At 38.9% G+C, this 72,089-nt stretch overlaps 2 long non-coding RNA genes across 3 annotated transcripts; one reads left to right on the plus strand and one right to left on the minus strand.

The window, feature by feature from the left end:
* Positions 1–1,257: 1,257 nt before the first annotated feature.
* LOC135294452 (uncharacterized) lies at positions 1,258–21,432 on the minus strand. 2 transcript variants are annotated; one of them, XR_010356559.1, is made up of 6 exons: positions 21,340–21,432; positions 16,864–16,980; positions 14,332–14,458; positions 11,397–11,472; positions 3,718–10,525; positions 1,258–1,403 (listed from the first exon to the last, which is right to left on the minus strand). It is a non-coding gene; the product is annotated as an uncharacterized LOC135294452 (long non-coding RNA). The 2 variants fall into 2 exon arrangements; XR_010356558.1 differs by lacking the exon at positions 11,397–11,472.
* LOC135294456 (uncharacterized) lies at positions 2,714–37,911 on the plus strand. The gene is made up of 4 exons (XR_010356570.1): positions 2,714–2,880; positions 9,316–9,364; positions 12,464–12,570; positions 24,090–37,911. It is a non-coding gene; the product is annotated as an uncharacterized LOC135294456 (long non-coding RNA).
* Positions 37,912–72,089: the final 34,178 nt, after the last annotated feature.

A 72,089-nucleotide genomic window follows, 5' to 3' on the forward strand; every position in this document is an offset into this window, starting at 1 on the left:
GAGAAAACAGATATGCTTTGTCATACAGCCCCTTCTCATACTCTGTCCTCAAGGGGAACAAGCTATGAAGTCCAAATTAACATACATGCAACAGATAAACCTTTAGGTAAGGACTAACTCTGGGTTGGTTGGAGTTTTTTGGAGAGTTTTTTTGATTTGCTTCTTTTTTATGTGCGTGTCATTGGAGTTTTTGCCTGGGGAGATGGTATCCTTTACCAGGTCATAACACTAGCTTGTGGCTCCCCTGTCAGAATGGACTGTGCTGGGGATTTGCTGCTTCCCTGCCAAATGAAGGCCAGCTTAGGGCATATCTCTGGGAGCCCTGTATAAGCAGAAACTTGCATCCTGAAGATGCAACAACTCAATGTTGTCTTTCATTCCAGGCCAGGGTTCACTTCTACATCTTTCCAGGACAGAAGACCAGAGATTTGAAAGTGCTCAGACATACATCATCTAAACTCTAGAACTGTACTGATGGGGTGGAAGGATGCTCTACACATTTTTCCTCTGCATCTAGCTGTATGACATCTGTCATTGAAATAAGAAATAATTACATTACATCACTTGTGAGCAAAATATGAAGAAAGGTGAATGCAGTGGCAAAGGACTCAGAATCTATTCTGTGCTTTACGGACAGATCCATGACCTATATAAAACCATAGAGTAGTCTGGGCTGGAAGGGATCCTTAAAGGCCATTTAGTCCAACCCTCTGGAAGGAGCAGGGTCATCTTCAACTAGATCAGGCCACTCAGAGCCCCATCCAACCTGAATATTCCCAGGGATTCACCACCTCCCACCTCTCTTTGAATAGTCAAAGATGGGGACAGTATGGAAGGAGCAGAAAAAAGGACCAGGCATAAAGGGGTCCTTCTCTAAATGTGCCCTTCCAGCTTCTCACAATGTATAGTTCAGGGAATTTCTGAATCAGATCTCATAGCTATGTGTTTCTGGTGATGAACATTTTCCTTGTGTTAATTTGACTCCTTGTTTTCCTGAACATAATGCTGTGGTACCCTGCAATAACAAGTTCAAGGGGTTAATTATATATTTTGTACTATGATCAGGACATGAAAGTTTCTGGAATTAAAGACCATGATTACAGTAGAGCATTTTTCAAGCATTTTTTCCTTGAAAATGTGTCATAATATGTATAATGTAAATGATTACATTTTATTCACAGGGCCGGTCTTGGTTGCCTAATAGAAACAACAATAATACAATTTAATGTTATACAGACAATACAATTTTCAAATGTCTTAAAAATACTTGTGATTTCATATTTTATTTTGCAAAACTGCATAAAGCTCATTTTCCCTCTTCCAAGAAATGCAATTTCATTTGAAGCATGACAGTATGGGAGATCTTCATACTGAATAGCCAGCAAACATTTTTGTTAAACTTTCTGCAAGACAAGAAAACACAAATTAGGTTTGTAACTGTTCATCAGTTAGATTTCGAATCTGTAAAACACAAAATAGCTATTTGAAATTCTGCTTTTATATTTCCTGCACAGAGTGCTTTTGTCTTTGACCTATTTAAAATAAAAATTTCCCATATAAGCTGTAAAACATAAAAGCTGCAGTTGACTGTCCTCAAACTTCACACAAATTCTAGACACACTGTATTAGACTTACTGCTATGATGTTTGGGCATCATAACATGATTATAATAAAAGCTGTTGAGGTTTGGGGTCAAGGTTCCCCAATGTTCTTGTTTTGACAAATGATCCTTGCAGCATTTACATATCATAAGCTATGTTTAGAATTAAATGCTTCAATTAAATCAACAACTTGGTTTTGCCCTCTGGGGTGATAAACAACCAAAATGAGATGTGTTTTTTCTCTGTCCGCAGCAAGAGGGTTAGAAAGAGAGAGGGAGCAACAATAAAGACTGTTGAAAGGTTGTTCTGATAAAAGCCTTCGTTTCAGTTTTACTCTAGGTTTTATTCTGATTGGCAGTTTTGTGGTCTGTCTTAACAATTTTTGGAAGCATTGCCAACAAAGCAGAGGTTGCAAAAGAACTTTTCCCACACTCATTTCTACCATTGTGGTTCAGTGAACCTCATTCTTAATTTCCTTGCTCAGTTGTGTCATGGAGCTGTGTTTTTACCATCCTCAAGACAACTCCAAGATTTTCCCAGAGATTAAAAGAATCAGAAGCTTATTGTTTATTGGAGACCTACACTCCAGAGTGCAGCAGAAAGGAGGATAACTCCAGCAGAAGAAATATATTTTGCTTCCTGAGCAGCCTCACTGGTCCACCTACTGTCCTCACTGATTATTATAGTGCAAAGATACTTCTATTAAACATAATGATATTAAATGGACCTGATGCGATTTAACACATTTATGAGACTCTTTCATGTCTCACTGTAGGAGGTTGATATTTAAACCCTAGTCCTCACTGAACCTGAAAGCATTAATAATCCCCTTCTCTTTGGCCCATATGCAGGCTCATTACAGTTGCTCTTTATAGTTATCTATTTTCTCTTAGGCCCTTATGCAGAGAAGAATCTCTATAGAGGAAAAAGCTTAAGCACTTGATTAACTTTAAATACATTGAAGTCAGTGCTCAAAGTTAAGCAGGTGCTTAATATTTTCTTGAATCAAGGCCTCACAGCCTAGGCTTTCTGTCTCTGTACTGGTTCAAAAAATAATGGTCTAGAATTTGCTTCTCCACTCACTTTCATTGATGCAAATCTGGAGAATCCATGTAGATTAAAGAGCTTTGTTCATCTTTGCCTTGTATTTTACAGGGTCATCTAGAAAAATGAGTGTCAAACATCGCTGTTGGGGAATAGTAGACTTTAAATAAACTCTGCATTCACTTTTGCCACAGTTATAGAAGACATGGTCGAACATCAGCAGGAACATCAGAAGGTAACTCTAACTTGGAGGTGGTGGTGGAACACCAGCATAAAATAAGAGAACAGGATGAGGCTAAAGTGACTCCTCATGACTTGACTGAGTGAATTGCCTCCAGACCCAATTAGAAGCTGGCATCACCTGTCACTAATAAAATGGGATTTCAGAGCATTGATTTGCAGGCTAAGTAAAAGGAAAATGACAGCAGATGGGAGGGATGTTTTGGGGATTGTCCTAAAACTTGGATTATTCTCAGGATCAGCCAGGTATAGCATAAGTACTACCTGTGGATTTTCACATTCAATGTAGATGTAGCTCCTGGGAGCAGGGAATATAGCATACAAAATGCAGAGCTAATATTATCACAGCCTGTGCACAGCACATATGTCTCTTACAGCAAGAAATAGTTAACAGACATAGAATGAGCACATGCAGAGCTGGTAGATATGCCCAATTGAATGAATCAGTTTATATATTTAATCCTTCTTAAACAGGTTTATCCTCCAAAGAGTTTCTCATTTCTTCTTCTTTTCCATGATTTAGCAGCCAGCAATCTTACAGCCCTACTGTGCTTAGAAGGGGGTTCCAATTTTTTTATTTCTAACAAGGTTTCCAGCAGATTTTGAATGTCATACAAGTATTCTATTTGCACATTAACTTCCTTCAGACTGAACACATCCAGAGCTAAATTATTATCCTTGAGATCCATAAAGGCAAAAGCGCCATCACTCCCTGTTCAGTGATGGCAGCATCAGTCCTGGGAAAGATTTAATAGCCACTTTTCTTCTGAACATCTACATTTGAGAAACATTTAAATATTTAATTCTCTTATTTCCTGACAAGGAGACTTACCAACCACTGTCATTGGATGGGAGACCTAGAGCCACATGTACAGGAGCAATCCAAAAGTTCAAATGTGCTTGGTTTAGGCAGCTCAAGTGAAAACAGTTGAGCTTGGACTCTTTAAGTCTATAGATTTGAAAACCTATGACTCTGTAAGAAAAAAGCTGAACTAAGAATGGCTGTGAAATTCAAACATTCTACCAGGTAACAAGATTAGCTGTTGAGCACTTTGGGACAAAGAACTGAAAAGGAACAATATTCCGACTGTCAGAAAAATCAGGAGTACATTCATTAGTCATTCACAATAACTCAGACAGGGGCCTGCTGCAATCCTGATAAATAAATTGAATACTTATCCTTGGACCATGCTTCATGTGAAACCAGCTTTAATGTGAAATTCTTTATCTGGTAACATTTTGTATGAGAGCTGATTCAATTTTCTTTGCAGACATGCAGTATGCCACTGAAGAAGCAGCAAATGCTAACAAAGATTATTTCAATCTGCAGCTGGAAGTAAGGGTATCATCTGTCCCACTGCATGATGAGCTCATCATCCTGAGGGAAATGAATACCATACAACACTGCCTCGTAAAGGCTTTGGATGGCACTTTCATCCAAAAACAACAAACAAAAATTTGGCATGATTTCTGTCATATATAACATCATCATCAATCATTTAGATCAAACATCAATATAACCATTAGATAATTGCATATCCAATGACATACATTCATGAAAAGACACAGGCCATATGCTGATTGGAAATTATTACATAGTAAAATCTGATACTTATTTATACTGACCTTTGCCATTTTCTTGCAACAACCACAATTATGCTTCCAAGACAGAGATATGTTTGGTGTGATATTTGTCCATGAGAATTCAGTATATTTCTAACATGAAATAATATGGTACTAATATTAAACATGTTTGATATAATTGGCAATATGTAGGATGATATAAACCAACCATGTCAATCATCGGCATAAATTCTAAGGCACCACAGGGATCATCTGGTTCAACTGACATCCTTAGCCATCCAATGAGACACACCAAATCCTGTAATACAAGCAACCCCACAGTGATAGTTATTGCAAACTTCCAACAAAGGTTTTTGGGCAAAAAAAAAAAAACAAAACTAAAACCAAAACACAACAAAACCAAACTAAAAGCACTCTGAGAACTGAATTTAAAATAATTAAAAAGGAAAAAAAGCCAACAACCCAAACCAGAAGAAAGAGTGAGAACTTAACTGAAAAGTAATCCAGGTATTACAAGAAAAACTTTGAAATCACTGTAGTGACAATTATAGCAAAAAAGGTAACAGATGGACAGAAAGTAATTCTGATAGGAGAAAAAGAAAATAGAGTACAAGAATATTTCCATCTCCCATTAATCAAAATGATGCTCAGATCTGGGTTTGTTAGCAGCAGCTGCAGCAGACAATCCTGTGGCATAGGAGATGTATATCATCAAAAAGACATTTGATGAACCAAGAAGCAAGTATGAAACAGCTGTTCTTCAACACACAGCCATGTAATTCCTGAGCTTCTCACCATCACCATCATATCCATCCATCTCTCTACTGACTCAAATTGGATTTGTTCTGTTAAGGACTAGTAACCTGCTTACAGAACACTTACAGGATTTACAAATTCACCACTCTTGTGTAGAATTTTCCATTTTACTCATTCAGACCTCCAACTTAATGAAACTTGGGTAACTGGTGTGTCAGACTGCGTAGTTTAACTATTTGCATTCTCCGTAAAGATGACAGAAATGATAAATTTCTCTGAAGACATCTAGGTGAAAATACTGTTAGATTATATTAGATTAGGCGCTTCCCTCTTTCCATTGACTGTATCAAAAGGAAGGAACCTCCAGATGCTAATCCAGACACATTAATTGAGAATTTTACTTCCTATAGGAAACAAAAAAGATTTAATACTTCTGTCTGCTCCATTCACCCCTATTGAAACAGAGTCTCAGTAGGCTTCCTCACTATGCCTGAAGAGGAAAAATACTTTGTTAGGGTCTTTCACCTACTATTTGGCACACAGCAAATGACAGATAAACTGCTCTCAGCCTCACAGAGTCCACACTTCTTTGTCCCAAAAGATTTCTGTAGCTGCCAGGCCATGGGAATTTGTAATAATCCACACTGCCTGCTAAAGCAGAGGCACTAGCAGACAGGATGGCCATAGACAAGACCAGAAGAAGGAACACTACCATGTACCCTGACTGACGCTGCTGAGACTTCAGCACAGCAAAGAATTTAATCCCTTTTCATGGAATAGCTTTCATTTCTGTAACCAAATACTATTGCAAGAAATTCATAATGGAAATACTATATATGGAGTATCTCTACATACTGTGTGAAGTAGAATAGTTCTCCCTTTTCAGACTACAGCAGAAATGAACCCAAATTAAAATATTTCCCTGATCTTTCCAGGGAAGCCCAAGATTTCATCTCTCATACTATCCCACCATGATCTCTCTACCTTGATATGGTGGATAGTGTCACCTTTGTCATTAAAGTACAAAAAAATCTAAGGACAGCTGCTCTATAACAAGATTCAGAGGTGCTGCAAATGGGAAAGTGAAGTCAAAAGTCCTTTTGTTTTGATATAAAAGGAAAACTTAATTGAGAAAGAGGAAACTTTTTAATAGAAGTCTTTTTTCCTAAAGAAAAAAAAACCACTACAAGAAAAATTACCTTCCCATATCAGGTATATTTCACTTTATATTCCATGTCTGTTATAAAAGAAACAAAAACGAAGGAAATCAGTTGATTTTCACCTATTCCAGGGAAATCTGAATAATTTAATGAGAACTGTTGTTCATGGGCACATATTTACTATAAAAAGTACAGAATGAACTTATCTAAACTTTTTAGTTTAGATATCTAAACTCTGGTGTCCAGGAATTTAGGTTCTTCCAGAGGTAACTCTGAAAGCTGTACTGAAAATGTAATTTATAAATTTCTGCCCACTCTTGCTGTGAAAAAAACAGAAGTTACATCTGTAACACTTCTAGGCATTGAAAAGGTGACTCACCTTTTTGGGTTTTGGTAGCCATGTTTTGAAGGAAAATGGAATTGTATACTTGGCAACAGTAGGGAATGCAACAGGGTATTTTTAAATGAGGGCTTGAGCTGCTTTAGTGCTAAAAATATTGCAATAAATCCCTGCAGTTAAATATTGTATTCAGATAAGATTTTGACTTTATTCTTCTTTTATTTCTGTGTTTGTAGAGGTGAAGAAGTCCAAAAAAGTAATGAGGACACACTTGAAAAATCACAAATTAATACTACTATTTGGCATTTGTCTAAAAAAAGCTACTCAGTAAAAGCAGACTTGGAGCTGTTTGAGCACGATGCTGCTCTCCAGCCCGTGTGAGAGGTCTGTGTCTGAGACCAGACAAGGTCACAGGGTTAGAGAAAGCATTGCCTGCGAAGGCCACGAAGCATTCAGCTACTAAGGATGAAGAGCAGTTCCCTGTCTGGATTTATAACCTCCCCTGCTGTTTCAACAGCTGAACACTGCCATATGCTGCAAAGGAAAATGGTCCCCCACATTTCAGGCTGAAGGGGAAAAAAATGATGCAATGGAAAAAAAGCAGCAAGAAAAAGCATGGTGCTGAGCACAAGAAAATTTTTTCAGAAAGCAAACTGTCTGAACACAAAGGTTAGCTCCATGTTGAGACAGCACAGAGTGGGGTGAATTAATGAGATGTCAACAGTGGTTTAGCCCTGTAGAAAAGGGGAAATTCTAGTGGAAGCAGCACACTTCATGTGTCCATCATTGACACATTGGTTAGAAAGTATCCTTAAGCAACTACAGCACTGAGAACATGTGATGCTATATGCAGCTAATGATACAGAATATTTATGTGTTTGATTGCTTGTTTATTGTTCTTTGGTTTTTTGTGACATAGGATAGCAGCTGGAAGGTAAAACAACTATAGAGGCTTGCTTGCATTACAGTCACTGAGTGGACAATAGTTCAGGAAAATAGGATTACAGTTCTCCCTAAAGTTTTGGTGAACATGGGGCATTCTCTTCCCCAGTGTCTGACTGCACTTTTTTGCATACTCTCAGCTTCTAAAGAAGAGATCCCTGTGCTTTTACTAAAGATCCAGCTGGTGTCATCCATCACTCAAGTGGAGTAACAGCCCCAGACTACTAGGAGCTCTGTGCTACAGGAATAAGGAAATGGTTCTGGCTTGGTCATCATTTTCCTTCCTGGCAGCTGATACACTACGGAAATTTCCATATTGTGGAAATGATGCCTAAGAAAGGCAAAAGACATTGGTATGAATAAGAATTAAGTTCTGCAATGTGCCATTTTCAATCCTCTTTTATAGGAGCCAGGGAAATAATTCGTGCTCCTCTTTTATTTCCTGTCTTCTGCAGTATTCAACTACTTAGAAGCAGAGGAACCATTTACATTTAGCACAGCTTCTATTCTAAAGCTCACATATTAGTAAAGTTAACATAGATCACTCCGTACTGCTGTTTGCACAGCTGGATATGTCAGATAGAATAGGTTTATCTTTTCTAAGATGAGCTTAAATCCACAGTGTCTTTCTTATTTACACCAACCACAGCACAACATTGTTCCTGTAAAGAAGGTCAGTTTTAGTGAAACCATGCTCTTAGTGCAACCCTACAGGTGCAGAAATTTCAATAAATTGCTTCAGTATACCCACAGATCTGAGAAAAGTTAAAATCTAGAAAAGTCACTTTTACTGCATTGAGGATGCCCACCCAGTATTTCTCTCTAGACCAGGGTGAGATGGAATGGATGCTGAAGGAGAAAATGTTGCAGTGCTTTACAGAGCACCATGCAGTTACCAAGAGTGGATTTAGATCACAGCTTAGGACAAAAATTATCAGGTGTGTGCAGGTAGCCATCTACATGTCATCCAGAGAACAAGTTCTCACTGTGCTCCATGGAGATTTGGTCAGGACAGCCAACAGCCTCTCAGGAGTGGCTCAGCTGATGAGCCACTGTAGCAGAAATCTGTACCAAAACCTATGTACCTGGTACCAAGTGGGATGCTCACAGCAACCCAGGACACCTGTGTGGGGGTAGCAGACATTACACACCATATCATGCTGCTGCATTAGAGCTTGTGGCCCATCATCTTTATTTTGGAGGACTTTTCACAATACTAAACACCTCTTATTAAGTAACTTCCTCATAATTTGGGTGCTGTCTATTTTAGAATGGACTGAATCATCCTTTAGGCTGCACTGACTGTTTTGGGTTGATCTCTATCAGCTCTCATGAGAGTTTAGTGCACATATTGAATATCATCTACAGACATCAAATGTCAATGCTGCAGTCAGCAAGCTGAATCCTGTCATAAGGCACTGTGTGCTGCAGACATGACATAACTGTGTACTCCTAATTTTCCATTATTCATGGGCAGGTTGCCTGGTTCACAAAATTCACGTGCTTTACAGATGAGGATGTACCCAAGCAACCTCCATTTGGAGACAACTGTGGTCCATCAGAGCCTATTACTTTATAGGAGGTCAGACTCTACTGCTCTGGAACCTGAGCTGCATGCTTGTTCACTGCTTTATTTCCTTTACCCCAGGAAATACTCTACAGAAGAAGATGGATAATATGGTTCAGAGCCAGCAAAGGTGGGTCTTATCTCACTTAGGGTGGCTATTAGAGAGAATGTACCACCATGGTCAGGTATTGGTTGTACTGACTCATCACTCTCTTCGCATTTAGTTATTATGCAATGATGTTCCATTTAGACATTATGCAAGCTATTACGCCCTAAAAAGTTATTCCAAATTGGAATTCTCTTCCTAGCTCATGCAAAAAGCCTGTTTACTTAGTCTGGCTTGTCCTTTAATTCCACAGCTTCCTCTGCTTTCTTCTGTGGTCTTCACATTAGTCCTCCCAACCCTTCCACTACTATATGCATCTCTCTTCTGTTTTGAGGAACTCACTTAAGCCTCTTAGTTCTGAGGTTCCCAAAATGGAGGCACAAACATCCAAGAGGACTGTCTACACGGTATGAATCAGGCCATTAATGTTGATTCCTGGCTGTATCTTGGTAGAATTTTTTAACTTAAGTTGATTTGACATAGATTTTTACCTCAGTGATTGTCCATTAGTATTTAAAAATTAGTTTCCTGCAGGGAATATTTTTTAATTAGCTAAGTCTTTCAATTTAAAAGTTAATCTTACAAAGCTAATCTCGAACACAGAAGTTCCTTAGGACAAAAGAAAAATAAGTGCTAGAAACACAGAATCATGGAAACATTTTGATTGGATCCCATCCAGCCCCATAGTCTTGTGTGTGTCTAAATGGTGTAGCAAGTCCTAGACCATTTGCCCTTGGATGGTGGGGCTTTGATTCTGCTTTCTGTCCTTGTCTTCCAGCTCAGGGGACTGGGTACCCAGGGAACAACTGTTCTTATCATTAATGACTGAGGAAAAGAAGGCATTAAGTGCTTCAGCCTCTCCCCCATCCTTTGTCACTGTTTCCCCCCACATCCAATAAAGGATAGGGATTCTCCTTGGCCCACCTTTTTTTGCTGATATATTCGTTGAAAAATTTTTATTGACTTTTATAGCAATAGCCAAATTAAACCCTAGTTGGGCTTTGGCCCCTCTAATTTTCTCCCTGCATAACCTCACTACATCCTTGTAGTCCTTCTGAGTTTTCTGCTCCTTCTTCCACAGGCTGTAGATTCTCCTTTTTTTCCTGATCTCCAGTCAAACTCTGTTCAGTAAGATTGGTCTTTTTCCTGCCAGCTTGTCTCTAGGCACATGGTGACAGGCTGCTCCTGTGCACAAAAAAAAGGTTGAGAAGAGCATCATTTCACAGCAGAGTTTGGATTCAGTCTCTGTATCCTAAGGACGTATAGGGTTTTTCATAGCTAATGTAGAAACTGGCCTTCATTTAACTTCACCCTAAAGTATTTGCACAGTCAGGATGGACACAGATAGGTGGATAATTAGATATTTTTAAAGTGGAAGAAATAAAATTTCCTGCAGTGACCTTTTGAAGCATTTCATGTTCAGATTTGATTAATAATCAGGAATAATCATAAACTATTCTCATATTCTTTATCTCATTATTTAAAGCAAAACATATCAAATGCCAAGTAATTGCATCTGTACCAGAAGGTAATTCTATATTCCTTGTTAAGTGAGATAGAATAATAATTTCTCTGTTCTTTCCAAATGAAATTTGATGATAGAGCATGAATCAATTAATAAGCCAATATATGACCCTCTTCCCTAACAGTTTAAGAGGAACTTCTGGCAGTCCTTACATAAACAATACTCTCTACCTGGCAAAAAGTTAAAAAAGCAAACTTGCTACGCTTCTGAACCATTAATTTGAAAAAGTCTCCGGGTGTCTCAAGGTAAACTTGAGGAAGCCCAACAGTGTGCAATCAGCAAAGATGGGTAACCGAGAGGGGATAGAAAATGGAGCTTCCAGCACAATGGAAATAAACTGCTAGCCACCTACTGAAGCCTGTGAAGCTGACAAGAGCTAGGAGAGATGAAAAACACACAAAGAAGTGAGATGCTTCTGTGCTTGAATATATAAAGTGATGCCTACTGAAATAACATTTTATGGTTTTAAGAAAAGGGACAAAATGTATCAGAGATATTGACTGTATTTTAGCATATCTCTCAGAGCCTTACCTAAAACATGAAATCAAATTGGTTGATGAAACAGGATTGATGAGTGCAGGTGAAGTGTCTGAATGCTGAACAACATCTGCAAGTGACATTATAGCTCAGTACTTATTGGGGCAATGACCCAAGAAGTGCAGTATCAATAAGCAAAGTTAGCAGTGAAGCAGGAAGATGAGGACAAAAAATAATAGAATTTCAGAGATTCAAATGTGGGCAGAAAACAATAAATTAATTCAGCAGAAACCATTTCTAAAAGAATGATGGCCCTGAAAGGTCATTTTTACTTATAATTTCCCCAGTACAGAGATCTCCTTTCCTTAGGTGGTTATATCAAGCAGAGAAAAATGCAGTCTTAATCCTGAACTGAAGTTAACCATGGCAGTAAAAATGCTATTAATGGCAGCAACCTTGATTCAGGAGGAGAGATAAGGTTGAAGGATAATGAAAATGCCAGACTGGTCATGTCATAAGCAGCAAATCCATAAATGTGTGATCTGAATAGTGTTCATCTGAAGGAAGAAACTGGGGCAAACTTGAGCAAACATAATTAGAGAGTAATTAAACCCTACCTATAGGATAAATAGATAAAAATGTTGTAATAAAAAAACCTCACTGCTTTACATTTCCTCTTTTAGAAGAAATATGGCAATATATTACATCAATTTTAATGCTTTTATTTCACTGGCTGTTAAAAAGTGTTCAAGCAGCCAGGTGAAAATTACCACCAGGTGAAAGACAGGGGAGCTGGCAGAGAGCTCCCCAAGCCCTGGGGCGCATTGCCAGGGGAGGCAGGAGGGAGAGGTGTGGAGGAGAGGTTTCACCAGCCTGCTCTTTGCTGTGAGCCATTCAGGAGGGTGCAGGTTGGAGCAAGTCCTCTTCCCTGGCTTGCACACCTCAGGTCCTGCACAGCAGGAATCTCGGTCAGGCAAGACAGCATCAGTCAGGGGCTGAGTGCCAGGGCAGACTGCTCGGGATAGATCCATCTACTTGATGATTTTGGAATTATTTTAAAGACAGCTGGCAAGGGAATTCTCCTAAATCCTCATTGTGTTAATTGCTTTTTTTTCTAACAGGGCAATCCCCATTTACAAAATGTGGTTTCCCTAACAGCCCACTGAATAATCTGTGAAAAAGAACCCACATCCCTCTCATGCCTGAGATTCATGCATCAAAGCAAAAGGTGAGGTTTGATGAAGTCAACCTGCACAGCATAATGAGTACAGCCCTGCATCAGCAAGGTTTCCTCCAGGAGATAACTACGGTCAGAAAATCATTATAACAGTTGTTGTTAATAAGAGGGAGGAAGAATGATTCACAAACAAGTCCTGTAAGTTGCCTACAGGAGCACCACAGGGAGGAGTCCTATTACTCATTATGCTGTGTGTCAGCTCCAATGAGGCCAGAAGCACAGCAGAACAATGCTGTGACCTCCTGGGTGGCCAAAAGTTCCATACATTGTTTTCACACTCATTGTGTGATGCAACCACCCTCAACAACTGTGCATTTGAAATTTTCTCAGAAAGGAAAGGAAGCTTTTGGGCCTGCCTGTAAGAGGCATACTCCCCACATAAATGATATGACCTGCACTTCAATTACATATAAATGTACATATACATCTTCACCACCCCACAGAACACAGGAGAAAGTATCTGTTTTCAGCACTTTTCCAGCTTATCCCTCAGAAGAGCAGTGGGAAGAATACATAGGCTTATACCATGGTTGTCCCCTGTTCCTTTATTTGTATTTAATTTTGCAGGGACAAGGTTCATTTTGCAGACAGTCCCAAGAAGGAAAAATCTTTTACTCCACATTTTGTAAATGCATGTGGAGTATGTTGTATGGTTTTTCAGGCTGTATGGAATGAAGCAAAAAGGAGTTTTCAATCTTTTAATGCTCCATGCTTGGGGAAGAGGCATAAGAAAATGGTCCATGGAGATCCTGTATTATTATCTGAGAGATTTTTATTTTTCAGGCCTGGTCAGGTTTTATGACTGGCACATTTCCGAGAATGCACCTCTGAAGCATGAGGTTTATAATGATTTCTCCTTATGCTATTTATCTCACTCTCCCAGTTGCAGTGCATTTATCCTCACACGGACAGAAGCATGACAGGAAAGGAGAGGAGACATCAAAGATATTTTGCCAAACAGAGGAATATTGATTTCCCACTCTCCTCCCTGAAGGATATTTTCAAGATGCAAGGTTTTGCAATGCACTAATATATTAGCAGTGCAAAGCAAACAGGAAAGGCTGTAACATTTGCTGAGGTTCTACTGAACTGGCTTGGACTGTGTGTAGAGGGGCAGAAGGATCTGGGGCCTGGCAGTTTGCCCTGAAATTCACGGACGTTACAGAGTCCCCTGTGCTTCCCCAGTAACATTTCTTCCACCTACTGCAACCCAGAAAATAATGTGCTCTCAATCCAAAAGGGAAACACAAAACAGCCAATTCCCATCTGATTTTTGCAGTATCTAGACTTGCTGGATGACTGTTCCCTCCATTTCCTTTCAGCTATGTAGCACAGCAGTTACTTTCAGCATCTCTCTGCTGGAACTGGTAGAGTAAATAATAGACATATTTCTCAGCAATTCCAACGCCTTTCTTTAAATACTCACACCACAGATTTTTCAACACAGCATTTGGGGAGGTGACACTGTTATTTATATAAGAACATATTCATTCTGAGATGGGATACAAGACTTAACAAAAGTTATTACACAATGTGGTGGTGAAAGACAGCTGAACACAGTCTACTAAATGTCAGAACCAGGACACCCTCTGTGTGCCCTGCATGCCTCAAGATCCTGGCAGGGGCTCAGAGACCGTGCCAGGAAGTCAAAGACACTTAGGAATTCAATCTTAACCCATGGAGCAAATTACCAACCTTAATATGAAGAATTAAAAGTCACAAAAGTTTAAGTAGCATAACAGTAGTTCTCACCGGGTGAAAAGTGGAATTGTGAAGAATTTTACTATGGTGGTCTAGGAGGCAAGATGGAGGGACTTCAGTGTTGTCCTATGCTTCTTCCTTCTTCTTCCTAGCCTCCCTCTTCTTGGTGATGGTGGCACTTTGGGATTGGTGTAAAGCAAAAAGTCACTGTCTAACACAGGTGATAGGTATTGGGACATAACTGTAAATATCAAATATGTAGTTTATAGTATAAAAGACAATGCCAGCCCCGTGAGAGGGTGGTGTGCCTTGGGCTGACCTGCTGAACAGACCTTGACAGCCAGACAGAAAATACTTTAGATAAGAAATAATAAACAACCTTGAGAACACGAGCCAAAGAGTTCTGACTCCTTCTTCGACAGCTGGATTGGGGAAAAGAGACTTTTAACACATCTCGGGGTCATCTTGACCAGAGGAGATCCCGAGAACTAAACAGTAAAATGTTGGAACTTACAAGCTTTTTTCCACGTCAGAAAACACCAGATTTTTACTCTTTATATGCACATTTAATAACAGGTATAATCTTAATTAGGAAATAGAGAAAATAATATTTTTTTACCCAACAAAGTATAAGAACATATTTTCAAATGTATTTTCAAAGGTACTAAAGGAGTTCGGTGCTCAAATCTTACAGGATGGCATAAGTAGATTCTGTAAGCTCCACTGTAAATCACAACTGTAATGTCCACAAAAGAAGGCCTATTTTGTAGCCAAGGCATTTAACTAGGACTTGGTAGATTTGGGATTCATGCCTGGCTCTTTCTAAATCTGCAAGCCATTTGACTTCTCTGTGCCTCAGTTTCTCTTTCTGTGTAGCAGTTCTGAGGCTGCACAGAGAAATTCTCAGGATGTGGTCACTGTAATGTGGGGGACACACACAATTATTTAATTTATAGTAATTTTTGACAACTAGAAGTAAGAAGTCGGATTGAACATAAGACTATATATGCATAGAAGAGTATTCATCACATTAATTACTCAGAAGAAAAAGAAATAAAGCATTATTTACTGCTTCCCTGGTAAAAATATGTCATAGTAGAGACTTCTTCAAAATTTTAAATAAGGCAAGGACAAACAAGAAAAGCTTAGTCATTATTGTGATGAAATAGCTTCACTCTATGAAGTGATATCTAACCTCATTTTAAAAAGTCAAGGCCACAGACAAAATGGGAATGTGCATGATGTCAAACATTATGACCACAGTGTGAGAGTGGTCACAGAAGCAACACCTGGCTGCTTGGTCTCACCATGAGCAGGACCAGGCAAGCTCAGCAGAACAACAAAGGAACAGAAATTGGAGCTATACTCATCTGTAGACTAAGCTAAACATAAACTGGGACTCCAGGCCTCTTAGTTTTGCTGCGATGCCAAGCTTTGGCCTTCAAAATCACAAAAGATGCAGATTTGCCTGATAGTGGGTGCACCAGGTGGGAGTGGGGATGCTCAGCCCAGCTGCCTGCTGGGTCTCCCAGTGTGTTGAGGAACCAGCTCTTGGACTCTCCAGACAACAGCAGCACCACTCACCCTTCAACTTCCTAACCCAAACCTAAGCACTGAGAGAAGCTCTTGCCTGTCCTGCTCCCTGCAGCCCTCCAGGGAGGTTAGCCCTGGTGTGGACATGCATTGAGGGATACTTTCTAAATCTACGTGATGTTCATGAAGGAAAGGCAAAAGGTTTCCTTTCACCCTTGTTAGTCCTGGCTGCTGATACACTTTGGTGCTCTGGTTTTATTCAGGCAGATCTCAGGCTCTGTCCTTGGGCTGCTTGGCAGCAGGACTGAGAAGGCAATGCAGCAGTGCATCTGTGATTTTGGGGGTCATCACTTGCCCCAGTGCCACTGAGGCTAAAGCTCTCCTGGTACTTTCAGTAGGTCTACATGCAGATTCTTCAGAGGAAAATGTGTAGAAATCTGTTCAAGGGAAATGCTGAACAAAAGTAGCCCAATTAGGAGCAATCCTTTAACCAAGCCAATCCAAAACCAGTGCACAAACATTTTGCAACCACTCAAGATATGCTGGTTTCTCTGCTCCATTAGTACCCTTTACTTGGGTCAGCTACATCCCAACACAATGGCAAGTTCTCCTAAAATTTCTATTGATATATTCAACACATAGCTCATATTTGCTTTTCTTTTTCTTTTTTTTAATGTAGTCCACAGCGTTCTGGACTACATTAAAATAACTTTGTCCTCACTGGGGACATCTCTGATTACTCACTTCTAGTTTAGTTCCTCATTTTTGTTCAGAGAGGAAAGGGGTTTCAAACTGCAAACCTGAATCTTCCGGGAGAATGCAGACTTGGGACTTGAATTGCCTGCTTAAGTAAATGATCCTGCAACCTCAGACCTTCCTCCAGAGGAGACATGGGGACCACAATAGTCATGGTTTACTGTCAGCTACCTGTCCTGGTGTTCCTCTTTGCCTCAACACCATGGTCCTGAACTTACAGCTTAACTGAAACATAAGCAAAAGGGAAGTCAAGCCAGTTTTCTCTGTGTCCATGTTAACCAGGATTTCAAATACCTTTGTTGCTGCAAGGGATTTAAGCCATTCCTCCAGATCCCTCTTGAAGTGCAGTGTGTTAAATTTCAAAGGCACATTAGGTTTTCTTCCCGTCTCTGGTGTCCAAACAGGATGAATCTGCATAAAAGGATGTCCACAAATGAGAAAATAGGACCAGGTCCACTGATACCATTAGCTTATGCATGAGAGAGCTGAGCAGGCAGTTTATCTGCTGTTTCCTTGTATTTAGGCCAACTCTAACTTTTGGCACTTGTCCCAGCATAGATGAAAACATTTTGGGTATTAACAAGGTATAGCTGGAGTTGAAAGCACAAAAACTGCAAGAGACACCCTATATTCCCTGGATGTTTTTCTGTCTCAGCTGGAGCAAGCAGATCTAAGTCTCACCCCTTTAGTCCACTAAAGTGGTTCAAATTTGAATGTAGAAGGGGAAAAAAAGGCAAAACCAAACAAAAATAAAACCATGAAACCATATGTAAAACCACAGCATGTAGATAAACAGTTATTAGCAAAACAAAGCACTTGAAGATAGTGTGTAACTTTGAAGATGATCAGTTCTCTGGAAGATCCACATGTTTCTTGGAACTTGCTCAGAAATAGGTTCCAGTGGTTTTGAGCCTCCTGGCAAACCAGTATAACCATTGCAGACTCCATCAACTGAGCTGCAGCTCTTTCACCTGCACTGCCAGGACCAGAGCCATTCATTCATCCAGAAACAGCTGCCAGATGTTCAGCAGCAGCAGGCACCTCTCTGGAGCTCCTGTGAATGTCCAGTTGCATGCCTTCCTCATCTGAGAGCCCATTTCTGACTGTGTCTGGACCTCTGCACTGCTCAGAGCATGAACGACATGAATTTCAGGTGGTCAGCCTGATGCTGTTTGGGTTTTGCCTTTTTTCCTATGTTCTCTGTATTCTTCACACATATATTTTCAACTCTGTCACCTATTGTATTATTAGCTTTTCCCACTACTTTCCATGGCCTTTCCTTAAGCAGAAAGACCAAACAAATCCCAGAGCTCCAGAGAAGGGGCTTGACCTGGGGGGGAATTGCATCACCAGTCTTCCTCCTAATTGGTGCTTTTTATCAATTACACTGATTTCCTAAAATTACTAATTTCCTATAAAAATGTACTCACCCCTGGGGGTGGTGGGATTCTGCAGACATCTTTCCATAACTGCCTCTGAAGGCCTTCAAATAAAGATCCCCTTTTATACTACTTCCTTACTAAAATTATCTCGAGTTTCATTTCCAAGTTGAGTAAAAGGCAACAATCCCTTTCTCCATACACCTCAGATATGAACATGGAGATAGGATTTTGTCTACCATACAGAATCATAACTCTGCCTTTGATACTCAGGCTTCCATTTGGAAACCCCAGTCCCAAATAATTTGTAAGTAACTGGCAGAAATAGATTATATAAAACACAAGACTAAAATAAATTTTAATGTCAAGTTAATAGCAAAGCAGAGATACTCAGGCCTCTGGAAAGGAAAGGATCGTGGGGTGAGCCCACTAGATGGAGGGTTACTTTGTGGGCATGTTTGGAGGTCTTAAGCACCTCAGGGCATTCTGGCAGACTCCACTGAGGAACTCCAGCAGTGGGAACACCTTTTTAGCTCTCCTGCCCCCTTTATCAAAAGACACATTAATCTCCTCCATACATTTATGGCAGCATTTACTAGCTGCATTGAAACAGTTCACCTTGAGATTTGGTTCAAACACAACAAGTCCCCTGAGGTTTTTCCCCAGCTGTTAAGGAAAAAAAATTATTTGAACACTCACTTCAGGAAAGCTGCAGACAAAGGCATTACCTCTTCCCAGATGTGGATTCTGCCTGACTTTGAAGTGAATCTATTGAGCCATCCTGGATAACATTCTGCATGTTCTGTCATTACGTTAAACTGTTAATTGTCCTACTTTCCAACACAATGTGCATTAGAGTCATTAAGATACACTGCTGTGGCAGGTTCTTCTCTCTAGTTATCCAGTCTACTTAAAAAAGACATGTATTATCTGAGTCTCTGAGGTCTTTTCACCTGTCCTGTGAAAACTTGCCATTTATTACAATGGAGGCAGAAATGAGGCTCAAGATGTTCCCCTGGCATAAAGAAAGATTCACAGGTGAAAAGCATAAAATAATAATGGATAAACAAATATTTTAATCTCTTAAATTTTAAGGGAACATAATCACTTCTGGGAAGCTGCAGCTGTACTTTAAAAAGTGTTATAGTGCACTTCAGCTGACCAACTCCATACTGACAACCTCATTCATGTCTAGAATAAATAGTAGCATTTTTTCAATGGTTAAAATCTGTAGATAAATGTTGGGGTTAGTTTGTTTTCTCTGGAATAGTAGAACTTTTCCAAAACACTCTGTCTGCTCCAGTCCTGTCCATGCCCTCCCAGTTTTAATACAGCACAGTCTATTAACAGAGATACTGAATACCACTAATAGGGACTTCAAGGATACTGAAATAAATCTTCTGCACCTTCCTCAGATGAGATTAGAATCTACCCCTAAATTTATAGCTCAGCATTAGCTCAATATTCAAGTTTTGCTTTCATTTTTAAACTAGAAAGTCTGTTATGTCCCCACAATTCTCCTGGCTGGTTCACAACTAGAGAAATACATAAGAGGTCAGAAAATTTATTTCACTGCTTCAACAAGAAATTAATATAATTGATTAGCCACAGTATCTCAAGGCTTAGATCCACGCTTTGCAGAAGAAATTTATAATATCCTGAAACTTGAAATCCTGAAATATCATTTCACTGCAGTGAATAAGACCAAATCAGCTATTTGCTGCAGTCAGTAAAGATACAGTATAGTGAACAGAATGATAAGCCTAGCTCGCTGTTAGCACTGTAACGAAAGCAGCAAACCATGACAAGGTTAATCCCTGCCATTAAGAGTGACTATAACACACCTTGTTGATATTAATAAGGTCTTTGAGCTTTATTTTATAAAAGGCTTAATAAGTCATAGTGGGAGGTTGACCCAAATATGCTGCTGATGCTTTTCTGTCATGGAATGATATGCCTACTTTGCTACTGGTAGAGTAGGATGCTCTGTAGATCCTGTTCCTTAATCAGAGATTAAAGCAGCTATCGTGGCTGTAGATATGGAAAACTCTAAGAAATAGAGTGTGTCTTACAGAGTTTTATAGTGCCATTCAAGACCCACAGCACAGCCTGCGGAACTCACAATCAGGATCATAGCCTCTGCACCCCTTCTTTCCTGCATTTCATTTCTCTGCTATTAAAGTGAAATATTGTCAGCATTACACTTTTACTTAACCCATTTCTTTATTGCTATTAAGATGGGAGGATCTTTAATGGCTACTCCAGTGAAATCTAGCAAGATTAAAACCCTGAACAGAGAAAAGCATGTGCTTGAGCAGTCACCCAAGTAGAATAAACTATCAAAGCTCTTAGCAAACTGCAGCTGAGGAGTGGTTTTATGTGCAGAATTTAAAGATAAAATACAAATGTTTCCTAAAAAATGGTATATTCAGTGCACTTAGGGTTTTCAGTGTTCCTCAGGTTTGAGTGCTTTGTTGATTTTTCCCTAGAGTTTTACTGGGTATTCTCTCTGCTAAAAACGGTTCCACAAGCAGTCATGCCAGTAAGCTGAAGATTGTTCACAAGCAATTTGAAGGATGGGTAAACAAACTGGCAGCTAAGATCTGTTAACTACTTCTAACTGAATGCATCAGACACATCATATTCTACTGCGTTTTCACCCTGTAGTTAAAATTACTTGTGCATATTCACATCAGTTTTAAGGTGCAAGAACAAAGTTACTCCTGATTTTTACACCAGCCATTTAACAGAGAGCTTCCCATAAGGAACAGTGAAGCCAAGTTGTCATCCTTAACAAAACTTCCCCAAAAAGTCATCGCTTCAGTACTGCAGAGCAGTAAAGTAAAACCTTATGGGTTTAGTTATGGGTAGGCACTGAGAAGAACAGCAGCAGCACAGCAGTTATATGCTACCAAAGCTCCTTGCTGCAGTCTTATCATAGCTCACTTGTATGTCACCCACTTTCCCTCTCTATTTAATTGTGAGAGCTCTACAGACATGTGGTGTATCACATAATGCTTAAAGCGATTGGGTAAAACTTGTGGCCATGCAAATATTAAATTTGCTGCCAAATGAAATACCTACCAGCAATCATGAGTATTTTGCTGTGAAAATGAACCAAAAAATAAAGATCACTAGAGCTGAGAAGAAATCTCAGGTTGTGTTGGTTGCTCTGTTTGTTTTTAGGCAGCTTTCTTGGTAAGCTTAACCCAGTAGGTAGCTAAAGACCACACAGCCACTCACTCACTTTCCCCTGCTCCGAGGGGCTTGGGGCTACAGAACTGGGGGGAAAAAAGAGCAAAATCTGTGGGTTGAGAGAAAGTCTAATAGGACAGAAAAGGATGAGAAAGCAATAATAGAATTATAATGTAGTAAACAAGTGATTGCTCACCACCCAGCAATTGATACCCAGCAGCTCCTGCGCAGCTGTCTCTTACTGCTTTGCCCCCATAGTTTATAAGTTTAGCTTGATGCCACATAACACGGAAAATGCCATTGGCCAGTTTGGATCAGCTGACCTGGTTGTGTCTCCTCCCAATTCCTTGTGCTCCTCTTGTGCTGCCTACGCTCTGGTGTGATGGTGAGGGAAGGTGGAAGAGAGAATACTCATAACTAAGTGTAAAAGCTGCTTAGTGACAGCTGAATCATCAATGTGTTATCAACATTATTCTCATACTAAATTTAAACCATAGCATTATACCAGCAACTAGGAAGAAAATTAACTTTGTCCTAGCCAAAACTAGGACAGTAGTTGAAAGCAGAAAAGCTTCAACTTCTTCGTTGCTAAATTAGAAGTAAAGCTAGCACACAAAGGTGACTAGATGACCCTAGTCAGGGTAACATTTTCTCACATCCTGTTATTGCATGTTTGCATTCTCTTGCTCTTGATGTGTTGTTCTTGATTTCTCCCCTCCCTAACAGAAAGTCAAAAGCTCTTTTCTGATGTTTTTGGCTTCTGTCTCATCACTCCTGCTCTACAGTAAGCAGGTTATAATTATGGCCTTCTTATACAGAAAGGCTTATAAAGTGTATTTTTAAGCAGTTTTTGAAGGCTGCGTGATAGATTTTTGTCTCCAGGGGAGCCCACTTCAGCCCAATCTCACAGTGCCATTAACACAGAAGCCATAACTGCCCATTTCTTGGGACACTCAGGGAACACAAAATCAAGGACTGCATATACTAGATGGGGAATGGCAGCTTCAATGCCCTTTCCTTCCTTGGCTTGTTGCTAGCAATCTTTGATTCTGAATGTGTGAAAAATTGAGTGCAAAATGCCACAAATCATTGATAAAATATTTATGGACACAAAGATGTAATGACAAGGTTTCTGATGCTGTTATCATGATGAGTAACACCATGTATGTGACCTCAGCACAGCTCACTCAGTGCCACTGTAATTTCTGTTCAAAAATTATTCGTCTCAGAAGGAGGTCATGCCATCTCAGTGGGTTGTCATGAATTTCCCAGGCAGTGTGTGAGCACATGTTTTAATTTAATCAAAAAAGCCCACTCCCCTAAGTTAATGATAGAGGTTGTTACAAGGTCTAAGCAAAGCAATTATTTTAAACTACAAGCCAACAAAACATTCCCTTTGTTTGTTTTTCCCAGAGCTATCCTTGACTTTCGGAGCTGGAAAACAGCTACAGGCATGAGGGCAGCCAAACTGGTCAAGGAGGAGCTGCAATTAGTTTCTAAAGCCCCTCTGAGTACTATAGGGAGTGCATGAGCACCCCTCCTGAGGTCAGGAATAAGGTACCCATCTATACATTTTAAACAGGCTCTGCCCCCAAGTTCACCTGCTAAATCAAAGGCAAGTCCTGGTGTGAAACAAGCAGGAAATGAGACAATGCCAAAGATAAGGTTATAAAGGAAGCTTTGGGGGGAACAACATGAGCAGCCAATAACTGGAGACCACATCTGCCTGATGGAAATCCAGTAAGATTTATCTTTCCCAGATAGTGCTGAAGAACAAAGAGAAATGCTTAGAGATATGCAGGAACTGGGAACACAGGTTTTCAGCATGCACATGGAGGAGCCCAGCAAAAAAAAAGAGAGAAGGATTTTTGCCATACCCAGAAGTGGGAGCAAGTGGGGGGGGTAGAAATATGCTATTGTGTTATCCTTTTGCTGTGCATAGAAGTAAAGTTTTGTTGAAAAACCCCTTTTTTTTTCAGAGATGCTTTATGTAGATGTCAAACATTTGGGCTGTTGTGCTATCTCAGACAACAAAAAGGCAGAAATGACCCCCAAATCACATACTAAGAAGGTTCAAACTAAGTAGAGTCACTCTAGCTTAAATGCAGACTGCTTCATCACCCTGGTGGATTCATCACATCTTGCTTCTGCTCCAGCCTTCACACCAGGTGAAACAGGTACAGACATGTGCAATGGCAGCTTGAGATCTCTGTATCCTCTCCATGGATTCTGATTGTATCTTCTGATGTAGAGGAATCATTAGCTCAGCTCATGAAACAAATTCATTTTTTTGGTTGGTTGTCCTGTTGCTCCTGGTACTGGATTTCTTGACACTGGCAGCCCTGCAAGAGTGGTGAGGTTGGTCCCCTGAGGCAGCTGCCATAGCTGCTGGTGGCAGCATTGCTCACAAGTCCAGTGTCAGGCTTCCAAGGGACAAGAGAGGAGAAGAGGAGGAAAAGGAAACTCAGGGAGAAAAATTTAAAAAAATATTTTAAATGGGGGAAAAAAGAGTAAAAGGGAGAGCAGAAAAAGTTGTGGGAAGGGAGACTAAGAAAATAAGATGCCATTTCATTTTACATTTTAGTCCTATTCTTTATCTCCCACCTATTTTTTTTTAAACATTGCAGAATTTCTGTGACACAGAACAGCCAACATAATACCTTTGTGCCTTTGCACCTTCAGGTATAATGCCTGAGACCTGTATTATTATTTTTTTTGTCATCTAAAACCAACCAAAAATAAGAACAGTATGGCAAAAGAAGTAGGGTAGGGTTTGTGTTGTGATGCAATAGTCTTGCACAATGCCTAAGACTTCCAAGCCATCTCACAGAAACCTGGAGTGTCACATCTGCTCTTCAGCAATTTCTTACAAATTGAGAAGAATATGACCCTTCTCTTCTCCAGAAAACTTGTTGTAATAACTCTTTCTCTTTTTTTTCTCCCCAGAGTTTCTGATATGATGTGGCATGGAAGAAATAAACTAATGCCTGCACTGAGGACACATGGGTGGAGCACACAAGGTGGAGCATACACGCGTTTGCAGATGGCAAAGCTGGTCCTGGATCACTCTGCCTGAATGTCACCATCAAATGCTTCTTATTGCCCCATCTCAACTTAGACTAAGTAGTCAAAAGTCTGATTTCAGTTATTTTGATGGAAATCAAGCTAATTTTTTTGTGGTTCATATAATTACTCCAAAAATTAAGGTAGAAGAATTTCCTCAAAATTTCACAGAGAAATACTTCCAGCTGAGATAGACATAATATGGTTTAAAACGTTGACTGTAATATTAGGTTGTGATGCCCATAAAAATTACTTTTAATTCCTTTCTTTGATCTTCAAAGTCAGTTTGTCATTGGTCTGTCTCAGGTTTTGGGTTCTCTTCCCAGTATTGATTACATACTGAATTTTCAGTAGATTAAAAGGTTTATTCTTGTTAATCTATTTTCTTCTGGTTTAGTGGATTTGGGCATAAGAAATTCAAAGATGGCCTTTATTCTCAGATCCCAAAATATGTGCTTAAAAGTATACAAAACATTCTAATCACACTGCTCCATAATTCTTAATTAAAAGTCTATTTTTCCTTGATGTAAAGAGGGAACAGTTAAATATCAGCATTAATATCAAATGAATCTTACTCCAGAAAATTTAGCACAGCTTTAAATAATAAGATACGTTACACTGATAAAAATTGCAAAGTTGGGCAGTTTATTCTAATTTGACAATACTGGTCATGCAACTCCAAGTCATTTGGAAAAGATGATGTCAAAGAAAAGCTCCTGATAAAAACTGCACCTATTCCAGCTGATATAAAGCAAACATAGTAAATATAGTGCCATGTATTTCTTAAACAAAGCAAGTCATATCTCAAAATTTCCTGCATATCTCAGGTCATATCACGGGAGATTTACTACAAACTTACTGGAAGGTTTGTAGCTGTAACCTGGGAGGATGTGCAGCCTTCCCTTTTCTAAGCATTATGTGCCTGAGGGAGGTTTTGTTGACTTGAATAGATTTTCTCCCAGCTGGTACCAGCCTAGGTGAAAGAATCAAGCTCTGCACGTAGACATTCTGCTGATTAACTAAAAACCTGAAGGGAAAATTGGGTGATGGCATTCATCATATTTTCTCCATCCCTAAATATTCCAAGATATGATTAGATGCAATGCAGGATGCTTAATCTTACTTGCATATTTTCCCATCATTCTATTCAAGACACTGAAAAAAAAGTTGCAAGTATCTCATTTTGTGGATAACAAATGTAAACTATTTGAAGGTGTGTTCAAGGACAGTTCTGCTTATTTCAGACTTCCTTTGGTGGTACAGGCTTTGCAGTTTTTCCAGCCTCAATTGTTATGCAGGACTTTGAAAGCTAGTGAAAATTTCATAATATTTGTACTTGAGAGACATGAGAGTGTAGCAGTACAAGTCTGATTACTTTGGTTAAAATGTATTAATGCTACAAATTATTTTTTTAAGTGCAATTCATTTCTAGCTTACTTGTGATGACTTGCAGAGTAGTTAATTACTGCTTGGAGGCAAAAATTGTGGCATAGAGGTCATTAAAAAAAAAAGAAAGATTTAGGGAGTGCAAAAAAAGGGCAAGGTTGTTTTTTTCTTTAGATCTGGTTACTTTGACCAGAAGGGGATACATTTTTATAGCATGCATAAAGCAGAAATACTTATCTTGAAGCAAAACCACAGTGTTTTCCCTTCTGTTTTTAGAATCAACCATTTGATTGCCCTGTAATATTGTTAGACTGATCTTTTGTCACTGGTTTCTATTGCAATGCTTTCCCTGACATTGAACTGGAAATTTTAATATTATGTTTTTCTTTAATATTGTAGGTAATTCTCAGCTTTCCCTCAAATTCTATTGATGATACACAAAGAAAATTTCATTAAGAAAATGTGGTGAAGCTATAAGAAAAATTGAGAAAAGATCTAAATACTTTTTATGTTTTAGTTGCATTAACTTAATATTCCCTCAAAATAGTCTTGAATTTGACACTTGCAAAGTTAATCCAGAACATTTCCTTTTATCAATATCATCCCAAACTTGACTGCCTCCTGTTTCCCAGGAAGCCTATAAGAAACTGCTAGAAACAAAAGCACCTTGCAAAATCTGATCCAACAAAGTGAGTCAAGCTTTTAGGTGGGCACCTCAGCCTGACCATAAACCAAGCATAAACCCAGCAAATAAATTTGCTGTCTCAGAGACCTGATTAGAAATGGGATTTGCTACTGCCTGCCTGAAAGCTGATAAAACATGGAGGCAGGGAACAGGACTGTTACATCAACTTAATGGAAACCAAGGGAAACACATTTTCTCAAACTTATGGGAGCCCAAACAGCTTATTTTTTTAATGGGAAACATAAATACTCTTGTTTCTTGGAGTAAAATAGAGGTGTTGAATTTTGAGAATTTAACAAGAAAAAATGTGTTTCTGGTTTGAGTGCTCAGACTCCTACCCAGAATAAAACCCTTGCAGTAGATATTAATCACTCCATCTGGATTGCATGCAATTAACAGACTGTTTTTTTTTCTTCTTCACACAAAAAGGCATTTTTCTGCATATTTTTCTATTTAATCCAAAGTTTAAATCAAGATGGTTGACAATGGCAGAGAGCCCTGCCTTCATCCCAGAGCACCTGTTTGTTTCTCTGGTTTCCATCCACCAAGAAGTCACTTTTTAGTGGGCTGGGTCATAGTCCACCCTGAGTAAACTGAAGAAAAATGAAGCCACTGGAGATTAACCTCACTTCTTGGTATCTCAGAGTAGTTACTTTTTATTAATTTGATGGATTTAAGGCTAAAGCCTCTATGAAAAACAGGGTTCTAAGAGGCTCTGAAATAGATTTTTCTTTAATTGGGCACTTGCCTCTCCCAGGAGAACAGACATGCATTCACAGATACTTTCTGCATTGCTAGGGTCTTTCTCACTGCTGGCAGAGGCTTCACCATTACAGGATTGTTTTATGTGACTATGGGATGAGCTACATATATTATAATTTTTTATTTTGCCCTTTTCCCACATATTTTGTATGTACCATACTATCACCCAGGAATGGCCGTACCAGGTCATATCAAAAGTCCAGTATCTCATTCTCCTCTGTGATAGGAGCCAAAAGTAGATGCTTAATATAAAATTTTAGATTTGAGGAGAGCATGGATGCACATGGATACAGATAAATGCACACAGAGGACTTTCAGTCATTAAACTTATTTTAATCTCTGAACATTCCAGACTTGGGTGACTTGCAAGGATAAGAAGAAAAACAGGTCTCTGCTGCCTCTATGGGAAAAAGGAGAAGACCTAACTTGGGCATACTTTATTCATGTAAACTAAATTCTGCCAAATATACATATGCTTCCTCCTGTATTTTTTAAAGGAATATTAAATGGCAGATGAAAATGTATTTCTTAAAGGGGACTGAAATGCACCCTGTACCCACATAACATGCCTAAGTTGCACTCCCATGCACCCAAGAAGTTGTAGGCAATTGGGAAAGAAATACCACCAGTACATTACATAAAATTTTCACTGTTAAGTTTCCAATGCCTTGAAGGTGAAAAGATCAGGGAAAAAAACTTATTTCCACAATCATTATTACTAGGTTGCTTGACAGATTAAACTGAATTTCCTTGAATTGAATTATGTTATCTGACCCAGTTCATAAACTAAAACTTCATTATATTCTGATTTCTCCCTCCAGAGCTCATCTTCCAAACATGTAATGTTAATAAAGTTATTTTTCTCTTTTTACTGTCAGTACCTCCCACTGACTGTCAAAACCATTCCTTACCAATTATAGTTCATATTCTCAGAGGTGCATGAGTTGTCATGTTACACACACACAAGCCTTTATCCCCCTTCCCCATTTTTACACAAGCCTTTTATTTCCCTCCTCCTCTCTTCCATGCAGCTCTGAGGGGACCAATTCCATCACTAAGACCCCAGGGATGTTGCACGTGGAGGGACAGAGTGCAGAGCACCAATCTAAGTATGATGGACTCGCTCAACTGAGCACTTGGCTTCAGAGCACGGCTGTCAGCCAGGAACTAAAGATTCATGTTGGGCCAGAAAAAAGAAAGGTAAAAGATACTGAACTATGCTTTCTGCATGTTATTCAGTATATCTGGATTAAGCCAAGAGCTTTAAACAGCTTTCAAGTCCAGATGGTGAGAATATTAATGTATGTATTGATGTAGAATTTTGAACAACAAACCCAACAATAAACAGCTGTTTCAGTTCAGGAGATGTGCTGGAATCCCTCAAGTGTTCATTGTTATCTTCTTGTCCCAGGAAGAACAGGGCTTGAACTCAGAAGGCCAAGCTTATTTTATTTCCTTGGCATGGAATTTACATCTATGTCCAAATGATAATTTTTATTTATCAAATATGGAAAGAACAGAGTCTAAACAGAATATGTATACCTGTAAATTCTTCAAATCTTTACACAGGGGGTCTGCCAGAAGTCTTTAAACTCTGTTATTATTAGAATAATTTCATAGGCCCATGTATCCAGCTGCCCACTCTCTTGATTTTATCAAGAATCTCCCGGTAGCAGACACAACATTCTCTTCTGGCATCTGGAGATTACATGACAATTTCCACTTTCATTTATAAAGAAAAAAAAGCTCCCAAGTTTACAAAGAAGATATTGAAACTAGGAACAAAATATAAGCATCAAATAAAAAGACCACATTTTAAAAAAAAAATTATTTTAAAGTCTGTCTCACCAGATTCTGAAGGCATGCCTTACGATTTCAGGCTGGTGATTACTGCAAGCCATTAAGGCTTAGCTCTGAGGCTGGCTCTGACCCCTGCAAATTTGTACAGAGCTAGGATTTAGGATCTTGGCTCTTGGTCTGACTAATCTAGGAAATAAAAGACATGTAATAAGGAGGAAAGTACAGCTAGGGAAACAAAACATCTAGCACTCAGTGAGGGACAAAGCCAAAATGAGGGATGAGTGCTCAGCAGAGACAGAAATGCTGTCGGTGTCTTGGTCACAGTACACCTGGCTGGGCTCCTCACCAGCCACCAATCGCTTTGGGATTCTTCAAGATAAAGAGACTTCCCTGAATACCAGTTATCAATACTGAACCATGCAGATCTGTTTTCACAGCTGGGTGCCCTGATGCCTACAGCTAGTGCTGCTTGAAGCAGTGCTCATTCAAGCCACCTGCCAATGCAACTCCACAGATCAGCCAAATGCCAGGATTGAAAGCAGTGTCTATGCCTCAAAATTAGTTTCTTTGCAATTTAAATTAGATACATCAACCTAATGTTTGATGTCCTTAGTGACAGTTTGAAGGACATCCTAAAAAAAGAAAACCCTGTCCAGACAACACCACCAATTTATACATTGACAATAAATCTCCCCATATCTTAATTTGCAGTGTGAGGAAAAATAGCAAAACTTAAGGAAAGGTAATTAATTTCTACCCTGATAAGAATCTCTTTTGTAAAAAAGAAAAACATTTCACTCTTTTCAGATTAAAACCATTCTGAAAGAGCTTATCTCAAAACCCCTCTCCCCATTTCATTAAGTGCCAAGATTTTATCAGGCTGAGCCAGGTGAAGACCAAGGGGCAGGAGAGCCCTTCACAGAGGAGACAGGTAAAAATGCATACTTCGTGTTACCCAGCTTGGAGCAAAAGGGAGTCGGCCTCTTTTAGCCTTCCTCTGGTAGTTTTATTATTTGTGTGTCAAGGAGTGACCTCTTTCCTCCTTAGCAGAGATTGCTGACTGGAGGAGGTTGCTTTGGAGGATGAGGAAGGCATTCTTCCAGCTAGGCTTGTATAGACCCTCAGCTCATCCCATCCTCTTCCTCGCACCACAAAGGCACAGTTAGTGTGTTAGATTTCAAAGTGCTGCACTGCCATTAAAGCACTTCACAGAGCCTTTTAGCTCAACACACTTGCAATTGCTGCCCAAACTGGATTCAGTGCACCACCACAGAATCTGGAGATGGAGACCTGTGCACAGGTCTGTTTATGATACCACCCTGGTGGGAAACTCAGTGAACTCATGCCCTGGAGCAACTTGGAAAACAGCTGGTGCATCAGTTTAATAAACTTGCAGCCTATGTTGTCTTCAGTTGCATATGCTTGGATCCATGACTTACTGTTCAATCCATTTCTTATGTGTTACTGGAAACTGCACTTATATTTCACCTGGTTTGAAAACATAGCTATGTACTATATTTACTGCCACTCAGCACTTTTTCCCTGGGTCCTCATCCATTTCCAGGCATTGCAATATCCTCTTTGCCCTTGTCCAGTTTGAAAGTTAACAGAGCTTTAATTCAGTGAGTGGCAACAGCAGAGTCCTGCCCCTCCCCATCACAGAGCATAACCAGAGACAGCAGGCAAGGCGCAAGTTCTGAGCAAGAGCTGCTAATTATCTTGTGGTCATTCATAAGCAGCACTAAAATCAAAGTTATGAACTTCTGCACCCACAGGTTCTTTGCCCAGTCTTTTAAAGGACTTGATTTCATTCCCAAAGGCTTCCAGGACTCAGCTTCTCAGCCTGTCTATCCCCTGCTATGCTGACAACTATTTTTTCCTCATCCGTGTATTCAAAGCAGAAGCTAAGAATGCAAAGGTTATTCAAGTCCAAAAGCCTCTCTCCATGGACAGGTCTGTGATGTCTCTCATGATGAATAGCACCATGCTGGCATGCAAATTTGCTAAATGTAACCAAGGAAACAGGGTCCTTACTTAATACCATACACTTCTCAGAGCATTTGCTGGAGGCAGAATAGCATTTCTGGTATCTGTATGCTGTCACTCACCTCTGGGAGTGCAATGTAAAAATAATTATATATGTATAATGAAGAATAGGAAAGAAATGTGTTGTATGCAAATACAGCCAGACAATCCTCTCAATTAATGAACTGATTTCATCAGGAAATCTGAGGAACAGAATAACAGTTCTGATTTGGGTTTTATTCCCAGCTGAAGGCAAAATATGCCACTGCTTAGGCCATCTGGGTAAAGTTTTTTGTTAAAATGCATCTGGCCACATGGAAAGGTCTCACATGTTGGGAGGGAAGCAAGATTATGGCATGTGTGGACATCAGTGCTGTCTGAAAGAAACAAACAAACAAACTTGAAATTTTGAGACAGTCTGAATAATAGAGGGACTTACAAGAAGAATTATTAGTGAATAAAAGCTTGATACTGCCCAGATCTGCCAGTCATCCATAATATACCCAGACAAGTGCCTGCTGAAGGAGATTATCTGGGACATGAACCAGGGAATATGAACTGTGAAGGAACTTGAAAAGGGGTGAAACTTACGCCTGGATTTGTGTGATGCTCATGGTCTCTCTGGATGCAGCACACCTCTCATGCGTTTTTGTTCCTCATGGTTTCCACCATGCCAGCATTAGGCCGTGCTTAACAGTCCACTTCCAGCCCAAACACCTCTAGCAAAGCCACACCAGGACAGGATGCCAAGAGGAAAACACTCACGTATGAGAGGAGCGGAATTCATTCCTGTTGGGAAATCTCTGCTGTAGATGTGATGTCAGTGTGAGTCAAGCTATTGAAGCTTTGAGAGCAGCCACAGTGGCACAGGGCAGAGGCAGGAAGCCTCTGGAGGGCTGTGAAGGCACAGGGTCAACGTGCAGTTCTGGGGTGGCAATGGCACAGGGGAGGGGACTATCCTGGAGCCAGCAAACGTAGAGGAGAGACAGGAGGGGTGATTGTGTGTTGCAAACTCATGGAGAGTGTTAGGTCGTTCAGAATGAGAAAATTTTAAACTAGAAAAATGAGTAACTTAAAATAAAAAGCAGGATCTTCTTGTCTTCTCTCAATCCCTGACATTCATCTCCTGCGTCTCTGGTTTCTTCATTGGGTTCTTTAGGTTTAAAGGTCAGGGCTCCACTCTGCTAATCCTAAACCCAAATGTTAAAAAATCTTTTAGACAGAAGTAACTTTCTACCACTTACTCAATGGACTGTAAGATACAGAATCTCAATCTATGTCTATGAATGGGACATGAACAAATGAGAAATACACATAATATAATTGATGATGAATGGAAACATTTTAGCTGTTTCAAGTGAATTGCAAGAAAGTTTGACCATTCAACACATTTTGAAGGAGAACTGCAAAACTTGAACATCCACCCCAAAGCTTCTGGAAATTTATCTAAAATATCCCAGAATGGTCATGGTAGGAAATGTCAGGGAAAAAATGTCTTTCTATGGTTTTAAGTATTTCCTGACTTCCTTTAAACCAGACATAACCAAAAAATACCTGTGGTATTTTCATAATTCCAATTTTTCTCCCGCAGATTCCAAAGAGTGACAACATGTAAGAAAACATATATTTTAACCCTATTCCTACCCTCAAAAAATTTCACATTTGAAAAGCTCAAGTTAAATGTTACTTTCTGTTACATGTGTCCTTTGTGTCTCCTTATGTCTTGTCCATGACTTTTGTGACAATCCCAGTGCACTTTTTACCAATTGGACTTCGGAATTTGTTTTTTGGACATTGTGTTTTCTCAATTCATTCTCTAAAAGAAGGATGTCACATGGAACAAAGATGCCTTTCTTATGTGGGTGTTGACATACTTGATGATGGCCTTCAGGTCCCAATGTGTGTCTCAAGCCTGAACAATGGCACAGCTCTGTGTGACTCAAAAGTTGAGCAATATATACTAATTTTGAATGTATCAGTGCTCAGTATCACACAGTGAAATCTGGCACAGCTCAAAACCTAATGCAGAAGTGCCAAAAGTTTATTGGGAGGTTTATGAAACCAAATTGAGCTCCAAGTTCTGCATGTTCGTGATAAAAGAGCCTCGTGTGGCATTATGATGTCACTGAGTGCCACCAAGACTGGGTGCAGACTGAGTGAATGTGGAGCAAGTGAAGAACCTCTTCCATATCACATTGATGCCCGGAAAAAATACAAGAAAGGTGGTGTGTTAGCTAGAGAGAACACAATAGGCATTAGTGATCTGTGGGTTTAGGTTATTCTGTGACAGTACAAAAAGTACAGCAGGGAACAATTGGACATTGACAGGAGAAAAATCAATAATTTTGTAAAATGTACTAATCCCAGCATCACTGTCACTAAGAAAATCTTTGAAATACTAGACAGATAGACACTTCAGAAGATTAAAGAGACAAGGAGCATTTATTTAAGAAAAGTAGTACAGACATATATAACATAATTAATAGTACCAGCAATGCTAAATGGGTTATATTATTTACTCTACTTCTTAATTTACCTTGGGCCATAGTACAAGAACATAATGAAGGAAATGTTAGAAGTTAAAACAATGAACACAGATAAAAGCAAATACTTTTAATAAAAATATTTGTAAAACAGCACTTTCCCTTGAATGATTTCAAACCATTTTAATGTAGTTAGGGGCCTCACACTTCCACTTAAGAGCACAGTACAAGAAGATTATTTGCAAAGACCATACAGAGAGTTTGCATGGTAGTTGAGAGAAGAACCCATTTTCTTTTTTTCTCATTGTCTCCAGACAATTTAGAATTGAACTGTAGAGTTGCTAAAGGACAATGTTAAAATAAGTGACACAGAAATTTTCTGTACCTATTAAGAACTTTATATGAGTAGTAAATCAGAAGATAAGACTTTTCTCAATGTATATCTCCTTGTGCAAGCGTGTACCTGATTTTAAATGCATGTACATCATAGAAAAAGAGGTAGGAAATCCCCTAAGGAAAGAAATTCAAAGGAACCAATCTTATGGGATTAAGTACTTTACAACAGTAACCATAAATAAAAGCTTTTAAATTCATTTTTAAAAACTATGCAAAGGTGTTTCTGCAACTATTAATAAACATGATCTGTACAGATTACAACACTGTGGAAGAGTGAGACTGAAAATGATCCATCTTAAATACTCTGAGTAAAAGCTAAAAGAACTCAGTTGCTTCCTTTTGCCCAAATACTAACAATAATAGTATGGGGAAAAATATTGTTATCTTGTGCAAGCAAAAAAGCAATCGAGTGTGGAAATTATTTAGGCTTTGGTGGTACATCATATGTTTCAACCCCAGTTTAGAACCACTACTGTTCTTACTGGTAAAGAAGCGACTAAGGAAGAAATTAAAGTGTGTAATTAATGTTACAACATTACATTAACACATAAATAATTTCTCTGGCAGGTCATACCATTCACATGCATATTTTATTAAACTGTGAGAAATAATTTTCTGAGTGACCCTGATCTTCCTGCATGCTTTGAAGTTTGAAAGCCAGCAGTATAGCCTATAAGTTTAAAGAAATTTAGAAAGAATTGCAAAGTTAAAAGGTACTTTTGATGTTTGTTCTTTCTCTTCTGTCACAAGGGCATTCAATACAGAAGGAGTAGAAAACATTAATGCCTATGAAATTTCCATAGCAATCACGCTCATTTAACTCTTTCTAATCACTTAATATAAAAGGCTGGAAATTCATTTACGAGGGGTGTGAATATGGTGCTAGTAATTTCCTATCTCGTTGCCCACAAATTTTTCTCTTACTGTCATTGCACACATTGTCAGGAGTTACTGCTTGCAATGAAAGTAAGCATCTTCAGCTCTCCAGGTACCCAGAAGTTCCTCATGTCTCTGGAGGTCAGATTCAGAGAATACCCCTTTGCCCTAAAAGCATCTCCAGTATCTTTGGTCACATAAAAAAGGCATCAGCTTGCCAGATAACCTCCCCTCCTTTGTCCAAACAGCCTTATCCTCACCACCCAGACAACTGCATCCACAAAATGCTGGATTGCAATGGTACATGTCTGTAGGGTATAATTGTGGCACATGGTGGTCAGTCAGTTTTTAGTTCCTCTCTTTTAAAGAAAGTTTAATGTTGAAATCCAGTTGATAAATGGGGCCAGGCTGGCTGTGCTGTTAAATACCTTCCCTTTGTCTCACTCACAATTCTTCAAGCCTAATAGGAGCTGAGTCAATTTTCTGGCATGCAACTGAGGAGAAAGTACAATTTCAGCAGTAAATGAGCACCACCACAGCTGAAGTTCATGTGAATTTCCCTAAGGACAGAAATTCATTTTACGACTCATAAGTCTGTATGCATTCAGAACATTTCTGACCAGTAGCACCAACAAGTGGAAATACATCATGGAGTAAATGCCTTGGTGGAAATATTTCATCTTTAGGTGTGGCAATGCTAAAGCTTTGTAACAAACCATAGACTTGACTTTTTGGTGATTATTCTTGGAAGCATTCTAAATTTTGAGCTAAGAAGGCAAATGCAGCTAGTGAAAGAAAATATCTCACAGGGAGGTTTCAAAGAGTAAGTTTGAAAAAGGAATCAAAACTGCCTCAGCAAAGGTTATAAACCCAGATCTACCCTGTCTCCTGAGCACAGTGTTTCATGCAGTCCCACCCATCTTGAATACTTAAGTGCAATTTCCCATTAAAATTGAAGAATCAGAGATTAAAGGGGTCGTGGGTTATTCATCTTAACACTGAGCTCTATCCAGTACCTAAAGACAGAAAGGAACACACCCACAGGCACTCGAAATAATCCCTACATGTATGTCATGTGAAATATCATGAGATTTTTAAAAGCACATTTAAATCAATTAATCATAATAATAATTTCATAAAGGAGATTTCTCAGAAGTATTGATTTAAATTCCTTCTAAATTGTTAAATAAAATTACCTGGCCACCAAAGATGAGGTTTTAAGTCTCCCAGTTGGTGCAACAGTCTCTGTTTGCCAGCTGTATTGTAATAACTGAAAAGTTAACATCTCTGACTTCATAATTATTTGAATTTTAATGAACAAGATGAATTAAATCTTTCCGCTTAGCTGCTTATGCTGTGAACTAGCCTGAGTTCCTGAAAGATAAGAAATATATTGTGCTTATTCAACAGCTTTTCTGTGTGGAGACAGAGAGAGGAAAAGAAGCCAGGTTTCTGTGGAATTTAAACTCATTATTTAAAAAAACTTGATAAGGGTAATTAAAAATATAAGTTGTAGAATTAATTTTTGAGTTTGAGATGAGCTCTAAAATGAGAACATGGTTCCTTTACTATGTCTAGGGACAGTGTGCTTTTTTAAAGGGGGGGTGTCTGTCTGGATGTCACAAATACAAATATATATATATAAATATAATATAGATATATATGCATTAGAATAGTATTTCTTTGTAGTCACAGCAGTCTAAAAATACAGCTGAAAGTATCAAAGAACACATAATTTCTGCCAGTTTTAATTCTTTTTTTCCTTTTTGCTGAAGCATTTATCTCACTCACTGGTATCTACATTTCACACAAAAAATATTGAACATCTTTTATGTTTTCCATTTCCCTCAGAATGAAAGGGATGTTGGTACATTGGCGCAATTTGCCAATAACACAAGCAAACTAAATGGGAGATAAATAGATGGTGAAGCTGGCTCATTTCCAGCTAGTAAATTCATTACCAGCATGGCAGATCTTGCAGCCAAAAGCATCAGATCTTCTGTGCACAACAAAATAAAGAAGGCTATGAATATTAATACAAAGCTATTTTCCTTTTTGAATTCTGCAAGTCAAACAGACACAGGTGTATCACATACATACATGCAGACACATGTGCAAAGGCTGACGTTCTTCAGCTACATGGATACTGTTCAACATGGAAATTTACTGCTTTAAGTGGGGGATTAGCAACTACTTAGGGATTTAACCTCATTTCTATGCAAAAATTCCAATCAGAGCTTGAATAAGGAGATATTGATGCACTAAATATATTTTCAGGTGTTTCTATCCAGTACTGCTCTTCTCTTCCTGCCTCGTGCTTTTCTATATTAAACACCAGAAGCAATGTTTTAAACAATAGGAAATGTAAATCTCTACAATCATGTCTTTAAACTGTGCACACTGCAATTCTTCGAGGGAGGATTAGATTATTTTTATATTGCTGGATTTTTCCTATCACGTAATTTTTCCCTGTGAGATTTTTAGCATGCTAAATACTGAAAAATGCCTTCATTCCCCAGAATTATAAAATAGTCTTGGAAGAGTAAAAGAGCCTCTCTGTCGCACACCTTTAAGTTTGAATATTTTGATTTCCTGTGTAATTTCAATTTTGCTGTGAATCAGAACTATCTACAGTAAACAGAAAGTGGAACTGGAGCTTGCTGATATTATGGTCTGTCAGGAACAGGAGCTGTTATTGCAAGTCTGAAGAATTTTATACCTCTCTGATAGCTTGTATACCATCTGAATCTTATTAAACTGCTTGTGCCTGACCTGGAGCCTGGAGCCTTACTGAGGAACCTCAATGCTAATAACAAAATAGACCTTAATGAACCACAGCTTCAAAGAGAAATAATAACAAATTTGAAGGACTTCTTGGAAAGGATTTTACTATCAGCAGTGATTAACAAAATAAATAATGTGCCAGGAAACCAACTGTGGACTGTTACATTTGTTTGTTTCTGCCTCTGTTTTGACTGCCTGACTGGTCTTTGAGCTTCTTTATCCTAAAATGCGTGCCTGATGCCAAGAGTAACATCCTTGTTCCGTTCACGGTATGAAATACAGTAGGAGGCCAGCATTAGAGGTACCTGGCAGAACTGACATTGCATATACAGTGAAATTATCAAAAATGCACCAGATCAATGTACAACAGAAAACAGAGCTGTAAAACACAGGTTACACAGCAGAACTATAGATACAGAATTGTTCCTTCCCCTGCTGTAGAAAATGGTCAGCCACTCATTAGCTGAGGTGGCTCTAAAACTGTAATTTGCACTTTGATAAATGTCATTGTGGTATTCTGATTTGCCCCCAAAAGACACAGAATTGTATAAACAAAAAAGAAAATACTCAGGAGATTTCCTAGTCCATACCTCTTTATCAAACCTGAGTCTGCAACACTTACGCTATTAGAGATAGAATGGTTGTCTAGTATTTAGAAGACTTTATGTAATAAAGAATGTATTTGTTAAGCTAAAGAAGACCAGTCAGCTGGTCTGACTAACAAATCATTAAATAATGAACGTAGACTTGATTTAAAATTTTGACATTATTTTTCCTCCTTTCATTCATTAAATTTTTGCTATTTATTCCCTGGAGGTTTCCATAATACATACTCCAGGCATACTTATAGATGAGAGGTCACAATTTTATTGAGCCATTTTTATTGATGATAGAGAAGACAGATGTTCTGATTTTTTAAGCTGCTTGGAGTTCTAGACATTGAAATCAATAAAATCATAAACCAGGTTAGATGACCTTTCAGTGAGATCAAGAGAAATGGTCACTGAAGTTGTCAGACTATGTTTGTGTGTGTGTGGACACGCTGAAAGCAGGCACACACTCCTGACTTCCTGAGGGCAGGAGCAGGACTGTAGGAACATCATTTTGAGGCTGTGCAGTTCCACCCACCATGGTGCCCCAGTTTTCAGGCACTGTGGGACCTGCCTGCAGCAGGAATTACTTCAGGCAGCATCTGTGCCATGTACCATCACATCTTCAGACCACCTCTGTTTGCCCTACGTATAGAAAGAGCAAGGAGAAAAGTCTAGAATAAAAGCCTTCCGGGCTGAAATAATTTTGACCCTGGAGCTGTAGGTTCCCAGCATGCCATTGTTATGAATGACCAGCCACAGTGTTGTTAGGCTTTCAGATGGAAAAAAAAAAAAAAGTCTTTTTCTGACTGACAATTTTCAAGCCCTTGAGTACTTTATTTTTTTAATGACTGTAATTTTTTGGAAATACTTTCAGTGTGTTCTTGACTATAGTTTATATATCTGCTATTATGATGGAGCATCAAAATAGTAACAGACTTGAATTTTAACCATTGCTCAGTTTTGCCTTTGTGTGAAGTGGAGGTATAAATTATTTTGCAGCCTGACATTTGGTGGGATTACAATATATCCCTTCCACACCTTCTAAATACAATCACTTCAGTTTACAAGCCCAAATATTATTGCTACGGCTTCCCCTGCTACAGCATCCCCTTTGTATGGCAGAGCAAAGCGCGGCTCTGCCTCCTGCCTCTCCACATCCGCAGGAGCGGATTGAGGTGATCCGAGCGCGGATCTGCGGTCAGCAGCAGCCGGGGCTGGGCACGGGGGTGGCACAGGGACAGGCACAGGCACAGGGACAGGGACAGGGACAAACAGGCACAGGCAGTGCCCTCCCGGGAGCTCAGCTGCCTCCCCTGGGCCGCACACGGAGGGCTCGGGAGCAGGGCAAGGCGAGAAGGATCCTGCTGGGAGGAGGAGGAAGGAGGGAGGCGCTGGGCAGGCTGCGTGCTGAGAGGCTGCAAAGAAGCATTTCAGAACACCCCGTAATTTTGGCAGATCTGGGCACCATTTTGAGCCTTAATCCGTTCCTGATCATAAGCAGTGAAAGCACAGACATGCTGGTGACAGGGGCGAGAGGGAAACAAAACCCCAACACGGACAAGTATTCCTTTTGGTATTAAACATGCCACAATCACAACTGAGTCGACAGTCAGACTGGCAAGCCTGGAGTCAGAATTCAACTAGAATGTTGCAATTCAGAGCTTTTGCTTTGCTTTCCAGATCAAACCCATATTTTGGTCAGTAAAACAAGCAGATTGGACTCATATGTGTAACAGCATTTTATTATTGAGACAGAGGTAAATTTTAACATTTTTTAGTTGTTTTTAGCCACATTTCATTTTCTCCATGCATTGCTGCAACTTGATTACCTATCCATCTCAGAAGACAACATGTAAGTCATTAATTAGATAACAAAAATTTTAAATAAACATTTCATTTTCAATGTGAATTTTAAAGATAAAGGAATATGGTGGTGCAGAAAATGGGCAGCAGGGACTCAATGAATCCTGACAGGCAGATTTACTCACATTTTCAAAGTGAGTAATAGGGAACTTCTGAATATTCCTTTTCAGACTAATAATATATTACAAAAAAACCTAAAACATTGTCCTCTATTAGTGGCTTTCATTGCTCTCTAATTTTGCACTTCATTGAGGAAGTGAATATTAAGTATCCCCCCTGGTAAGAGAATTATAATCCCAATTTACATGCTATTTGTTCTCTTTCACATTTATTTTTCCAAACATTATATTTTCTGGTATGTTGTCTTGAGTGCCAGTTTTACCTCCTGGCAAAGTCAGGTGCCCTGGAGTGTTTAGGTGAGGTGTGCCCAGCACTGCCCAGCAGTGCTGTGCTGACAGAGCTGCCTGACACCACCCTCTGCCATTTGTGGGCGTTTGCTGAATTATGCGACCACCCACAGAATGGTGAGATGCTTTTGAACAAGAAAGAGCACCTCTCCCTGTTACACAGCTTTACATTTGGGTTTCCTGTGTAATTACAATTTAGCTGGGAATCAAAACCATCATCAGAAAGCAGAAAGGGATTTCTGATCTGTTATGTTGTGCCAGGAACGAGAGCTCTCCTTACAAGTCTGAAGAGAACTGTACTCCTGCAACTTCACAGATGAATCTTGTTAAATTGCTTGCAACCAAGTGGAGAACCGAAGCTGATTTTTGTGCAAAGCCTCCAATATTATCCTTAAGACAGTCTTTTGAGCAGCAAGCAGAGCAGCTCTCTTGTGGGACCCAGTGGTGGAGCTCACTAAGGCCCTCAAATGCCCCTTTACATTATGCAGCGATTAAACAGCTCGTTCACCTTAGCTACAGCTCAGCAGAGAAGCACTTCCTCTAGGAGCCTTATTGTTTTATTGTTAGCCAAAAAGCATCCAGTGAAGTTTGACACAGTCCTTTAGTGTTTTAGCACATTGTGGGTGAGACTCCCTGCTCTCATTTCAGAGCTCCATTGTTTGTTAAACCAGGAGAGGAACAAAGCTCCCCCTGGCTTGCTTCCCCACTCCCCACCTTAGCTGGGAGCAACTTACATTTCTGCTCTTACTGCTTCACAAACATGGTTAAAACATCCCTTAGACCCTAGAGCTCAGATCTGGTTAATTCCTGTAACAATCCCCCTAGGGGAGCAAGATATTTGCTATCTCTTGCTTTTGCAGAAGTAGCAAGGTGATCTCCCAGTGTTGCTGACCCCAACAATCTGTGTGAGGAAGCTGGAAAATTACAAATACTTATTACTTTCTTCTTCTGCAGTGTGTGCTGCTTTTCATATTGCTCTTTTCCTACCAAAGTACAATTCAGTTTCCCACAGCACTTCCCAGTGCCAGGGACTGATGCCAATTCACCAATTCCTAGTAAATAATTTCCTCCTGAGAGTTTGCCAGACATGTTTCCCTCTAAAAACCTCCAGCCACACAGATGTACCCAAATTACACATGGGGAGATCTTGATGGGCTCAGAAGAAAGAGATAAAAGATGAAAGGTTCCCTATTCTGCAGGTATCCGGCCCTTTAGTGAAAAGATGTGTCTGCAGGGAATCCGGGCAGACTGTGCATCCAAAACATGCCATCACCTTTTCCCCATTCTATTCTGGGCAAGTCGCTCCATATCTCTGCCTAAAGAAGATTATTACCTTTTCTTAGCCCAACTTCACAGTAGTGTTGCATTACAGTTCTGATGCTGCAATACTGGAGCAGCCTTTCAATGAAACTTCACCACATTAAAAGACAAACAAGCATGAAAATATTAACCAGGGAATATTTTACATAGAAATAATGAATATACTTACTAAACAACATATTAAGCTGCATATTTAGTCATTTTTTCTGATATTCTGGAATGTATCTAGAGTTTATTAATAATTTCATAATCCAGATGAATCCATTTTTTTTCTTGCTTCAAGGTGGATGGATGTTGATGGAAAACTAACCTGGATACCTCTGCACAAATGTGTGCCAATGTGTTCATTGGCACACATTTGTGCAGAGGTACCCAGGTTAGTTTTCCATCAACATCCATGATGAACAAAACAAAATGAATTCTTTTTTTCTGAATCCATCTTTCCTTCATAAATTTTTTTTCTTCTTAATTGATCTAAGTAGATTATAACATTGAAAATCTATTAGTAGCATAACATGCATTCTCATAGCAACATTTCTTGTGTGTTACCCAGCTGAAAATGAATTACAAGAGTCTTGTATGGATTTTAAAAAGCAACTATTTCAACATCTTCACAGATGTTATAACACACAAGGTGCACTTAGCACCACAGCAGAATGCCACCATATAAACATTTTTCCCTTAGAAGTGCATATTGAGCCATTTCTGTCTTTGGGGCATACCAAGGATGTCTCACTTCCCCAGTTTGATTAAAATCAGAAATAATATTATATGGCATCCAAGTAGGAAGGTGCAGAGACTGAGGATGCCCAGCACAGAATGTCTGCAAGATGTGTTTGAGGGGTCCCTCTGGCTTTTCAAGAGAGATGGTTGTATCCCACTGTACAGGTGATATCTGTTCCAAATTAGTTGACTGGCACTTTGGTGAGAGTCACAATGTATGTGAAATATGATTCAGGCAAACCTAAATGGTCTAGATGTCTAATTATCACTGAAGTATTAACATAAATTAAGAAGTTGTACAAAGCACATGTGATAAGGACTACACACTTGGAAGGACACCCTAGGTCTTTGCAATACTGGTAAAAGTACTGTATAGAACAGTACAATTTGTACATTTTCTCTGCTACTGAAAACCATTCCATCTCTAAATCTGGGTGAACCTGGGATTATGAAAAAATAGGAACAGTTTTTCTTTGGCATGAAAAAAACAAACCAGTGTCCTCCAAACTAGATAAAAATTCAAAAATTTGCCTTGAAATTAAATACAAACTTGGGAATGGGTGTGGCTTTGGCCCAAGGCTTCTTTTCAGACATAGCTCACAGCACTCAGGCAGCAGAAATCTGTAAAGTAATGGAATGTCCAAAATTAATTTTCCCTACCAGTTATTCACCTGAAATCCTGACAACTGTGTTTTATTAAATTGTGTCCCTTAGTATGGTGTTATTTAAACAGAATTGCAAGGGTTAGAAATATTTTTAAACAATTTTTATTATATCTATTTGTACATGTGCCCGTGTAGAAAAAAAATAAACATTTCTTGGAAAAAAAGGTGTGTCATTATACGTGTCTCACAAATGACATCCACCAGAATTGCTACATATCAAGTGGCACCTTTGCTTTTCTGCACTGTATCATAATCCTCACTCCCAACAGCTCTTACTGGAAAGGAAATACCACATTTTACAAATGTTGCCTAGTAGTTCTTGTTAGCTGATGAAACTACTGTTGTTTTTAATTTTAGGGTTGCTTATTAAATCATAACGAGTCTCGTGAAAGGTAGTGGGTACCTCTTAAAACATGCAAATTGTGTAGATGATGGATTGCCTCTGATAAACTGGTTTTTAAACTGCTCTGAAAGTGAAGTAACTTTCAAATGCTTTTATGTGCAGAAAGTTTCTACTTTTATTTGATATTTCTTTGTTGTTGTTGTTGTTGTTGTTGTTATTTGAAGAAATCTGTAGGGGATGAAGCCATGAAAATGCATTTTAAAAATGTGGGAACCCAAACAGAATTTAGAGTGATAGCTCACACCATGTGTTCAGCTCAGCCTTTGCACCGCAAGTCTCTCAGTACAAAAATTCTGGAGCAATGCCATGACACAGAAGAAGAGTTACAGGTGATGTTCCAGCTTTTTCTTGAACTGACTTCTGTCATCATCAAAATCAAAAGGAGAAAATCTGTTTGGTTAATTTCTCTGTCCTCCCTTTGCAGTACTATAACCCAGGGTTTTTTTGCCCTTTACACTTGGACAAGGTGATTCAGAGAATCCCCGTTCACAATCTCGTAAATTTGTGTTTTGCAAGTGCTGGAGACATTTGTATCTGGTGTTTGTATACATTCACCCTCATCAGGCTTTATTCCACCTTGCTGAGATACTCCTAACCTTAACCTGGCACACAGATGCTGTCTCCAGGGCACAGCAGTCTCTGTGTCAGTTTCTACACCAGGTTTTCAATCCCTTCTCTTGGCAGCTGCGTAAGGGGAACAGAAATGCTGCTGGATCAGACCTAGACCTACCTAACCCAAACTGACAATTTTGATTCTGCCAGGACCAAAAGCTTCAAATAAAGATTCAAATGGGGAAGACTTACAAAGCAACTTCTCTCTCATTTAAAGTCCCTAGAAAACAGCTGATCACAATCTTTGAAGACAGGACATAGGACTTCTCAGGCTCAGCTGAGTTCAATGGCTGATGAACACTCTTAAATGTGACATTCAAAAGATTCATAGTTTCTGTTTTCTACACTTATTTCTCTTCTTATTCCTGTAAATATTTTCCTTTTTAGTATTTTCCAGCTACACCCAGCAGCACATATTTCCATAGGTCATTTGCTTAATGCAGCATATTTTCTTTAAAGCTTTTGTTTCCTTGATTTGTCCTTTGTTCAGTAGCTCTGCTCTTGTACTTTTAGCACTCAATACAAATGCTGCTTGTCAATTGTTTTAGAGCATCCTTTTACGTAATTACTCTATTTGCTACAGTTACTTGAATTGGTATTTACTAAATAATTTTCTTCTTTTTTCAATAGTCATTTTTACAGGTCTGCTATTATTAGCTTCAGTGGGGTCTTCTGTCTTTCTAATAACCCTTTTTCCCTACAAATAAATCCTTCAATCTTCAATCTACTTGTGTCTCTTTTGATTTTTTTTCTAATCAGAAATGAATACAATTTGCCTCAGGAAGGCCTTTTTCAAAATACTGAGACTAGTGATGTCTTAGCACAGACTCCAAGTGTTCTTTTGAGATATGAGGCAACAGTGAATTAGAGCCCAACGTTATGCACAAAATATTATAAAAATGTCTTTTCAATCTGTGCAATCTTGCTGTTGGCTTTATGGAACTCTCTGCCATGGTTCTGCCAATGTAGTTCTGTTGTGAATTTTCCAGAGTCTTCCATAATCCTGCCAAATTAAGCAATTATGTGCCATATTAAAATTGTCTCAGTTTTCCATTCTTCTTCCCAAATGACTATGAAGGGGTTTTAACCAACAGACTCTCGTTAGAGGCAAAATGCTCCGGTCAGTATATTCCTACTTTTGAAAATGTACTCTGTTTCCCATCTTTCTCACGTGATCTGCCTTCTAAGAGCACAGATATTCTTTTCATTTTTATAATTAATTTTATTTCCCTAGCAAGTTATGAGTGATCTCATCAAAAGGCTGTAAAAGTCTTCATAGAAGTTTTCTTTAGTCCTACTCATAGAACATCATTGCACACAGAAAACACAATTGACCTTGCCACACTTGTGCTGAAAATTTATATATTTACATATTTATAGTGATTTATAATTATGTCCTTCTATTTACTTTTTCATTATATAAGCCTCTTGAAATAAATTTGATGATTTCACAAATCAGTTTATGGTTGGTGAAACCAACACAAATGAAAACTCCTGCACAAATGAAAACACTTGTGGAAGGACAATCCCAGGCGCCAATACAGACTGGGGTTCTGGAGAACAGCTTTGGAGAAAAGGACTTCAATGTCCTGCTTAATTTTAATGACGTTTTAATTTCAGTGTCATAGCAGCTATAAAAGTTCATTTGCTGCTCATTCTGCTTCACAAAATCAACACCTCATTGTGCTTAGGAAGATGGTGCTTCCTAGGTTTTTTTCTGCTGATAAGGAAGGCAGCAAGAAGGATTTGACTGCTTTGATAAAAGTTCACTGTCTTCCTGTGTTTGATAAGGAATTATTTCTCGTTGCTTTTTTCCTCATGACTTGTTTGCATCTTTTTTGTTTTCCAGAATATAGCATTATCTCTCACCACTTAGGCCTCTATCTGTGGACTGATGTTCCATTTTCTGAAGCCACCTGAATAACCACCACGGCAATTTTATCATGGAAGGAGTTAGGGGTTTATACCTTGCTTTCTTTTTTGTTTAGGGATGTGTATGTTTTCTACTACTTTGACATATTCTGCTTAGAGCACTTAAAGCCTCTTCTGGAAACTTGCATTTTCCCACTTTTCATTACAGAATAATTTTAATTTACTATTTTTAATGATTTATTATTTTTTCCCTTATTCCCTCAGGCTACTTTTCAAATCAATCTAATGCAAGCATAGCACACGTTTGTGTTCTTTTAATTTGGTTTTGGTTTTGTATAGGAATATCCATATCCTACAGTGAGTCCCTATTCCCAGTACAATGCTGCAAAATGTCATAAAATTCCATTCTAATTTACATGGGGTCTTTTTGTTTTGTTTTGGGGTTTTGTTTGTTTTGTTGTTTTTTTGTTTCATGTTGTTGTTGGGTTTGTTTGGGTTTGAGGGGGTTTTTGTTTGTTTGTTTGTTTTTTGTTTTGTTTTGGGGTTTTTTGGGGTTTGTGGGGGCTTTTTTCTTGGGTTTTTTTTGGCTTTTTATTTTTCTTTGACATTAATGATCCTTCTAAATCCAGAACTGAGCTTTTAAAAGTATGTCCACTTTCCTTGAACAACTGACTCCTTAATATTTTCCCTTCATCTTTCTGTCTCTGGTACCACATTGATTCTTCAGTGTGATCCAAGACATCAGTTCCTACCATGCATACTCATTTGCTATCCCAAATCAGAAGCAACTGTGTCACCTTGACCCTGGTGCAATCATTCCCCTCATCATTCTAGTCCAAAATGGTTCCTCACATTGCACTTTCCTGCTACATCTCTGACTGCAAAGGGAAACAAATGCTTGTCCCAGGAAAGGGATGGCTCCCAATTGCCGAGGGAACACACTGGAAAGACACAAGTAAGAACACAAAGTTGCATCAACTCCTTGCAGTGGATAATGTCTGTCATTCAATCACTTCTCCCTCCATAGTTCCTCATGATGGAAGTTGAATTGTTAAAATTATTTTCTCAGAGTTGCCAGAAGATCAAGGCTGAAGAGTTTGCCAGGGTAGGTGGTGTTTGGGGTGTGTGGCAATGATGTTGGGGGTATGAGTTGTTCTGATGTTGCAGGTATGAGCTGTTATGTTCACTGTGGACTGAACCTTCAAATGACAGGAAATCAATCTCCATGCAGCAGAAAGAGCTACTGCTTTTGGTCTCAGGTAACTTACAGAACATTGGGAAATAAATCCATTTGTTAAACATCTTGTGAAGATTATACTTTCATCATTTGCCTTTTGCCTTCCTCTTATTATTTGTAATTATAATTGATTCATTTGAAAATTTCTTCTCATTTCTTATCTAAATAGCTGTATCATTTGGTCTAGTGAAAGACATTGGATCTGTCTGTGAAACATAGGTGTAACGAGAGAACTGTATTCATGTAGCTGAAGAACATAGCATTTATAAAGAGCTGGAGACAGTCCAAGACTACAAAATCCACATCCACAATGGAATTTCTTCTAAATTTGAGTGGTTTCAAACAGGACTGATGATCTGATGTGTTTAAGGGAAAGGGTTTCTCATACAGAGGGCTTATCAAATTCAGTGATTGCATATGATTCCTTTTCTTCTTCAGAGTAATGTCTGTCAACAGCCAATCATAACAGATTTGTTTGGAAAAATTACCCTTTCATTTTCCTCCACAGACAGGTTCTTTAGATTGTCCAGACAGAAATATGTGTGCTAACTGCAACTGTTCAACAACTAGGATGACACCTACCTTAACAGAAGATCCAACATAATATAAAAATGTTTCTAACTCTTCTTCAGATAACTTTGTTTCATCCCAAACTAGCAGCATTTTTTTGTTAATGGATTTCAGTTATGAAGCTCAAGTTGAATTCCTCCACCACTTTTTTTTCCATTCTCTTTTTATATAATCCTTGTCTCCAAGAAAATTTGCATCCCTTTAGAAACAAAGTCCTTTTTAAAAATATATAAAATGGTCAAAAATTAATGTTCACTTCATTCATCTATTTTTACTGCTTAACAGAAGAATCAAGAGGAGTTTTGCAACGAGACAAATAATTTCATTTCTTCTTTAGACTTCATCTCATATTTGGCATCACATCAGTGCTTTTTAAAAGAATGAATATTACTGTCAAAATATCTTCTCAGTGGAGAAAAATGTTGCCTCAGAAAAAAACTCAAAGAGAATAAAGAAGGCCATTTATTAGTTGTAAATATCTATAAGAGTTTTTTCATTATTTTGAATATTAATAGTACTTTTTAGAAATCAAACATGCCTTTTCTGGGGAGCATGTGCTTTGTGCCATGTAGTAATGCTTGATCCCCGTGTTAGCCCTGACTGATGGTGTTTGAACAGAGGAAAAGACATCATCTGTCAAAGTTAAGTCTATTATGTCTTTTACTATGTTTTATATCTGGCTTGTACATCTGGCTTGTTTTGGAATAATCCAAAACGTGCACCAATTGTTCATCTTGAAATATGACCAATTTGTAAGAAATGTTTTAGAATATCATTTTCAGTTATCCCATGTCAGTGATTGATTGATTGTTATTGCCTATGTGACTAATGATCAGCATGATGAGTTGACACAAAATTTCACACTACTTACAGCTTGTGTGGATTGTTTTGTCACTCAGAAATAACCCTGCTTATTGTATCACTCACACCAGAATTTATATGCAGCACATAATAGTAGAGTTAAAAGCAGACATTCCTGATAATTATTCTTTTTAGTGATAAGTCAAGGTGATTTTACTTGATCCAAAATAAAGAATTTCCTTGCTCAGAAATGATATATATGTGACCTGACCTAGAGTATACCAAGCCAGACAGCTGAATGATGCAAAGCAGACAATTAAGCCAACACATGCATTTGTAAAGAAAAAGTTAAACTAAGACAGAAATAACGAAAGACAAAATTTTTTAAGATCTTGGTTGCCATTCCTTATTTAGTGCACTGTTCCCCCCAATTAATGTAAAAGAAAGTATCCTTCCCTGAGTTTTCCAGGGAAGCAAACAGCATAAAATGCACTTTACTCCAGAGTAGAACTATCTATGTAATTACTATATTCATATCTTACTTCAGGAACCCTCCTATTTAAGGCAATTGCTAGTTAAATGCTGTTTAACAGAAGCATCATATGCAATGTCTAAGTGGTAATTATTGTAGCTGGAGCTGGTAAAATCACAATTATGGTATAGGAACTTGTTGAGGCACTGCATTTTAACAAAAAAAAAAGGAATAAACAAATAAGACACAGGCAGGAGAAGAAAAAATAATAAGAAACTTAGAAAGTATGATTTTTATGGGATGATTAAAAGAATTTTGCCTTATTAGTCTCAGACATGGAGAACTGTGAGAGGCATGAGAACAGAAAGACAAGTGCTTTCTGAGTGCAAAAGGGGCAGGAACAGAACAAATCCATTTATTTTGCTGTAAAAAAGATAAAAGCCAGAGACAATGAAAACTTTCTAAATGGCAAAACCAGGCAATTATTGCAAAAGAAAGAAACAGGAGGTGATGGCATCTGCTTTCTGGAGGCTCCTTAAGGGAAAATTTTAAAAGCCACAAGTTCTTCAGGAGTAACCATAAATGTCTTGCTTGTGTGCAGCTGGCTGGAGTAGAACACCTCAGTAAAGGGTGTTAAGCCAGCGTTGTGCTCAGTGTGGCCAGGGAGGAGAGCAAACGCTGGGGCTGCAGTGCCCAGCAGAAGGAGCATTGGTGTCAGCCCAGTTCACATCAAAAGGCAGCAGTGGCTGTGCCTGGCCAGAGCCGGAGCCCACCCCCCACCCTGTCCTACCCCCAGCCCCAGGGATGTGTCAGAGCTGGGAAAGCTCTTTCCTCAGGGCACCAGCAGGCCTGACCCACCCACTGCAGCACCCCCACCTCCCCAGAGCCCAGGATCCCATTTAACCCCCAGGACCACCAGTCCCTGCCCCAGGGAAGTCACAGCAGGGCTGATCTTCAGCTCCCCACCCTGCCCAGCCATGAGCCCCATCTGTGGAAAGCCTTGGTCTGCACATGTACAAATGTGCAAATGTGGCACTCCCCCAGAGCACTTCTTCATCATCCAAGGCTTTTTCTGTTCAGTCAGGGAGTCATAGAGCTGGGAACAGAGAACAGAGGTTGTACTTGGAGGGGATGAGACCTTTGGGAGGCAGTGGCTACATATTTGTAAGTCATGATTGATTACAGAGTAAACATGAGGAGTCTGTACAATGTGGCATCCAAAGGGCTCTTTGAGCCCTGGATAAAGAAAAAAGAAGAGCTGAGAGCAGAAAAACATTCTGCCTTTATGGGTAGCTCTGGCAAGATCAGTCCTGGAATATCAAGTTCATTTCTGGTATCTACATTAGGAAAAGTGTGTTGAAATTTGGAGATGTTACAAAGAGAAGCTACAAAAATAACTCCAGACTTTAAATGAATACCTTGTTGAGAATGTTTTAAAGAAGTTCATCTCTTTGGCTTGTCAAAAAAAAAGATGCAGGAGTTACCTGACACTATCCTCTAAGTACTTACCAGATGTTAATAATGTGCTCCTTAGCCTACCAAAGAAAAGTGGATCAAAGACCAATGGTTGAAACAGAGCTAAGAAGAGGAAACATATTGTAAGAGCTATGGGTGATTACTTCTTGGAAGAACCTGCCAAGAAAAACAATGGATTCTCCATTTCTTGGTGTCTGGAAATCAAAACAGAATGCCTTTCCATAAAATAAACCTAGGCAGATGAAGAAATTTAAGTTCAAAATTAATGAAATGCTGCATTTAAATTCTATAGAATTTCAAAATATTATTTATTTGACTTTAAATTGTGCATTTCTCAATAGGCAAAAATCCACAAATAGTATTTTCCAATTCTTTTATTTGCACTTCAACTGCAAAACAATCTGGATCAGGTTTAAAAGTCATGACAGAAAGACCAAGTAAAGGAACGAAGCAATATGTTAAATCTACCTGTTAAACATGTTACTATACCAGGACTGCAATTAGTTATCAAAAGAAAAGTTTCTATATCTTTGTCTCACATAAAATGACCAACTTTTTAGCTTAGGTAAAAAGCAATAAGTTCACCCATATATAATTTTGTAAATCTGAACTTCCTTAATTGACATCTGTGTAGAAAAGAAATCTCTATAGATATATCAGACAGACACATATCTGATAATATCTTCCACTCTGGCTGTGTTTCCTCTAGTGTAGCTAAAGCCAGTCCAGATGGAGGGCTGGAGGCTCTCCCCTTTTTGATTGAGCAACTTTTCCCTCTCTTTGATACAGCTTGTGATGGATGTGATGGCAGCCTTCTCTGAAAAAAGTCACCGGGAAACACCAGGGCCAGCAGAAAAAGCTCAGCCACACATTCTGCTTACTAGATATAAGAATTACTCTATTTCTACAGGCAGCAGGGAAATCCTGTTGGGTTTTGAATTTCGTTTGCCTTCTCATGGTCTTTTGACTACCAAATGTACAGGATGGAGCAGGTTTTTAGCAAAGTGAAGAGTGTAGGGTACTGGGCAGGGCCAGCAGCCCTTAGCAGACCCACCCCACAGCATCAGCAGTGTTACCTCCCCCAGGATTTTAACCCAGAGAGTGTGTGGACACCTCTCTGTTCTCACACTGGAGCTCTGTGAAGAAAAAGAGCTCCTTTATATGGAGAAGAGTTTTCCTTTTCTTCTCTACCTACTTTTCCCAAACATCCTGCACCCCACTCATCCCAGGGAATGGCACCTTACTACCCATGTCTGAGCCATATTCCAAATTTTCAAAAATATCCAATGGAACCAAGGTGTGATAATAAATATTAGCATCATTTGCAGGTAATTTTTTTTCCTGAGAAGAAAAGGTACCCTTCAGAATTAAAAAGACTTTTTGGTTATCTTGAATGTACATGAAAACTGCAGTGCAAACTGTGTAACAATCTTTCTGCAGGCTTCTCATGAACTGGGCATAAAATAGCAGTGATCCCAAGCAGCAAAAGGTGTCATTTATTGCTCATAAAACTTTTTCATATGAGTGATGTTCTTGTGTTCTTATGAATAATGTTCTTATTAACTTATAAAATATTTATCTTAGATTCAATTCTGAGGAAAATGTCAATGTCAATTTGCATTAAAATTGTTTTATTTTAATATAACCCCTATTTTTCCAACAAGTTAATTCAATTTTTGGCTGGGCTATGTGTAGGTATCCAAGTATAAATACCTTTGAAGATGCAGTCATGAAGCAGCAATATATAAACTGTCTACATTTCCAAGATGTTTGTTTGATAAAGTGCACATACACACACTGCTAATATCAAATGCTTTCCATTTCAGAAGAAAGGACTTGTTAATGAAGTATTTCCACAAACACTGCTGAAAACTTTATCAAGCTGCTTTATTGTTTTTTCCTCATATTAATATCATCCTGAATATTAAATGTTCATTGAATAAAAAACATTTGCAATGTAAAGGTTAATGTTTTAATTATGGCAGGCATTCATCCATAATTTCAAAAGTCAGAAATATCTGGGAACCTTAGGAAGTCTGATGAGGTCAGTACTCCTTCAAAAATGTTCAGAACAGTGGTGCAATCCTGAACAAAATGTGTGTGTTTGGTGTATGAGTGGACTCCAGCTCTGGGGATTCCAATATAGCTATTATTTTCTGGGGTTTTTCCATCACTGTTTCACTCTTGGGGAGTCCCTCACAATCTTGCTCCTGTTATGTTTAAGCTTTCATAAGTGTTCATCATGCAGTTATTTTTACTCCCTGCTGGGTTTATTCTTACCAAATTTTAGGCAAGATTTGGTATTCCAACATGCCTTTTTTTGCTAAGGAGATTTCTGAAGAAGAGCATAAAGCAGCAGCACTGTAGCTTTGCACACCTCAGGCCACCTTTCACCCACGCCCTCCCTCCCATCCACAAAGAGCAGTAAACACAGATATTGGAAGTACCCAACAAACCCAGTGCATTCCTGGGCTATGACCATTCTTAAAAACAGTGTTTTACCCTCTGCTTTGGGAAGCCCCACGACTGTGCTTGAGAGATGTGGGTCATCATGTCTTAAAATTAAGAGATCATCCATTAAGTGAATGGCAATGGGAATAAACAAAGCAGTCTTGATTTCTAGCCAAGGATTATATTTACTGATATAACTACATAAGCTATTCCTTCACAAAAATCAAACCAGCTAAATTAATTGCAGTAGAAATTATGTCCACTTTGAGCTGATACCTAAGTTACCAAACAAATTTTAATTACTAAATTGCTTTCTGCAAAATTTGTCCTTGCAAAACAGCACAGTACCCAGTCGGTACCTCACATGTGTATTAAAATCCTTAGCAATTTTTGAATTCAAAATGAGTTATGTCAATTTTGTTTTGGGTGGCAGCAAATTATGACTTCACTCAGCAAGAAAACATTTCCTGCTGCTATCTCTTAAAGACTGCCTGCAGTGTTTAACTATCAACTGCTGCATCACACAGACTGGAAGGTGACCAATGGAATGTGCAAGAAGAGATTAGAATGAATTTTTGACGTGTGTTTTCATTTCATAAACTCTAGTCTCTGTAGCCACAAGTTTGTCATTTGTTATGTGTTTTTTTTTTTCAATTGCAGTTTTGTCTTATCTGATGTTGAAACTCTTCCATGAAGCTTTTTGAATTCTGAAGCATAAGAAAGAGAAATCAGTTGGAAATTTGTTCATGTCTATCTCTGTGCTTGACATTTCTCCACTGATAAGGTACAGCTAAATATTGACTTTTTAGTTAAATTCAGATTAGCTCTCTGGTCCATGGGCATTGATTGTAAACCATTATCTTTTCCTCATTTATGGGCCCCAGTGCTTTAACACAAAAAAAATTACATAAAGAGGGGGAAAAAAAGAAGATGTAAAATGGAATGGAAAAATGTGTAATTGGCTGCAAAGGTGTAATTAAATTCTGTTAGGAAAAAATAAAAATGTTCTTGATGTTTAATTTAAAAGCTATCCTTTTGTCATTCTAGCAGTCTCCCTGTTACAGGAATTTTTGACCCATTTAAGGAAAATATCAAACCAGGATTATTACCAGGACACAAAACTGGGAAAGATATAAAAAAAATTCTTCTATCATTAATTAACTAAATGCAAACCTGGCATTAAATAAGTATTACTAAAGATACTGCTCCGTAGGGGTTCAGTGGTACTGCCAATTCCATTAAACCAGCCCCTTGTCCCAACACAATATAATACTTTGGATATGTTAAAATAAGAGCAGATAAGAGAGCAGGATGATGTAACTCTCTTAATTTTTTAATAGCCTTCAACCAAGTCCCTCCCAGGAGGTTCTAGAGGAAATTAAGAAATCATGCACTACAAGGCAAAGTGTGCTTATACTTAAGGAATTGGCTAGGAGAAAAATAAACCAAATAGAATGAACAAGTAGGAAATATTCAGCTTGGTAAAAGCTGATCAGTGTGGACCCTTCAGAGAGGTGGCACAGAGGGGACAGGGCAAGAAAGCTGTACTTCAGCTGCCTAGGGATGTCCCCATCTGGAAGAGATTAGGATTACATGTGGATTTATTCTGAAGCAGTTGTTGCACACTCACTTCACACCATTCAGTTAATTCCATCTAATTTTCAAGGTGTAAAAAAGTATTTAACTTCACTGTGCTGCAGCTGGAGCAACACAGGAATCCTGGCTTCCCTAAGCAGGTGAGATACCTGTTAGCCTCGGGTGGCAGAAGGAGGGGAGGGAAAGGGTGGCAGGGAGAGCTCTGGATTAGGGAGGCAGTAGCATCAATGTTGGCAAAATGTGTTTTTTCCTCCAAGACCTGACCTGACCTAAGAGTGTCAGCTAATTAGTGCATGCATACTGGCTTTTGTAACTTGAACCCTGCTGGGCAACACAGATATGGAGTTAGGTTTTACGTTTTTGGTCAGCACATTGTATCTCCATGTGAGCCTGGATCAATGCAGGAGACTCTCACAGTAGGGAGAAAGAAGCTGCCCTCAGTGGGGTAGATCCAGCTGGATCGCATGTAATGGGAAAAGAGCTCTTCTGATACTCAGCAGTCACCAGGGATTTAACAACAAGTTTATGGATCCTTTCTGCTGTGAAATATACCAGCAGTGCATAGTCTTGAATCAGAAATTCCATGTGTTACCCAGTGCTCCCCGTCACTGTGCCTGGGTACACAGTCCACATTCCAAATGCTATGTGTGAGTCCATTACAACAATGAAAGCTTAGTTGTCGGAGTTCAATTAAATTAAATACTTTGCATGTCTTATTTTCAATTTCAAATGGAAGCACCTTCTAAAAGAGGACTCATCTAGGAACTTGATTTTCTCTTCTCAGTTTCAAGTCAGAGCAGAAAAGGGAAGGGAACCTTGTGATTACAGCATTTGGCCTCATTGCACCATTCAGTAGAGCAAAGCATAGTGGAGCCTCTCAAACTTTCACCTTAAGCATAAGGAAAATCTGCCATGGGAATAGATACCTTGGCTATGATACACAAGTGTTGTTATAGATACCTCATTTGGCTTAACATGCAATCCTGATGAAAATACAAAAACCAGGTGAGTACCTTTGCATTTTTAAGGGCACAGCTCTTCAGATTTTCTTGGTTATTAGCACACCACATCTTCCACAGAAAGAGCTCGTAATACTTCCATTTAAATGACTGCCTTTTCTGTTCCTATAACATGAATTCCAGCAAAAATTTCCAAAATCTGAAAAATAACGCATTACCTAAAGACCTTTCTTCCCTTTAAAACCAATTGTTGCACCTAATCCAAGTTTCAGATTGATGCATATTTAAATTATGAATCATCAGAAATATATGCACAACTGCAATGCTGATAGGCTCCTAACTGACACCTACAGTGCAAGAAATGAATGCTGTGATCTCATCACATACCACAGGTCCAGCGGGGTTTGTCAACCTGTGGGTGGGAAACCTTAGTGGAGTTTTAGGAAGTAATATTCATAATTTAGAGTGCATTTGCCCTGTGAATTTTGCTAAGGTTGCAGTACAGTTCATTACTTTCAGAAAGCAGGAATAGCATTTTAACACAGCTCTTAAAAAAGGATGCAGATCTGTCAGTCTCTAACTACAATCATTCTGTGCAGCTAGAAATATGCAGCATAATTAGAACAAGCTGGGGACCTTTTATGGCAATAGGAGCCTATAAAAAGACGTGTTGATGCTGAGAAAATCTTTATTTTTCTCTGACTACTGACATTTTGCAAAGTCTTTTCTAAGCATTTGGTTCTCTCTGGTGCTGTGTTCCTGCTCAGTACTGTGTTCCTGCTCAGAATTCAGGGGCCATGGCAAGTGACTTAACTCACCAGAAAGCCTCTACAGATCTCCCCAAATGATGAGTTGTGATAGAATTTGTCAGCTGTTGTGAGCATAAAAAGGAAGATAGGTGGAAAAGGATGGCAGAATTATTAGTATGCAAGAGAGTTAGTCAGCATCCTGCTTGGAAGACAATCAACTGAATGAATCTGTTATCCTCTTATCACTGTTCCTGGCTGGGTCAATAATCCTGAAATTACAGCATCACCAAAGTCAGGTGAGTAAAAGTTGTAAGACTTAAAATCAAAGTGGAAATTAACTCTGCAATGAAGATCTTTGGAAGTCAAAAAGCATAGATTCTTCTATGCATGAGAAGAAGTAACTGTGAAGGGAACATACACACACAGACTGCAAAATTCACTTCCTCTTTTATAAAGTCAGTTTCTAATATCTTTACAGATCTAGTAAGAAAAAAACAAAACAAAACAAAAAAACAAACAGGATTGTTTGTTTTCTCACCAGAATCACCTGAAAAACTGCACACCCACAAGGTAATCCATAAAACCTTCTTTAGAGGGAAATTAATGGGTCTTCTTATATGTCAGGTGGAAGTGCACATGCCCATATTCAGCATGGGCTGGCATGTTCCTGATTGCTTTGCCATCCTCTTGATTGCTCTAGATCTCTCCCTCCCTCTCTTATTTTCCTTTTTTCCTTTAGAGAAAAGGTCAGAAAATGTGGCCTGAATGTTGAATGAAACAAAATCACATTATTTAATTTAAACTGTATTTTAAATGGTTGTATTTTGCACAAATCTGAATGCAATAAACTTTTTGCTATATTTTTAAAAATCCATTTTAAAATGACCATTTTAAAGCACCCTATTAGCTGACTGATGTTTTCAATTACCTTTCCTCTATGACCACTAAAAGCTCAGTCAAGAGCATGCTGATGCTAAGAGACATCTTTCAAGTTGTCACAAAAAGATTTCTCAATCAAACCCTAGAGGCACTATTTTTATCAGTATTTGTCAAGTTCAGCTCAAAATATTAAAATTAAATGAGAGAAATCCAGGTCTTCAAGGCACTAACTTGAATAAATACCATAAAATTAAACGAAATTCAGTCATGTCTCCAGCAATTCCACTCAAGCCAGTGGCATTTCAAAGGTTTCAGATAACAAGAGAATTTGTCCCAGTCACTGTTTTGCAGTCAATTTACACTCGGAGTTCATCGACTTCAGTGGAAATTCCACCATGATAACCATGACAGAGCTGGGAATGATTATATACAGTTAAGGTATAAAGAGCTAATGAAGCATGCACAAATCAGTTCAATATGTTGAATATTCTCTCAGGACTGCTAGCTAGATAACAACTTTAGTAGATTAAGAGTTATAAACAGGATTCTTCTTTGTTTTGTGTTCTTATTAAATAATGACTAATCTACACTAAAAGTAGTGATCTACAAAGTTTTTAAACAGCCTATTTAAAAGGCAAATAAAATTCTAGAGATGCTTTCCCACAAAAAGTGCTTGCCCTTTTGTCCTAAATTTTTCCAGTCTTAACTATAACGATGTTGTTCAGAAATGTGTGGAGCAGCCAACAGTATATCTACTGTCACTTCTTATTTATTGATGATTAATATATTGATGTAGGCATTCCCTATTTGTCTGCAATTATTAGAGATAATCCACATTAAACATATACACACAAAATTAGTACAGTATTGAGCAAACTTTTAATTTCTTTTCCATTGCTTTGAAGGTTAAAAAAAAAAATCCCTATCTGATTTTTGGAGCATGAGAAACAGCATGGAAAATGCTGTAAGGGGCTCTTTGTTACACAGTCTCCCAGCATTGGTTCCAGACAATTCTTTGGCAGCTAGGAAGTTATTCTTAATTATGTCCTGGGTGCTTTGCCCAATTTTGCCCTGTAATAGCCCTTGACTGAAATAAGAACCTGTGCCATCATATCTAAGTGGATCAACATTGGTTATAGAAATGGAAATGAGTCACCTCTGGTAGAGCTGCACTGGTGCAAATTGATGTAGAGTGTTATTTGGGGTTTAACATATTGTCTTCTTTCTCCAAAAGGACAAGGTGCTAGGCAACATTCAGGAGATGGATGGGAGATGTTTTTCTGTTTCCGGGCACTCACAAAAAGCCTGGCAGCTCTTCCATGCATTAATCCTGCAGGCAGATCTAACTCAGAATTTCCAGAGACTTGCCATCATGGTGAGATGTGGAATCATTGTGCAGTTATCTAAATGGAGTGCCATCAAATGCAGGGATGTTCAGAGAGTTGGAAAACAGCCTCTGCAAGGTGCAAAACAAAATTATTGAAACAGAAAAAGCTACTGAATGCAGAAATAACTCCAATGTGATTGTACATGATCTAAAAATACTGTGGCTGACAGTAATAAATACATTTATAAGAACTGGAATAACATTCAACCGAAGGGTTGAATGTTATTTCAGTTCTTAAGAATGTATTTATTTTAAAAAATACAATCAGACAGAAACAATCATCATCATAGGAACAAAACAAAGTACTGGTAATCCTTGTTAGGGTAAAAAAAGCCCAGCTTTTTGTGATCTCACTGCCAGACACTGCTTTCAAGGAAAATTACATGGCTCATACCTGAATTTTTTCCATATTTTATGTGACCAGTATTAGAGCCTTCCAATCTCTGCTTTCTCCACTACCTGCCTTCTATTTATGTGATGATTAAGGACAATATAAGGAGCAAAGACTCCCAGTGTGGCAGCCCCAGATCAGAAACTGGAGGATTGTAACACAAGTCATCCAAACAAATAAAATTGCTCTCGGTCTTACTCAGTATGCTGTAGGCTACAGACAGCCCATGGCAGGACTGCATGCATAGCCTGTGTTGAGAAGAGAGTGTCAACTGGAGTCAAAACTTACACTCACCTGGAAATTTTAACCAACTTTCATACAAGCAAGAGATATGGGTATCATGCATGGCATCACCAGCAAAACCTTCTGTGTTTGTGGCCCTTTACCATATTATCACCATTATCCATTCCCACATCATTTCATGCAATTGTTCAAAACTGTGTTTATAATCACAATGACAATATTTCACCCTTCCCTCAAGACAGATGGACTTCTGATTCCTGCAGCACTCCAGTAACTGCTGTAATCCAGAGACTTGCATTGTGCTGGGAGACAAAAAAATGAGCTGCAGGCAGAAAGCTCAGCATCACTGAGCCATTTGAAAAGCCATTTGAGGGACCACATAGATCTAGAGGGTTTACCTCTGCTGGTAGCTCTGAAAGGTGCCCTAATATAGTTTCAGCTCTAAGGCTCCAAAAAATGGCAATGAGAGATGGAATAACAAGAGAAGATGTGAGCTAGTAGGGATGACTGAAATCTCTCATCCATAATGTTAGCTTTAATCAGATATAAGAAAAGAGAAAAACTTTAAAGAAAGCAAGTTGTACTTTGTAACAGTCCCATGAATTCTGAGAAAACAATCAGTGAGTAAATTTCTTACCAAGCCAGCCTGTTTTTGATAGGTAAAAGAAAATATGAGTGTTCATGAGAGTACCAGCTTTGTGAATACTTTGCTTTCATACTTGCTTGAAATTATCTTCTCTCTGTCTTTACAAAGACTTTGCAATGTGTACAAATCCCAATTTGTATATAAGCATTTGCTGTTTCAAAAATTTCGAGTTAAAAATAAATTTTTGTTATCAAGTAGCGACTTCTGATTATTACTTCTCATTTTGTATCAACAGCTCATTTAAAGAAAACCTGGGCATGTTTCTGAGCTTAAAAATCCTCGCTTTTTTCCTGGAATTAAACCAAAATAAAGCTCTAATCCTTGTTGCTTAACTGTCAGATGACTAAACTTTTAGACAAATACAAAAAACTTTTCTGAAAACCAGGTGTCTGCATAGCTGTGCAGGGTTCCTTTCTCTAGCACTTTGTGTCTGATAGCAGCTCCCTGTCTTTCAACACCAAAAACATGTCAGTCAAAACTTCCAAGGCTGAAAATTTCCCTTTCTTTTTTCACTTGCCATTAACAGGCTAAGGTGTTCTGTAAGTGTAACATGAAAGTGAAGCAATTGTTGTACAACCTTTTCATTACTAATTAAGATTTAAAATTTATTAATAACTTTTTAGAAATAAATCTGATGAGGACCCTTGTGAGAGGATCATGAACATCTGCTGGTCTTTATCTGAGACAAATTCATTATCATATAAGTTCCCAGAACAGTCACAATTATGGCACACCCAGTGACACACATCATCCTATATGTTCAGTTACTTGTTCTTCATGTACTTCATTAGAGGTTTGCCCTTTCAAATTAAACCAAAGAAAAAGAACCACCAAAAAAAGAGAGAGAATTTTCATTGCAAAACTTTGTTGAAAGAATTATTAAATATTGGGCAATTGAGTATTAACAATAAATGTTAACTAAAAGAACCCTTTTTTTCCAGTTGTATGGTGCCATGGAACACTTACGACAGGATATTTCTGCTCTGGTCTCTCTTCCTCCCAAATGACTTCAGAGTTTATTTTTCCATGGTTATTCTTTTTCTATTCTTCATTATTATTTTTTAAGTATGGGTCTTACCCCTTTCACTGTTTAATGAATGCATGAGGGAAAAATATGTCTTTTCCTTTAAAAAAGTTTGTCTCCTTTTTAATGTAAATCACAGCAAAAGGACCTTTATTAACACTCCATTATCTGAACTGAAAGAGGTCCAAGATACCATAGGTAATGGAAAAAGTAGGAAACATAAGTGCTAGTAGTCAACTACAGACCCAGTATAAATGTAACTTGGCCAGCACTGACACAGAGCTCATAAGCTTATGCTGAACAAGTTGAGAGCTCATACAATTCATATCCAAAATGTCCCTGCATTGTGCCTGGCTGGGACCACGTCTTTAAGTTATCTCTTGGTTTGGATGGAGAAATAGTTGTCAGAAAACATCACCCCAACAGGAAAAGCATGTTCTGAGAAGATAAAGCAGGGAAATCTCCCAGGGACTGGGAGTCAGACTCCTGCTGAATATGCAATGTGGTTCTTGCTCCAGGTAGGGTTGGGGAACACCACTTGATCTGTGCCATCTCTGTGTCTTCACTCAGGCCTGCAAGGGAAGCCACAATTTCCTCTCACAACATGAAGATATGCAGAAGCAGATCAGTACTGGCCAGTATGAGGCTCAGAAGTTCTGACTTTGAAGGGGAAAGCACCAAATGGATGTGTCTCTGCTCAGTGTTTCCAGATCCTTGACTCTCCACAGAGGTTCCCCAGATCTACCAGGAAAAAAAGTCCAGTCTGTGCTGGGTGCAGAAGCAGCAGTACTGTCCCAGGACCTCATCTGGTCACGAGAGAGGTACATCCTCCTCCATGTAGCTCTCTGCCTGAGCTAATTACCAAAACAAGACTCTTTTCAAAAGACTAGACAGTGGGCAAAAGAAATGCCCACAGTAGGCTTTTTAAGGATGTGTCAGTGGTATATGCTTTGCTAAGTGCAAGATTTGCCATGCATTTTTATTAATTCAATATGGTTTATCTAGTTATATAAACAGGAAATGGCAATAGATTAGCTCCTGGAGAGTGTTTCATATGGGATTACATTTAATGCTGGAATTCCTGTCAAATCTTAACTTTTAAAATACTGATAACACAATACATACTGTGCACTTTTTTGAACACTTGAGCAATGCATTCCCTGCAACACACTTAGAGCACTAATAATCAAGATTGCATTTAGAGAAGCTTAATTTCATTCTATTAATCTCTCCAGTGGTAAGAGTAATTATTCAGTATTCACTAAGAAGCAATCCCATATCATGCACAGGGTGCCAGTATGTTAGCATGATTTGAATGACCACATAGTGAGAAGACATGTTTCTCTCTCACCATCAAATTATTATGCAGCTCCTTAAAAAGACTATGAATTGTATTCACTGGATATAAAATTCTTTCTGCTACTCCAAATCACCTCCAAAGTGTCCTATCTCCTTTAGTATCACCTTTAAGGTCCCCTTTCCAAGACTACTTTTTATTTTGTGACTATCTCTTTTTTTTTTTTAACCATGCAACTTTGTCCATCCCTACTTTTTTTTTTTTTAACCATGCAACTTTGTCCATCCCTACATTCTCCTAGGGACTTTTACCATTATTCCTATTTCTTATTCCTCTTGTCTCATCTGAATCCTTTTTTAACAGCTACTGCTGTGTATTGTGTAGCTTCTTCAGGTGAGTAAGGCAGAAAGACAGTATTTGAATAGGGGTGGAATCACTGAACACTAATGACTTGTCTTTGTGTTGAAGCCATTTCAGTTTCCAGGAAGGAAATTTTTCCTGTGACTTTTCTTTGAAGAAGATGTAACTTCCAACCAATTAATTCCTTCCATTGTAAAAGATGCAGAGCAGTGGAAGACTAAAATGGTGTTTTAGATGACATGTCCCATAAGTAACTAAACTTAAAATGCAAATGTTGTACATGTGTACATTATTTGTCTCTCACTGTCTCTTGTGTTTATTTCCTTCTGCAGATGCTTGAAATATATTTTGACTATCCTGAAGACAAAAACTATGTATTTTTAATGTACCTAACACATCCTGAGTCATGAATCAGGCTTTGGGAAACCTCTGTAATACCTCTGTTTATAAAATAATAATAAAATTAGTACAGGATGTGGAAAAATTTGCAACATGAGGTAAGTCTATACTGTTTTTAAGACTTTGCCCTCTGCAGCTGATAGGAAAATTCCTGGATATTCTGGCCTGGATGTTTGTTCAGTCACTGTAAATTCAAGAATTCAGCTAACACTTGAGCCTTAGAAACTATAGCTGTGGCCACCCAGTGCTAAGTGCCACAGGGAACCTTCCTCTCCTGCCATTTAACATCAGTAGGCAGCTGTGGTACCTGTCCCTATCTGCAGAGGCTATTCCTTTTTTGCTTGCCGAATTCTTCTAAATCTTCTTATTTCTAATTATTATTCCATCATTTATCTCAATCTGTCATCATTTATCTCAATCTGTCATCATTTATTTCAGCCTAACCTCAACTGGCCAACTTCAGGCCATATCAACTTTGTCTGCTCCTAATTCTTCTTCCCTATCTACACTTTTAACTGCTTCTTCACCAGTTCCTTCAAATACAAGTTTATTGGAAATATCAAGTCTTCCAGGTCAGGCAAGCCTATGTCCTCATCAAACAGGAATAAATTCATGTATGCCATATGTACCTGGACTCTCTTTTTGATGTTGTAAGGGGCAAAATGTAATGAATAAGCTTATTAGTCACGTATGGAAGAAGCCAAATTCCTGCTGTATAAGCATTCGTGAGAGCCTGAGGGTACTATAATATTTGCTTCAGGGTTTATAAAGATGGTGAGGAGCCAGATTTTGAGAGAGGAATTATTAACTGCAACAAGCCTGCCACCTTTAAGATGAATGTGAGTGATCCTGTAGGAGTCTGCACCACACTCATATTTTCTGGCTTCCTGGCATCTCCAAAGAGAGCCAGATGCAATGTCTCCCTGCCAGAACAATGCAGCCTAAGATAATCTACTGTGAAAGGCAGGCTCATGGCATGCTCTGTGGAACCCAACCACCACAGCTGTGAATATTATTTTTGAGTCATACAAGCACACACCATACTGAGCGTAGGTGTGTTCTCTGGCTCTGAAGACGCACTGTCCTTGGAGAGAGCTCAGAGTTAATTCCTTCTTCTACTGCAACTATTACAAAGAAATACTTGTCTGTTCTAAAGAGCTATTGTATGAACTGGATTATTTGTTTTGATCTCCAGGAAAGAAGATTGTTGCCATTGTTGCATCTTTGTGCTAAGAATTACTGTCCCCTGCTGACGGGAAACACAGTTCTCCTTGGGTGGGTACTGTCCCGGGCTGTGTCCTGACTGCTGTCAGTAGCTCTCTCCATGCTTCACACCAGCTCACCCTGTGAGGACAGTGTCTCCTGGTAATCTGCATCTCAGTGAAATTACAAAAACCCTCAACACAGTTTGCATTTACTGAGGACAACTGCCTCCAGTCTTTCAGGCTGGCTTGGCTACCATCCTGCTTTCTCTTGAATTCCCCTGAGGTTAACTCTTCCTTGTCCAGCACTCCATCATTTATCTCACTTCATCCCCCATCAGCCTGCCTCTTTCGGCTCGCTCCATATAAATTTTGACTATTCCTTAGACCTCAAAATCATTTAGGCTTTTGCAGTGTGTATGCAGCTGTGTTCATGGTCAGATCCAAGGTCTGCCTGACAGCCAGTAAAGGCCAGGGTGAACGTTAATGTGTAAGCAATGAGGAAACCATTGAGTGTGACCTTGAATCCTAAGCTAACATGACAGCATAAACACATTCCCAGTTATTGCTCATATGCTCTCTGCCTGTCTGAACAATCTCTCTCTTCTTCTCTCAGCCTCCCCCATTCCTCCTCACCAAACTTTCATTGCTTCCTCCACCATTCCTCAGCCTCAATGTGAGATTGGAGACCTTTTAAGCAAGTTGAATAGAGGTATTCAAAAAGTACAGAAAGGGCACTAAAAATCACCTGGTCCTGAATGGCTTCACATAAGTCCATGCCATAATGAAGTTCAGAGTCTATATTTGGATACCCACAGGCCTCTGTAATTTTTAAATTAATCAGTCAGTGATTCCTCAAAATTATTTCAGTACAGTCCTCACAACTCACCCATGTAAGTAAATTGTGAGTTCCAGTCCACAGTGTCACAATCTTGCCAACTTTTCCTTCTATCTGATTAATCAGCACTGGTTCACAAAAATACTGACAAAAGTGGCCGTCACATGTTTATGCATGGCAGAGACAGAGTTGGAACCCAGACGATGCCTCAAATCCTTCTTCACTTACTTATGGAGAGTAGAAGAAAGTACTATAATGCTAAATTGTTTTTTATTAAATAGTAAAATTTTTGTGTCCTGCTTTGCCTTCACAAAGGGTTACCAAATTTCAGCATATTCCCCAGCCACTGCCATCACTCTTCATTCTGGTCATTGTTTTACAGGAAGGAAATCCCACGATTTATCAAATTACTTTTTAATGAACATGTAATAGCAACTAACAATAAATGAAACTAGAGAAGGCAAGGACCCATTATCAGCCATCAACTCAGTCCAGAAGTGCCAATCCTGATGCTAATTTAATTTAAGATTTAAGAAGATTACAGAAACTATTATAATAATTTCAATTTCCACTGCTTCAGCAGTCAGCTAGCATTGGACAGATGGCATCATAACCAAAACATTTTTCTTGCCTCTTATATGTACTTTCTCCAGTTATTTCCTTATTGATATGGCACATCAAAGAAAACAAAAATCACAATGTCTGTTAGGATGTAGAAGACTGGTATCAGTTAGGGCTTAAGTATAAATTTCTTTTCTTTCTGAAAATTTAAAGGTTTTCATAATTTTCTCCCAAAGATCTTCATAAGCCTGATTTTCATGATGGACTACACAATAGATCTGTAAGGGATGGCTTATCATAAAATAAATAAACTGAGCAATAGAGAATGACAGACCAACAAGAAAACCAAATAGAAATTGTAACAAGTCCCTAACTTCATGCTTTGAGTTTTGATTTTTAGACAATTTTTGCACTTAAGGTTAAAATTTCTGGGTTCTCTCTTCTACCTAAGTCTTGATATTTTCCAGTCAGCCCTAGCACCATCCCGATACCTGTTACAAACCCCTTATCCAGACTGCACAACTTCTATTTTCAACTTTCATTAATTATATACTTTTTTTTTTCCTCTGTGTTCTCTATGCTCTAGTGTTTCTACACTCTCAACCATCCTGTGACAAACAGACAGGAATTCTATTAGCTGCTCTTTTCACAGTTCAGTAATTTTAGTGTGCATACAATTCTTTTTCTTCTCCTTTTACAAACCTGGCCACCTTTGACAAAGAGGAAGTATAACCAGCCATTTAAAACATAGTAGGCTGTAGCCTTTATGTTAGGGTAATGTGCTGCTCTGAATACAGAAAAAAACATGTTCTAGCTGTGCAGTGTTTAGAGGGTACTCAAAGGAACAAAAACTAGTCCCGGCTCTGGTGAAGAACACTATGGTCAACAATCTAATATACTATTTGGCAAGATAGGTGGCCTGCTGGAATTAAGTGATACAAGTGAATTCCTTATTGAGATGGAAATAGGCAAAAAAAACCCCAAAAAACATTACCAGCAATCAGGAAAGTATCTGGAGAAGGAGCAGGACACCTGGCATTTTAGAAGATGCAATGGCAGGAATAAAAAGGAAGGTGGGAAAGTAGACTTTCATGAGGAGAAAGGCAGACATTTATAAAATGGGAGATCTACAAAGTTTATGTAAGAGAGTTTCAGGTTTCAGTTGCTAGAAACCCATGTCTGCAGCAAGCATTTCCCAAGAGTATGCAACATCAAGCAGTTGGTATGGAAACCGAGATGCATAAAAATATAACTTCAGAACACCACTGAGTCAGAGCAAAGACTCTGTCAGTCCAGTATCCTGCATCTGACATTGATTAATACCAGTTCCTTAGAGAAAAAGCAGAAGAAAGACAGCAGGTACAAAGTGACCTCTGCCTATTTTGTGCTTTCTGCAGTTACCTGGGAGGAAAGCCTTCTTGAGACAGAGTGAGTTAGCAGTCATGAACAGAGCTGTATCTGATTCCCTTGTTGAATAGACTGTTTTGGGCTATCTATAAAATATTATCTTTTCATTTTGAATTGAAAAAAATTCAAAATTAAATTTAATGGTTTAAATTTTCTAAACTTCTGTCTGAAAATGTCAGGGGTGGGGGGCAACCTCTATGCTTCATGTGTATCCACTTTTTAGTTAATCTTATCATAAGGATCAGACACCCAAAAATCATAGCTCAGATGGAGACATACAGAGCACTCCCACCCAAAGAAGGGTCCAGCCATGTTATGTACTCCTCCTCTGGATTTATGTCTGGCTCACATCTCCACCTAAGAGAGCTCAAAATCTTCTGAAGCATAGTCACATTAGCCAATTCCCTCTGCTGTCCCTATGTGACAGATAAAATGGCCAAGTGACAGTATTTCGTGCTGAGCAAAAGAAGAGTCAAGTGCTGCATCAAGAAGGATATGAACACATAGTTTTATCTCTTTAACAAGTCATCTCTGCTATAGAAAGAACTGAAGTGAGTCCAAATGGAAGCATGCAGAGAGATAACAATCTGTTATGATTATACTTTTCCAGGGGAAACTGTCAATTTCACTGGTGAATCTATAGATACACACACTACACTGCACACAGTACACCTGGAATGAGAACGTCCCAAACCCTTTGCTCTTCACCACCACCATCACAAAGTGCTTGGAAAGACATGGCACCTGGATGAGTTCAGCCCCCCTCCACTGCTGCCAGCAGTGTTGTACTCAGTACAGCTCTGAAGAGTCAGCCTCAACTCTCAGCCACTTCTCTGAGTAAAAAAGCAAATTGAAAAGTCTCTTAGAATGGAATCATTGTTTTCTGCTAAGTTGCCTTCAATTCTCATTTTTGCATATCAGCTGGCCACCCAAAGTCAGTGATTATAATATAAAAATAATGTAAATAATTCCAATCAGAATCCAATTCTAGCTTTTCTCCCAAATCAAATAGGTTTTTTCTATATTTTCAGCAAGTGATTTTAACATGCCAGCAAGCTTGACTCTATGTGAGCAAGCTTCATCATCTCCTTCCATCAGTACTTTTGAAACATCATAGCTCACCTCAGATTATCTAGTGCAATTTCTAGATAGGCTGATTTCCAGCAGCATCAAAAAGGCAATCTGAGCAGCATGTTCCTCTCTTTACTTTTTGATGAATGCATGAAAAATTTGTCTTTTTTTTCCTGCATGGAGCTTGAGGCTGTTAGACCGCTGAGTGCTACGTGAACCAGCATGACTTCCAGCACCTCACAGTGAGTCACTTATGTCTGAGTGATTGTTTCAAAGAAAACAGTGCTGTATACTTCTGAGGCCCACGGCATCTCCTGCTCCTCAGTCATGAGACTCAACTCACAGCTACAAAATATGTGTTGTACGCATTTTGCTTTAACTACAATAAGTAACTCCTCTTTCAACATCTTGAGAACTGGGACTTCCTTAAGGGAAAAAAATAAATTATTGCATAGAATGGTTTGGGTTGAATGGGACATCACAGATCATCAAATTCCAGCCCCCAGCCATGGCCAAGGACACCTCTCACTAGACCTGGTTATTCCAAGTACCAATCCAACCTCATCTTGAACACTGCAAGAGATGGGGCATCCACATCTTCTCTGGGCAACCTGTTCCAGTGCACTGGGGCATCCACAACACCTCTGGGCAACCTGTTCCAGTGCCTTAACCCCCTAACCACCCTGAATTTGTTCCTAACATCTAATCTAAACCTATTCTCTTTGAGTCTGAATCCTTTCCCCTTGTCCTGTCACTGCAGTTCCTGATGAAGGGTCTAACTCTGGCTTCCCTGTAGGGCCCCTTCAGACACTGGAAAGTTCCCATGAGGTCTTCATTCAACCTTCTTTCCTCCAGGCTGAACAGCCAAACTTTTTCAGCCCGTCTTTGTAGGGTAGGTGCTCCAGTTCTCTTATCGGCTCTGTAGCCTCCTCTGGATGTGCTCCAACAGCTCCGTGTCCTTCTTACATTGGGGCCACCAGAGCTGTGTGCAATGATCCAGGCAGAGTCTCGAGAGAGCAGCAGAGAGGGGCAGAATCCTCCCTCAACTTGCTGGCCACATTTCTTTGGATGCAGCCCAGGACTCCTTTGGCTTTCTGGGCCATGAGTGCACACTGCTGGCTCATGTTGAGTTTTTCATAAACTACCACCCCCAAGTCTTTCTCTGCAGGGCTGCTCTCAGTCAATTTTCCACTTACAGTTCTTCTATGAGACCATGTTGTTGTAGAATTCGGTCTTTCAGGATGGATATATTCCTCTGTTTTACTGATAGCCATTCTATTCCACCTAGAAGATCTGCAAATGTGAAGGTTGTCTTCCTGTCACGAACAAGGAATTCCATTGGATATACAAGTGGTCAATACCAACAGTAGTCCGAGAGGACACAGGTCATAAATCTTCATCCCCTGATCATCTGCAAGCCCCACAGACTGCAAATCTCATTCTCCTTAGAACTTTGACTTTAACATGTGTTGCACATAATTAAACACTTCTGATTTCAAATACCACAGCATAATAATCATTAGCCCATGCTACATTCCCTTTATAGTAACCACCCTCAGATTTGGACAGCATTCTGAAAAGTGGTAAGCTAAACATTTTCAGCTATCTTTACAAATATAGTGAGAGGAATAATAAAATTACATTTACAAGCATGAGAGAATTTCCTTTTCAATAATTCCAGGAAAGGCTATTCTTATGGAAAGGATTAGAATACAAATAAGAAATGGTATAGACTTAACCCATTTTCTTTACAGTCTTGAGATTGCAATTTTGTGGTTGTAATCTAATGTCATGCCTTTGCTATTAGTAGATTTTCTCCAGAGTCCAGACAGAAGTAGATATGTTCAGAAAGACCTCAGGAATATTCTGTTTTTCTGGCACCAATTTAAAATATAATTCTCATTAGATTGCTGCCTCTTATTTTATTTGTGGGATTTTTTTTTCTAGAATTCAATATATTTTGCTTTCAAAAGAAATGCTGTTGCATTTAAGTGACAGAGAAATGCTCCTTAGATCCTATTGCCAGAACCAACATTCTGTCATTTCTATCTCAGTTTATTTTGTGTTATGATGATCATCTAACTAGAAGTCTGATATTCAAATTCACCAGAGAGGGAAGGAGTGCACTTTCATGACCTCCCTGTTCTTCATATCCAAAGTCAGCAGCAAGAATCCCCATTTCAATGAGAACAAAACTAAATCATCAGAACATCAGTTTTTGGGCACAGGGATCAAATCTCTCCCTGCAGTCAGATAGGTGCCAAACACAAAAGCTGTGCCAGGTAAGTACTAAACACTAATAGGAGAGAGGAAACCACATACAAGTGTTGTGGGGTTCATCTGGTATATTTAATATACCAATGTATTTCCATGTGTAAAAGACTGTCTCCAAAACAACCCAAAATGAGAAGGTGGCACAATGTCAGAGGGAGACTGGAAGGTTATCCTGTTTTGTGAAATCATGAAGGATCCCAGACACCCTCCATGTATGGAGGAGTACACTGGCTTCTCCTGATCATTTCCAAGGGCCAACCACTTTTCTTCCCACCCCATCCCCCTGCTGCATGGAACTGAAGGGATGTCCTTTTCTCTTCTCCCCTCTCTGCCCTCTCACTTTGTCCTCTCTGGGACAATGGAAAAGGCACCAGACTGTAACAAAACCTTCACCTCATAGATATGCAGCCCAACCTCCCTCAAATTCTCAAACAGATTTTCAAATGAGGCAGGAGACCAGAGTGTCTTTTAGTGCCAGGCAGAATTCTACCCCTTGCTGATGTATTTCTGGGTGGGATGTTTTGTTGTGCTTGGATTTTTTTTCTTCTTTCCAAGCCAGTAGGAGATGGCTCACCAGTCTGATTTCATCTGGCAATTTCCCTGCTCCTGTATAGCCTTCGTGAACCACTCCACAGCCACAGTATGGGGCAGTTTCAGAGCATTTTGGTTCAAAATTGTCACATCTATTCAGAAACATATAGTAAGATACTGACAACATCAAGTTTTTTTAAGTTTTGGGCTTATTTCTATCCAGGGTTTCCTTCTACATTCAATTCCTTCCTAAGCTGTGAACCATTCAAACTACATTTTTATATAGCTGAAAGCAGATTTGATTAATATGATTTCTTTGTGAAAACCTCAGAAGATTAAGAAGCAGTGATGTAGAGAACATATGCCCTTTCTCAACATGACATTCTCTAACATTATACAGGGGTCTGCAGATCCTTACAGTCATTATATTGTTCCCACTACTGGTATCTAAATAGAGAAAATCCTATCATCAGGAAAGGATTTCACTTTTTTATATTATAGTTTCAATCTCATGTGCAGGTCAACAAATCTGCAGCTGTGTATCGATTTCATTCTGTAACTAGGCAGGAAAGGCCACATTTCAAGGGAGCATTTGCAGATTGTTTTTTCCTTTGTATTACAGGTCTTTTTGTGATAGTCCCTTAGAAAAAAATTAAGATTGGCCAGATGACTTCTATGCTCAGTGAAGCAAAATGCCAAATAAATATGTTTACAGGCACACCAGTTTACTGTTTTTCTCTATGTATCCCAGAGTGTTACTAACCATGGAAATACTTTCCAAAATCAGTGGGGGGAAAAAAATCTGTCTGGTATTGATTGAATATGGTTTCTCATCTGTCTCATGACCTTTTCCATCATATATAATTAGAAATGGAAAGGTCTTAGCTGCATGCTTGCAGTACTCTCCTGAATACAGATAGAAGGTTTGCTTCAGTACTGAGATACAATGAAAGCATGCAGTCCATAGATTCTAGGATTTAGCAATACCTGTAGTTGTTCCTCAAAATAATAAATACAGATCATGCCAGAATTTTCAAGCTGATGCAGTATAGTATCAGTAGGTGTCTTGACTGTATTAGCATAATACCTTGGATTACATTGCACATTGTAGAGGATAAACATAGTTTGCAACCATCTGAAGCACAGGAAAACATCAAACCTGTTGATTATGTGATGCAAACTTTGTGACTTGCTGCTGCAGGGATATTTCTTTGTCAAAGAATCAACATGGTTCGCTAATCAGTGGTTAAGGAGATAATTATGATGGCTATTTCTAAAAGTACTTATGAGTCCATTGTGGTGAGTCAAGCTACTATTTCTGGAAGTCAGAAATCTTAATCAGCCATATTGTCCACAGACTCTTTGCAAGGTTGGGCAATAGCATTTCTGATTTTGACACCTATACTT

The sequence above is a fragment of the Passer domesticus genome, chromosome 1 (genome assembly GCF_036417665.1).
Source record: "Passer domesticus isolate bPasDom1 chromosome 1, bPasDom1.hap1, whole genome shotgun sequence".
Lineage (NCBI taxonomy): Eukaryota > Metazoa > Chordata > Aves > Passeriformes > Passeridae > Passer > Passer domesticus.